Here is a 60,948-nt window from a genome sequence, read left to right as displayed (position 1 = left end):
GCTACTTTTAAATAACAGTGATCAAATACTTCTAAAGATTTGTCATTAGGTATAAATTCATAGATATGGCCTATTCTCATGGGGATATTTTAACCCAGCCCCAGGGGGTTTCCATTCAATAATATCTGATTTGTATAAAGTTATGGGAATCCCTGAAGGCTCAGGGGGTGAAGAGTCCAGCCGCAGTGCAGGAGACACAGGAGACGCAGATTCAATCCCTGGGTTGGCAAGATCCCCTGCAGAAGATAACGGTGAACCACTCCAGTCTTCTTGCCTGGAAAATCCAGGGCACTGAGGAGCCTGGAGGGCTACAGTCCATAGGGTCACAAAGAGTCAGACACGACTGAGCAAGTAAGTACACGCACAGAAGGCATATAACGCTGTGCCTTGACAGTTTGTACTTGCCTCGTTAGAAACTCAGAGTTGTATGGGTTTGTTTTATTCTCCCAGGGTTCCCATAACAAATTACTGGGCACAAAAGCGTAGTCATACCATCCGTCCACATTCCTACTGAATTTAGAAATATGGGTGTAGAACCCAGTCATTCAAATCATCCTCCAGGCCCGTGGCTGTCCCCGCTCTGCCCTCACCCGTCCGGCCCGTCCGTCTGCAGGCGCCGCCGTGCCTGTATTGTTCTCTGCGGGCCACACCTGAACCCTGCTCATCCGTTCACTCAGGCTGTCCAAACAGAGGACAGAACAACAAGCTGGGTCAAGTCTGCACAGGACTCCAAGGACACAGCAGGGTGGAGGACGGTCCCTCCCGGGAGGAGCACCGTCCAGCAGGAAAGGCTCAGTGCGCTGGATGTCAACGCGCACATTTCCACCGACGTTCCCAGAGCTGTCTGATGGATTATTGACTCCTTCTCCTTCGACTGGAATTGCTTCTCTTACCATCCAGTTAGTTTCAATATATCATAAAGTTAGACGTTGATAAAATACAAGTGGTAATAGTACACCTTTACAGAATTGTTTTACAGGTTGGATAAACTGCGTTCATGATGTACCCCACGCAGGATGTAGCGCCTAAGAGCTCTCAACAGGGGTTTCGTGCCCAGTGTTCCCTGCAGCACTCTCTGCAATAGCCAGGACAGGGAAGCGGCCTAAACGCGCTGCAATGAACCTGTTTGCAGGAAAGAATGGAGACGCAGACGTAGACAAAGGACTTGTGGGCACAGCCAGGGAAGGAGAGGGCAGGATGAACCAAGAAAGTAGCCCTGACCTGTACACACTCCGTGTGTGAAAGAGAGAGCCGGTGAGACGCTGCTGCACAATACGGGGAGCTCAGCGTGGTGCTGAGCAGCCAAGCTTGTTGTGCGGCAGAAACCAACAGAACATTATAAAGCAATTATCGTCTAATTTTAACAAATGAAGGCTAAAAAGACCATGGTTTTCCTAGTGCAGTGGAGATCAGGTTCTGACTAATTTAAGTCATCACTATTGAGTGGAATGGTCGGTAGTAGAAAGAGGTGAAAGAGTCAGTCCATCTATGCTCCCTTCGTGGAAGCAGAAAGAAGAAAAAGCTCCAAATTTCTCCTAAAATCAGGTTTTTTTTAATATGCCCCAAATGGTGGATATATGTGTATGCTGACTCACTTTCCTGTACCTGAAACTAACGAAACATTGTAAATCAAGGATACTCCAATAAAAAACTTTTTAATTTAAAAAAATTTAAATAAATCTTGCCAAAAAAGGTAAAAATAGAATTACTCTTGTTTTAATTTAATTTGCATTCCTCTGATTAATTATAGATTAATCATCTGTTCAGACAGTCATTAGCATTTATATTTTTTTCTGTTAAATGCTTCTTTGTATCCATTATATTTTTAAACTTTGAGGTGTTTGTATTTTCTTATTAATTTATAGATGCTCAGCTGATGTTATACGTACATCTAAACTCCATCTACTCTTTCATTTCTGCCATTTGACCTTTTAATGTGATTATTTCTTTCAAAGCATAGCCATTTAAAATTTTTATTAAATCAAATCTACCTTTTTCTTTATGGCTTTTCTAGGAAATGTTTTTGGTTTTTTTTATTTGAAACTATTTTAAATTTGCCAAGGTTGCAAGGATGTTATAAACAATAACTACATAACCTTTATTCAGATTTACCATTCACTAACTTTTTGTCTAATTTGTTTCATAATTCATCTCTACCCTACCCCTGCTTCCCTCTCTCTCTCCCTCCCTCTCTCTCTCTCATATATATACACACACACACATAAATTCAGAAGTATTGGTACATAAGTTGCAAACATCATGCCGCTTCACCCCCAAATATTTAGTCATATATTCCCTAAGAAAAATGATGTTTTCTTACATAACCACAGTGTAATTATTGAAATCTGAAATTTTAACATTGATACAGTAGTCAATCCACAGTTCTTATTCCAGTCTCACTAGTTATCCAAAATGTCCTTCACAGCAACTCTCCCAGTTCAGGATCCAACCCCGGCTCACATGCTCCATTTAGCTCTCCTGTCTCTTCCATCTTATCTGAACCAGTTTCCCTGCCTTTCTTCACTTTCATGGAATTGACATTTTGAAGAGCACAGACTAATTATTTTGTAAAATGTCTGTCAGTTTAGTTCGTGGTGATTCAAGTTTCCTCGTGATTAAAGTTACGCGTTTTTAACAAGAATAATCCCTCTCGGGCACCATATCAGAAGCACATCACGTCCATTTACCCTCTGACCAGTGATTTTAACGTTGATCATTTGGTTGGGTGGTGTTCTCTAGATTTCTTCATTGTAAAGTCACCATGGTCCCTTTCTATGTTATAAAACAAGAGGGAGATGTTTTGAAACTATGGGACTTCCCCGGTGGTGCAGCAGTAAAGAATCTACCTGCCAATGCAGGAGACCCAAGACACGCATCATCGATCCCTGGGTCGGGAAGATCCCCTGGAGGAGGAAATAACAACCTACTCTAGTACTCTTCCCATGGACAGAGAAGCCTGTCGGGCTAGGACACATCCTCACCTGCCTTCATCAAACATTTTCACATTTCAGCATCATTAACGATCCACGCTTGAATCAATTATTACTATCACTGTTTCAATATAACGTTTTTCTAATCAGTATTCCTTCTATATCTGTAAGTTGGCTTTCTTGGAAGCCATTCTCAGAATCAGAAAAACATTTAAAAAAGAAAAAAGATTTAACCTAGCTTGTCTATATTCTGCCTTCAACATTTCATCTAAATTTCATTTAAGAAAAAGATTGTCGTTTCTGAGACTCTGGCTCCATGATGTGAATGAATCCTTGTTTTGCGGTTTCAGTTTCCAAACACGCTTCATCTCAGGCACTCGCCTTCCTCAGCCACCCAGTCATTACGCCAGAAGCCAGGCAAGTCCAAAATGCTACTGCAGCATCTCACCACTCCTGGAAAATCAACTCGAAAGACAGGTTCCACTGACTCAGGTACAGAAACACCACATCAGAATATGAATGAGCACAGATCACTGGGGACTTTGCTTGGCTGGGCTTCTCTGGGAGAAAAAGCAGAAGGCAAACTTGTGGACTTAAAGGTCTTTCATATTCCATTAGATTTAATCCTCAGAATATAATGATACAGTCAAAATCAGCAAAGCCTAGCTCTTCTGTGCTGGCTAATACCATGTTTTTTCATGAAAGTTCATGGAACAAGACAATTCTGTGAAAAGTAATGTGGAAAAAGCTGGCCTCTTAGAGTCACTGATGGTATAATAAGTGGGTAGGATACAGCATAAAAAATTCAGGGTCCTCTCACTTAAAATCCAGGCAAAGGTGGGATGATTTGAGAGAATAGCATTGAAACGTGTATATTACCACATGCGAAACAGATCGCCAGTCCAGGTTCGATGCATGAGGCAGGGTGCTCAGGGCTGGTGCACTGGGATGACCCTGAGGGATGGGGTGGGGAGGGAGGTGGGAGGGGGGTTCAGGATGGGGGACATGTGTACACCCATGGCTGATTCATGTCAACATATGGCAAAAACCACAACAATATTGTAAAGTAAATAGCTTCCAATTAAACTAATTAAATTTAGAAAATCCCTGCAGGCCTCATACATAGGTTTGCTTTTTTAATGGGTGTCTTCATTAAACACAGATATCAATTACTATTGTCTTTACATTGCTTTTGATGACACATAAAATCATGAGCTCCTATAACCAAGCAATTGAGAGGGAAGCAGAGTAGTCAGTCTGAAACTGCACTTAAAGGCTTATTTTTAAAATAAGCTTTTATAAGGAAATGCAAATAAATCAGAATCTTGGTATTTCTTCTGTTAGGTGTACAAGGGGAAGAGGCAAGGGAAACCTTTGTCATCGATGCTTAAATGTGCCTTAAAGGCATAAATGCACCAGTCTTAAAAAAAATTTAATTCAGTCATCACATTTAAAATTTTTCTAATTAAGATGTCTTAGCTAGAAAAATGCATGAAAAATTATATCAAATAAGCAGTAAAAGACTACTCTGAAATTCCTTCAAGGTCAATTTCAAAATCAGCTGGAAAGTGAAAAACTCATATAATAGGAAAAGCTGTGGTTCATTGGAGCTGAAGATATGGTCAGATCCACTCAAGGATCTAAAAGGGGGGTGGGAAAGTATTTTTGTCGAAGATACATATTAATGTGCTCAATAAATACACAACAGATTCAGTGGCTAAGGCGAGCTTGATGAAGCGTAATTGGGCCCTTTTATTGAATATGGTTCTTTTTTGACATACTGAGAGTGTGAGGGAAGACACATTAATTTGAAAGTACTGGTGAAGAATTTTTTAAGAAGGCAAGTGAATTTAGTGAGTACAGTGTCAAAATGTGCTCAGTTGCTAAGTCATCTCCAATTCTTTGCAACCCTATAGACTTAGCCCACCAGGCTCCTCTGTCCATGAGATTTTCCAGGCAAGAATACGGAAGTGCGTGGCCATTTCCTCCTCCAGGGCAGCTTCCCCACAAATTGACCGAAGCTGTTTGTCTCCAGCGTTGCAGGCAGGTTCTTTACCACTTTAGCCACCTGGGAAGATGTGTCAGTTTAAAATATCACACAGTAAAGCCAAAATGGAATTGAGTCCACAACAAGCAAAACTGGAAGCAACAGGCTACGTTAATGTAATTCGAAGCTCTGAGCACCATTCTCTGTGCACCCCAGCACCCCCGCACTTCACGCGTCTTCTCTGGAGCAAAATTGAAGATTTCAACCCATTCTCATTCAAGCACTCTTCTCTTTATCTAAGCCTATTGCATAGCCACCCACCCTCCAAATTTTTTTCAACAGGCCATGAAAGTTTAGACCTAGAAAAATATTAGGGAGGAAAAAAATTCAAACATGGATATTTCCCACAGACCTATGCAGATCCCTATGATTCTACTCTTGCAGATTATATTCCTTGGACCAAGGAAATCCAAGAGTTGGGAGAATGCTCTAAAAAAGGAGGTGGGAGGCTGTCCAAGTTACAAATGCACCATTATAGATGGAGTTATGCAAACTAATCTCTACCCCAGCTCTGGGCCAGCACTGAGGATCAGCGCCCTTTCATTATAGTCATGAGGCAATCTAGATTAACATGTTTTCAAAGGGATTAAAAACTATGTCTCTGTTTCATTATCTGTAAAATTAGGAGGTTGGACAAAATGAACTCTCAGTGCTGACATTCTGTAATTTCACCCTTGGTCTGAGGGATCGTGAGATGCCGTATTTATTCACATGAGAACTGAATAGGAGGGCAACTGGACTGACTGGTGGTCACACCAAAATGTCAAGGTTGAAAGACCTCACTGAATGCCACAGTCATGATTCAACCTTCTTACACACCCCAGCCACAAGGACTTAACTTCAGATTCATTCACTTCATAGACATACACTGAATGCTTACAATGGAACAAGAATTTATTTATAAGGAGTGTCTCTCACTCCCAAGGCCAACTTTTTTTTTTTTTAACCCCTGGTGCTAGTGATAAACAATCCACCTGCCAGTGCAGGAGGCTCAAGAGACACGGGTTCAGTCTCTGGGTTGGGAAGACCCCATGAAGGAGGAAGTGGTGAACCACTCCAGTATTCTTGCCTGGAGAATCCCATGGACAACGGAGCCTGGTGGGCTACAGACCACGGGGTTGCAAAAAGTCAGACATGACTGAGTGTCTGAGCACATGCTTTGCCCATAATAAGGCACTTAATAATTATCAAGCAAAATTTTAGACAAAGACCCAGACAATGAAAGCATGTAAACTAATCTATAACCATCTCTGGAAACCAAAGTCAACTTTCTCAGGCTAGGGGAGGTTTACGGACACACTGCACAAATATCCTGACTTCTGAAAAGCAAGAATGGTGGCGGGATTCGCTGTTCCTGCTGTTACGGCTGCTGTTCTTGTTCTTATTTTTCTAATCATCCTCATCTTCAAACATAACCCAGAAGCCAGGATTTGCACCGCCTGATTTGTAGACACACCCTTAGAGGAAACCCTTTAGCAAACTCTTCATACTGGGCTTCAAGAATCCTTTGCATCTACCTTGGAGACAATCCCTTTAATCTCAAACAACCCTGATTCTAGAATGAGCACAGGGAGGGGTGAAAGCCAAAACTGTCGAGCAGGCAAACTTCTTCCAAGGCTTTCAGCTCCACCTACAAAATCCCCACTGCTCTCAGGACACCCAGCCCAGGATTCCACTGGGTCGTGCCCATGTCCCTAATCAGCAATCTCTATCCCATACCCCCACATTCAGGCCCCAACCTCCCCATCATGCCCTTTAAAGTGGAACATGTGTCAACTAGCTGGTCTGAAAAGCTAGTGCCAAATGGAACTTTTCCCATATGCGACCTCTAGACATCCCTGGATTTGTACACATCAGTGAGGATTATCTTCAAACCGAGGAAAGGAAACATCAGGGCAGTGTGAACTTGTAAGGAAAAGATAGGAATGAGCAATCACTGAGTCTCCTGAGCTAACATAATTGAGTCCTATGTCTGTAGAGGGTGTCTTCCTCCAGAATGAGGTCTTCAGGGGCTTCCCTGGAGGTCCAGTGGTCAAGACGCCGCCTTCCAGGTCAGGGGGTGCAGGCTAACGCCTGGTAGGGGAGCAAGAGTCCACACGCCACTGACGAGGCCAAAACCAAGAAAACAAGCATGCTGTCTTCAGTCGGTGCCCAGGAGCATACAGGAGTAAAAGTGCGAGCTAGAGCCCCGTAAGCCTTGGGAAACAACTAACGGGTTTGTATTAATTACAAAGATTCTATTCTCAAGACCTTAGGGAAAACCTTTTAAATCAATGGGAATTATGTGATTCCATGGCAGCATTCCTGAATCACAGCAGTTTTGGAGGTTCCCAAACTGTGCCCCTAACAGTGTCCTGGGTGCCACAAATTTGAATCAAAATGCTCCTCAGCTACAATTAAGTACCATTTTCCCAGTTCAAGCAAATTAATACATATGATTATTATATTAAATTATTAATAATATGAATATATATGATAGTTTCCATTTAAATAATCTGCTAAACTTTTGGCATTTGTTGCAAAGGCCCTATATTAGAAACAGGTGAAATGGTATTTAATTTAGGAGAATGGAAAAAGCAGAAGTCATAGATATTTGTTGAATGATTGCTATCACCAGGCTCAAACTCAGAACTTCAGTTTATCTCATTTACACCTCGACAGAAGATTGGCGCCATTGTCTCGACACTGGGCTTCCTAGATGGTGCTGGTGGTAAAGAGTCCACCTGTCAGTGCAGAACACACAGGACACGCAGGTTCAGTCCCTGGGTCAGGAAGGTCCCCTGGAGAAGGAAGCGGCAACCCACTCCAGTATTCTTGCCTGGGAAATCCCATGGATGGAGGAGCCTGGAGGGCTAGAGTACACGGGGTTGCAAAAGAATTGGACACAACTCAGTGACTAAACAACAACATCTATTTTACAGATTAGGAAATGGAAACAGAGAGGTTAAGTGACTTGCCCAAGCTTACTAAACTCTAGATCATGTGATTCAAACCCATATCTTCCTTCTTCTGAAATCTGTGCTACCTTCAAAACTATATGCCTGTGTTTTACATCAAAAAAAAAAAAAATGCTGTTTGAGTTTAACAGTGAAAACTCTACCGTAGTCTATCCTTGAACCATTTCTAAACTACAGACCAAGACTGTAACTCTAGTAGTTTTTCCTCCCTCCTTGGGAAGTCTGCACAATTACTAACCCACAGTTTACTAGAATTTAAGAAAGGCTTTGGTGGTGATAGTGGTAAAGAACCCACCTGTCAACGTAGGAGACCTAAGAGACATGGGTTTGCTCCTCGGCTGGGAAGATCCCCTGGAGAAAGAAACGACAACCATTCCAGTATTCTGGCCTGGGAAATCCCATGGACAGAGGAGCCTGGCAGGCTAGGGCTACAGTCCATGGGGCCACGAAGAGTCAGACACGACTGAAGTGACTTAGCACAAACACACACAACAAAGGCTTGGATGCTGCAAGCTTAGCAAGTCCAGGATCGGTAAGGCAAGGGAAAATTAAAGCCCCACAGGAACAGTCAGCTATCTGTGTGCATGGATTTACTGTTATCAGCAAACATGGACTGAACTACCCCAAATGTTGGGGGTTTGCCCTTTGGGCTACGAAGTTTGTGATGAAAGATGGACGTCTAGAGTGCCTTGGAGGAACGCTACTGATTTTAAGGGATTATTGCTTTAATAACTCTCCCCTGTCACATGGTGTGTGCTTAAGTATGAACCCTATTTCTTGTAACAAAATAACGTGGAAGTGTCTTCTGGTACTGGGTAGGAGACCAGCAAATGTTTATTAAATATAATCTGAGCTTCTGAGATGTTCAGAGTCTACTGTTTCTGAAGGCTTTCTCAACTCACTCTTGACGTCTCTAACCCACTTAGAGATGCTGTTCTAATTATTGCGCTTCTGTGTACCTACTTCACTCAATTACACACTTGCAACCTAAGGGCCTGTGTCTATAAACGTGAAAAGTTACGCAGGCTGTGGGAGCCTGATAAGTACTTGCTGACTGATGTAACCTGATACCAGTCAGTCACTGAGGGCAAGTCTTTGAAGGTAAGACATTCGAAGGCAGCAGCATGATAGCAGTTTCTGGCTTTGGCAAACAGTGTTTTTGACCGATGTTTAGCAAGTTGAGTAGAGAAATATGACTCATCCTAAGATAAGAAAGAGCCAACTCACTGGAAAAGACCCTGATCCTGGGAAAGACTGAAGACAAAAGGAAAACGAGGTGGCGGAGGAAGAGCTGGTTAGACAGCATCACTGACTCAGCGGGCCTGAATTAGAGCGAATTCCGGGGGATAGTGGAGCACAGGCAAGCCCGGCGTGCTGCAGTCCATGAGGTCACGAAGGGTCAGACACGACTCAGTGACTGAGCCACCGCGGAGAAGAAATAGAGCCAACCCCGGAATCCAAGGGAGGGAGGGTCATGTTCTGCTTCACAGGCTGAGACGCGAGAGTCGGGCGGGTCGGGCTGCCTCTCCTGCCGAGCCCCTCAGAACAACCGCGGCACGTGTGCAGAGGAACAGACCAACCACAGCCTCGCCACGCCGCGAAACCGGGAGACGCCAAGCCTGGAGGGAGAGGTCTTCCAGCGGAGAGCAAAGACTGGGCCGAGGCATCGCCCACCCAGTCCTCAGCACCCGGTCGTGGCGTGGGAGCTGCCGCCTCGGGGCGCCAGAGAGCTCGCCGCCATGGACGGGGGTGACCTTCGACTCGGGGTGATGCGCTGGAGCGCTTCACGCCCAGGGCAGCCGCACCACCGGCTGACGGATGCTTGCGGCGCCCGGGACGCCTGCGCTGCGGTAACCATGGAGACAGGACGGGACTCCTCTGCAGACTTAGGTGCCTTTGCTGTTTTCTTTCTCTATAGGATGGTAAGCAGCAATGATTCCTTGGAGCAAGAAAGAATCTTGCAGGTTTTTAAGTTCTCATGGGAGGAAGTAACTGAAGAAGGGAAAAAAGTCATAAGCAAGATGATGAACAACAGAGGCCTTTAAGTAGAGTGAAGAAAAAAGGGTAAGCTGATTTTGTGCACCAAGTTGATGAGCAAGACGTAAGTTTCTGAATGATAGATTTAGCTCAGTTCAGTTCAGTCGCTCAGTTGTGTCCGACACTTTGCGACCCCATGAACTGCAGTACGCCAGGCCTTCCAGTCCACCACCACCTCCTGGAGTTTACCCAAATCCATGTCCATCAAGTCGGTGATGCCATCCAACCATCTCATCCTCTGTCGTCCCCTTCTCCTCCTGCCTTCAGTCTTTCCCAGCATCAGGATCTTTTCCAATGAGTCAGCTCTTCACATCAGGTGGCTAAAATATTGGAATGATAGATTGTTTTATTTTTAATTGCACACATGTGTTTCCACTGATTTGAGCTCCTCTTCCCCCTCCCCCGAAGCCACTTCTCCTTCTACACACCCACAGCCCTCTGTCAGCTTATGCACCATATCTTACCAGCTGCTTATGAAAGAATATTCCACTGTATGATTGCACACTGAAGTGCTGACATTTGGCTCAATAGAAATCTGTTAACATAATCAAAGTCAACACACCCAACACTGAATTCCAACTATTTCCTCCAAACCGGCTTTCCTCCACGTGTCTTATCTCATGGAACACCCTCACTATCTGTTCATTCTCTGAAGTTTAAAATCTTGGCGAGTCTGCCCGTCTCCACTTCGACCACCCCTCCCTCCCACTGGGCACCAGGAGGCTGCGCTTGGCCTGCAGACTCCTGCCCACCCCCGCCTTGTTCTCTGGCCTCCGGACACCATCCTGGTTTAACTGTTCTATCTCCCACTGAGTCCCCCTGCTTCAGTCCATCTCCCCCAGCTCTGCTTTTTCTCAGCACTTTCATCTTTAAATGCACCAGCTCACATCCCTGGCCATCTCCTGGAAGAGGGTGTGAGGGTAAGTCAGAGTAACATTGGGTATAGAATGAAATCCAGAGAAACTGAAAGTAAAGCAGCTGTGAAATCCCAGATAACTGTGCGGAAGGCAAGAGACGCGAGCACCCAGGCAGGATGGGCCTGGAGCTGTCTGTCTTCCAGCCTTCCTCAGCGTGCAGCAGCTCAAAAGTCACGGGAGGGGCCCGGGGCAGGTTCCACGCTCCGTCTCCCCATGCGCGCGCCTCATCGCCAGGGCTCCCTTTGGCCCAGCGTCTGGCAACCTGTAGGCCTTTCCCTTTGGCACAAAAGTGACTGCGAACAACGTTGTGTGAAGCTGAGCACCTTGTACGCAAGATGACCCAGACTGAACTCGCCATCTCCCCCTTCTAAGCGCTTTCCTTCTCGAGCGTGGCCTGGCTTTACTTGGTTTATTTTTGGCTGCCTGGGGTCTTCACTGCAGCCCAGGGCTCTCCCCTCCCCTGCTGTGCTGCACAGGCTCGGTAGGTGCAGCTTGTGGGCTGAGCGCCCCTAGTTCCCTAACCAGGGACCGAACCGAACCCGCGTCACCTGCATTGGAAGGCAAATTCTTAGCTACTGAACCACTGGGTCACCCAGGAAATCCCTAACACAGCATTGCCATCTTGCTACTGACGCACCAAGAAGCCTGAGCCGTTTTCCACTCTCATTCTTCTTTTTTGTCTTCACCCGAACTTCCTGTCAAGGTAGCTCCTCCTCAGATGTTCTCTCCCCTTGCCCCCGCCCCACCTCCCTGGTCATTCATTGACTCAGTTCATGTCCTCAGCCTTTCCCACCAGGAATCGTGCAGGAGCCTCCTGGCTGTGTCGCCTGCTGCTGCTCCTTCTCCCCTTTGCTACAGCGCCGTCTCGTGATTCTTCTCCGTGGAGGAGGTCAGCGCCGTCTCAGTGATTCTTCTCCGTCGAGGAGGTCCGCGCCGTCTTGTGATTCTTCTCCGTGGAGGAGGTCAGCGCCGTCTCAGTGATTCTTCTCCATCCAGGAGGTCCGCGCCGTCTCGTGATTCTTCTCCGTCCAGGAGGTCCGCGCCGTCTCGTGATTCTTCTCCGTCCAGGAGACCAGTGCCGTCTCGGTGATTCTTCTCCGTCCAGGAGGTCAGTGCCGTCTCGTGATTCTTCTCCGTCCAGGAGGTCAGTGCCGTCTCGGTGATTCTTCTCCGTCCAGGAGACCAGCGCCGTCTCGTGATTCTTCTCCGTACAGGAGGTGGCCGTACTCTACGCGTGCTCTGCTTAGTCCCTCAGTCGTGTCCAGCTCTTTGTGACCCGTGGACTGTGGCCCGCCAGGCTCTTCTCTCCATGGGGATTCTCCAGGCAAGAACACTGGAGTGGGTGGCCATGCCCTCCTTCAGGGGATCTTCCCAACCCAGGGATCACACCCAGGTCTCTCACATTGCAGGTGGATTCTTTACAGTCTGAGCCACCAGGGAAGCCTGATCATACTCTATCTCCTATTAAAAATCTCCACCATTTTCTCCCTCATTTATTGCATTGGTATCCAGAAAGACACATAAACGATCTTTGCAGTGTTCCTCTGACAGCGTGGAGTACTGGCCACCCGGAGGGCCCCCCGCTATGTGCTGCTTAACACACTGTTGTGCCCTCATGATGTAAACGTGATGGTCAAGAATAGCACTGTCGGCGACTTGCCTGGTGGTCCAGTGGCTGAGAATCTGTCATATAATGCAGGGGGATGGGACGTGGGTTCAATCCCTAATCAGGGAACTAAGATCTCACACGCCATGAGGCAACTAAGCCTGCACACCGCAACCGTGGAGTCCTCGAACTGCACCCAGAAAGCCCACCCGCCGCTGCTAGGGGGAAGTCTGCGGGCCGTGCAACCGTGGGGTCCTCGAACTGCACCCAGAAAGCCCACCCGCCGCTGCTAGGGGGAAGTCTGCGGGCCGCAGCCAAGGTCCCAAGGGCCACAACTCTGCAAGGTCAAAACAGTTCATTGACTAAAATATTCTCATTTAAAAAGGAACAGCACTGTCCAGCAGGATGGTCTGCAGTGAAGACAGTGCCCCCGTCTCTGCTGTTCACTGCGGCTGCCACTGCCTCCTTGCGGCTACTGATCTCTAGAAATGGGGCTGTTGTGACACAGAACCTGTATCTTTAATTTTACTTAATTTACTAACAACATATGGCTAGCAGCTATCATCAGGGACAATATGCTTTCAGAGTTAAAAAAAAAAAAAAACACCTGTGAGATGAAGTCTGAGCTTTAAAGGGTAAGAAAACTCAAAAATGGAAACTCGAATCCCTGGACTCCTGGAAGCCAGACCAATCACAGCTCAGTAGCGCCCCCTGGCGCTCAGAAAAGGAACATGCAAACACTGGAGAAGAAACGCCTCGTGTTCCTCTAGATCAGAGATTAGAAGCAACTGCGGTTTTACAATAAAATATCCCCAGATAAACAAAGAAATAAGCCACCCTGAAAGAGGATTTAGAACCCAAGGTTTTCAGCTATTGGAATCACTGTACACACAATGTAACACAGCCGTATGTAAAGTGTCTTTAGGAAAAGTATGTGATCAGGCATATTTGAAAAGGAACCAAACAGAAATTTTAGAGATGAAATATTTAACTATTCAAGTAAAAACCTGAATAGAGGGTTAAACAAGTTAGACACAGCTGAAGAAAACATTAATGGATAAAAGATCAATATACAGGATAACCCAGAATGAAGTGTAAAGATGTAAGGAGGTGGAAAATATTGCTAAAAAGATTAATATGTGTGGAAAATAGGATAAAACAAAGATGTGTATTTTGAGTCCCAGAAGCAGAAAATGGAGAGGCTAATTTAAAGAGACGGTGGCTGAGAACTTACCAGAACTGATGAAATAACGTGAATCCACAGATTCTGAAAGCACAGTCTTATCAGCAGAAACAGACCCAAGCAAAACGATAACATAGACGGCTTTCTTCTCTGTCCTACCAGTTCTTGGAAGTGTCTGTCTCATTTTCAAGCGTCTTCTACAGGGCGTCCAGGTGCCCAGCTGCCCCACACTGCCCCCAGTCTATTCAAGCTCATTACACACACTCTCGCCCAAACCAGCACTTTCAAGATATCAAAGATCACAATTAAAACGATCAGATAAACCAGTCAGGGCTTGTATATTTTCAGAGTTAATGAGTTGCCTCTCCCAATTAGACGACGCTTTAGGATTCCATTACTGATGTCCCTTGAGGAGCGGCACAACTACTGGAAATCAGGCGCAGCGCCAGGAGGAGCCGGGAAAGGAAAGAGGCCCTCAGTGTGAGAGGCCGCCCTAAGGGTGACTCCGGGGCCGGCACGCGGCCGGCGCGCCCGCGCCTACCCTCAGCGCCCGGTGCCCCGGGTCCGCCGTCATCAGAAAGAACAGACTTCACGCGTGTTATCAAACTGAGGAGGGTGGAAATCCACGTTGGATGACATCCCCCGGAGCACCCGCAGCCCTGTGAGCAGCGTATACAACCAGCATCGAAGACGAGCAACATACAGCGCTCTTCTGGCTACAGTCACTGGCTCAGCGGTGAATTCGGCCGCTGAGCAAACACTTACTGAGCGCGCCCTCTGCATCAGGCACTGCTGTGCACAGAGGGATTCTGCGCAAATCAAAATGGACGAGAGGCTGACCTCGTGGCTCTTACAGAGGGGTGAGGAGGAGAGACTGCAAATAAACGGAACAGTTCCATACACGTTTCCTCAAGTATCCCTCTACAAGAATGTGTGTGCGTGCGTGTGCGTGTGTGCGTGTGTGCGTGTGTGTGTGTGTGTGTGTGTGTGTGTGCGCGCGCGCATGCGTGCTCAGTGACTTCAGTCGTGTCCCACTCTTTGCAACCCCATGGACTGTAGACCGCCAGGCTCCTCTGTCCAGGGGACTCCAGGCAAGAACCCTGGAGTGAGTTGCCAGACCCTCCTGCAGGGGGTCTCCCCCACCCGAGGATCGAGCCCACGTCTCCCGCGTTTCCTGCCTTGGCGGGCGGATTCTTGGCCGCTGAGCCGCCAGGGACGCCCGTGTGTGTGTGCTTAGCCGCTCAGTCGTGTCCGACTCCGTGCCATTATGGACTGTAGCCGGCCAGGCTCCTCTGCCCATGGGATTCTCCAGACAAAATACGAGAGGGGGTTGTCCTTTTCTACTATATCGGACTTCCCAGGTGGCGCTCGTGATGAAGAACGCACCTACCAGTTCAGGAGATGCAAGAGACGCGGGTTCGATCCCTGGGTCGGGAAGACCCCCCTGGAGGAGGGCACAGCAAGCCCACTCCAGGATTCTTGCCTGGAGAATCCCAGGGACAGAGGAGCCTGGCGGGCCACCGCCCGCTGGGCCACCAAGAGTTGGCTTACACATCTGTATATGTATGACTGGATGGAGGAAAAGGAAACTAGCAGGCCATTTAAGGATCTGCTTCTGTTTTTCAAAGAAGAGACATGGAGTTTGAGTCGGGACGGTGGCAGCGGGGAAGCAGGTGGGCTTGAGACACAGGGCGCAGTGAGCGGCTGTGTGGAATGCAGGCCCGGGGCTGCTGCGGAGCGTTGCGCGGGCCCAGTTTGCGCCTCTGGGCGGGCGGTGGGGCCCTACACTAGGGAAAGGACAGGCGAGGTGCGCTCCGCGCGGGCCCCTAGCTCCGTGTGCCTGTGTCGCGCGCGGGTCTTCACAGAGCCGCCGCGTCGCCTGCGGCTGGGGCGCCGCGGGAAGGCCAGGCAGCTCAGGATCCAACCGCGGCCCCAGAATACAACTCTGAGAACTGTCCGCACGGAAGCGGCGGGCGGCGGAGGCTGCAGACTTTGTGTCCCGCAGGCAAGGGGAAGCAGGGCCTTCAGGAACGCCCCCGGAGCGGCCGAGCCGGAGGCCCGAGGCGCCGCCGGAGTGGGGGTGTCTTTAAGAACAGCTGCTGAGAGTGGGATCCCGGCCTGAGACCGCGAGCAGCGACGTGGCGGCGAGACCTTCAGCGCCGCCTGGCGGCCGGTAAGAGGAACCGACGCTAGAAGACCCGCTTCCTTGGCGTCAGCAGGCTGCGGCCGAGCAAGAGCTGCGGCTTCGATCTCTGGGTGGGGGTGTCTCCTGGAGGAGGGCGTGGCACCCCACCCCAGCCTCTTGCTGGAGAATCCATGGACGGAGGAGCTGGAGGGCTACAGCCCATGGGGTCGCAGAGTGGGACAGGACTGAGCAAGCAGATAGAGGTGAATAAGGTCACCTACTTTTTCTGCTTTTGAACTGTGGTGTTGCAGAAGACTCTTGAGCGCCCCTTGGACTGCAAGGAGATCCAACCAGTCCATTCTAAAGGAGATCAGCCCTGGGTGTTCATTGGAAGAACTGATGCTAAAGCTGAAACTCCAGTACTTTGGCCACCTCATGCGAAGAGTTGACTCATTGGAAAAGACTCTGATGCTGGGAGGGATTGGGGGCAGGAGGAGAAGGGGACAACAGAGGATGAGATGGCTGGATGGCATCACCAACTCGATGGACATGAGTTTGAGTGAACTCCAGGAGTTGGTGATGGACAAGGAGGCCTGGCGTGCTGCGATTCATGGGGTCGCAAAGAGTCGGACACGACTGAGCAACTGAACTGAACTGAACTCTTTCTGCAGCAGGACCTGGGTCAGGAATAATCATTTACTATCAGTGGAAGACTTCGATCCCCTCCCTTGAAAGCCCTAACAAACCGGAGAAGCCCCTGCTGTCCTGGGGAGGATGCAATGGGGACAGGAGCCACGGAACCTGGAACCGCCGGTCTTCCGAATCCTCCCCGGACCGGGGTGCGGCTGAGGGCAAGAATGTTGTAGAAGCAGTTTCAGGTCTAAGAGCTAAAACTAAAAAAAGAGAAGCTTTTCAAATCCGATGTTAATAGCAAATGGCATACAGTTGACCAAATATGACCCCTGAGGGAAAAGCTCAGAATTTTCAAAAAATGTATTAGCTAACCAGGAATGCTCAAAAAGTAAACATTCCTAGAAGACTTGCTTATTATGTAAATATTTAGCTAAGGTTTCTCTTTATCTACATTCATTTGTCTTATATTTAACATAATATTTCATTTTAATGTAAACAGAAGGCATTTGTTAAAAATTTCCACTGAAATATAGTTGATTTACAATGTTGGGTTGGTTTCAGGGGTGCAGCGAAGTGATTCAGATGTGTATAAATATGCTATGTATTTTCTTTCTTCGTGTATATATTCTTTTTCAAAGTCTTTCCCCTTATAGGTCATCAGGAGGTACTGAGCCCAGTTTTCTGTGCTTTTCCGGTTGGTCATGCATTTCACACCTGGTAGCGTGTGGGTGTTCATCCCCCTCCTCAGTCACCCCCCACCACTTCCCCTTTGGTGCCCATGGTTGTTCTCTGTGTCTGTGAGTCTGTTTTTTAAGACTATTTGTACCATTTTTTAAGATTCCACATATAAGAAATATCATGTAATGTGTGAATGCTCAGCCACCTAGTCGTGTCTGACTCTTTGAGACTCTGGACTGTTGCCCACCAGGCTCCTCTGTCCATGGAATTTTTGAGGCAAAAACGCTGAAGCAAGTTGTCATTTCCTTCTCCAGGGGATCTTCCCAACCCAGGGATCAAACCCACGTCTCCTGCACTGGCAGGTGGATTCTTTACCACTGAGCCACCTGGCCATATCGTATAATACCAAGTGAAAAATGTTTAATAACCAAATGCACAGAAATTATGAACACAGGCTCTGAAATCAGAGTGCTGAGGTTTAGATTCTAACAGCACAACTCACTAGCCTTCTGTGCTCCACAGGTGTCCCGGTGTCTCCGATCCTCTGCTCCTTGAACCTTGAATGAATCCTCACAGGATTGTTGTGGAAGCGGAATTATAATACATGTCATGTCTAGCACAGTGCCTGGCTCATAATTACTCCAAGAATGACAGTGGAGTTGATAAGAGTCACAGTTGGGAAAAATAATCACTAACAGTAATGATGTGATAACAATAGTAGTAAAGATGGAGAAGCACCGGTAGAACGCACTGGAAAACCATCTGGCAGCGCCCCCTGAAGCTGAGCCCTGAACAGTCTATGGCTCAGTGATTTCATCCCCAGGGATGCATGTGTGTAAACATGCATGCAAATTTTTTTTAATTTTTCGGCTGTGCAGGCTGTTAGCTCTCCAACCAGGAATCGAACCCACGGCCCTAGCAGTACACCTGTGGAGCTGGAACCGCGGAACTGCCAGGAAGTCCCTGTGGGTGCTCTGCTCTTCTGCACAGCCATCACCAGGCAGCTCTGCGGCACTGCGGGCGCCGGGTGCAACTCTCCCTGGCAACAGTCAATCCCAAAGGAGACACGCTGCGTTCCCTGAACACTTACTTGGCTTGAAGGAGCACTGACCTCTCCCCTCCTCTAAATGACCCTGAAACTTGTTTCAAGGCCATCCCCCACTTCCCTTCTCACAGTCTAGAGAAGATGGATAATGAGCCAAGAGTGCCACACCCAGAAATCCTGCCCAAATGGCCTTTTCCTTTTGAGAACGCGGGGCGTTTGTCCATTCTTGCACTCAGCTTTTATTGCAAGAGGAGACATGTTCTATTTGAGCACTCTGCAGGGACAGGAAAAGGGCTGTGTTGAATATTAGGTTCAGAGACATGGTAATTGATTTAAAACAATGTGCATGACACTGGGGATGGGAAGAGTACTCAATAAGAAAACATTTTAGGCATACACAGCTTACTTGATAAAATTACATTTTGAGGCAGAGCCCAAGGTGGAAAAGGCTGGAGGGAAGTTCCATAGCCTCCTACAAGGCCCCTGGTTTCATTAAACACTTTTATGGAGTTGGAAGTTAATCAACCATTTCCCCGGTCCTTTCCTCCCAGGATGATAGGGGATAGAAGCAGGAAGCAAGAGCTGGTGTGCAGGAAGGAAGGAAGATCAGAAATAGGGGCAGTCATTATTCCTATTTCTGTTTATTCTACATCAATCCTCCCCGCAAAAAAACATTTTGTCAGTGGTTGGCTTGGTTCTATTTCAAAATAGAAAATCCAGCTTTCATGGAAAAAAGCAAGTCTTGTAATTCAATAATATTTTATTTTCAACAGCATAAAAGGAATTCAATACTGAGCCTTCAGAGCAAGAAGAAAGTTGAACCTATTTACAAGGAAGCCGGCGGGGGTTTGGAGGGGTGGGGAAGGAGTTCTGCCATCCTTCCAAATTCAAACCTCCCAGCCACCCTCTTTCTGCAGTGAATTAACACTTGAACTTGTGACACAGGTAACTTCTCAGAAACATCTTTGAAAACATGCTACTGTTACGCGTTACCGACTAGCTATCCACAGTAACTGAACCCGTAGACGCTGAGAAACATATGCACTGAGGCAGCAGGAGCGTTTTCAGTTGCCCGCCCAACAGCATTAAGCTCCTCCCCCCGTCCCACTAAATCACAGCAAGGACGCAAGCCCCTGCAACACCCTAGCATTCGTCTACTGCCTACTGTGAGAGTCCGGATGCATTTAAGTCCCTGGTGGTCAGACATCCACAAGCTTGAGTCGGTTAGAGTTTCCTGCCAGTGGTCTCTCGCCAACCCAGCAACAGGTGGGCATTCTATCAAAAGTGAAATAGATTTTTTTTAGGTTAGGCTTAAATTATTTATTCTGCAGCAATCTGTTAAATCTTTTTCGTTGCTGTTGTTGTTGACCTTCATTGAGATATACTTGACATAAAACATTGTACCAGTTTAAGGTGGACAATGTAATGATTGAATATTTGTAATATATTACGAAATGACCACCACAATAAAGTGAGTTAACACATCGATTGCCTCACCCACTTACAGCTTTGCATGAGTGTGGTGAGAACTCTTAAGATCTGCTGTCTTAGCAACTTTCAAATATAGGATATGGTATTGTCAACTGGTGGATACCAAGGGGGGAAGGGGTGGGGTGGGAGGAATTAGGAGATTAGAACTGTCACATATACACTGTTGATAATATGTACGAGACAGACAAGTGATGGGCATGCTGCATGGCACCAAGAACTCTGCTTAACCCGCTGTGCTGCCCTAAGGCGGATTTTTATTGAGACCTGAACTTCCCACTGAGGTGCTGCCCCTTGGTTACCGCAGGTCCAACTCTCCAAAAGTCCAAAAAGTTCTGAAAACAAAGTCCTTTCGTAAGCAGGAGACATGCCCATTTGGCAGCAAAACCTGACATTTGGGGCTCCCCAGTGTCTTTGTTTGCTTTGTGCCAATATTCTACATTTTATGGCAGAAATATTAAGGTGTTGATTTTATAGGGTGATGTTCCAGTTTCTGTCAGTGGAACCCCATAACATACAGTATATGCGACATATTATCTTTCTAAAATCCCCCCAAAGCCAGACTTTGAAGGAAATATTGGTCCCTTATGTTCAGCGTAAGGAGCTGTGGATGTACTGCCCCCAAGTCTCATTCATGCCAGGAAAGCTTTGCAGCGCCCATGTCCCAGAGAAAAGAGGACGTTTGGTACATACTGCATCCCAGAGAGGGAAGGCTAAGCTTTGGTAATAAAAATTCTTTAGATCCTCCCTAGAGGAATTTTCTTTGAGAAAGACTGTGTTCCTGCCAATAACCCTGGATTGTCTGACAAATAATGAACACGAAGTTTTTTCTCTAAGGTGATTCCTTAAAGCACCGTCTTCTAAGGGAGTGGGAGGGAAAATAAAAAACCAAAAGAAGGATTAGAAAAAAGCTCCACTGGGGTGTGCACCGGTGGCTCCCTGATCCAGCAGTATTAACAGTTTATCGTATTCAGAAAATGATTCTCTAGATGCAGAGAAGTTGGGTGGATTTAACCCGGGCTCCGCCACTTAAGGAGAACAGAACTTGCCAAAGAAAATGATATTTCGAGTTTTGTTGTGCCTGACGATGTAAATAAAGGGGTGGTCAGCATTGAACTCATCCTTGTGTTGCAGGATCCGTGACCCTGGCACCTCTATGGAATCCCCACCATCTTCAGTTATTTCTAAGGACACTCTGTGAATGACATTTGAGAGGGCCACTCCCTTTGTCTCTGACATCCCAGAGAAATCAGAGGTATCCTCATTAAAGATGTTTTTCAGCCCTAAGTTTTCCAGACTAGCCTTGGGATCAATCATCTTTTCCACCTTAAATTTTGGAATAGAGAGTCTGACTTTGGCGTTGGCCATCATGCTGGGATTTGTCCACTGCAAGAGCGTCTCTGAGTTGAGTTGTTTTTCGACCTGAAGGACAAAAAGCAGAGGAAATTATTTTTTTAATTTCCAACTATAAAAGATCCTGCTCGATTAAAAGCATACAGCGTCACTGAGGACCTGATTTGGAAGTAGTACAGATGGTCCATCAAAGACAGAACCAACTCTGCAGTGTAGGTATGTGATGAGGTTCTCTTAAAAATGGCCACCAAGCCAGCCAGCGTCATACTCCCATACACCTCACGACAGTGGTCCCTTCGCTCTGAAACTTAAGAGAGCATTTCTTTTAATAGAGGAGCTCTACAGAGACGAATCCATGGTTTATGACGATGCATGGATAATGGTGACATAAATACGAAATTAGAAGACTGTTCACGCATTATATTTACTGAAAGCTTACTTTAATTCCTCTACTAGGAAACCTAAAATATTCATGCCCTAGGCAGAGCATCAGATTTAATAAATTTAAGCTAAAGTTACCCTTCAAAATGAGAATTTGAACTGTCTAAGGTCATTCTTTAAAACCATAGGTGATGAATGCATCCATTTCAGTTGGTTATTTTTAAAATGAGAGATACGCAATGATGCATAAAATGATTTAGTCGTAAAATTCTTCATTGAGCAAATCTTAAATTGCTCCTTGCCCTTCCAGTCTCTGCACTGGCTAGAGGAGAAGTACATGTTAAACAGAGAATAATATCTTGACTGTTACTACATGAGACAATCTGCACTGAAGTTACTCGTAAGAAACCTATACAAATCAGGGAGATGACAAGGTCACAAGCAGATCATCAGCTTGTTTTCTAATGGGGGAGGGAACCATTAGACTCTCTTGCTAATCTATGATAAGTATTCTTCATGGATACTGTTTCATTTCAAACAAATTATTAAGACCAAAGCGTCCCAGGTGGTGCAGTGGTTAAAGAACCTGCCTGCCAATGCAGGAGATGCACCAGATGCCAGTTCAACCCCTGGGTCAGGAAGAGCGCCTGGAGAAGAAAACGGCAGCCCACTCTAATATTCTCGCCCAAGAAACCCCAGGGACAGAGGAACCTGCTGGGCTATAAAAAGGAGAGAGAAGAATGAACAGAAGGAAAATGGAGACAGGAGTTATGATTCAGTTCATACAGTAACAGATAAAACATAATGAGAACCAAAGTAGCAGGGAGGTTGAGACCAAGCTGGCCCATCCACCGCATCAGGGAGTAACTGAGCGGCCGGAAATAAAGAAGCGAATCCTAGGTTCCTCAAAGAGGCACTACCGGGGGCGCAGACGGTGGAGAATCCGCCCGCAATGCGGGAGGCCTGGGTTCGATCCCTGGGTGGGGGTGATCCGCTGGAGAAGGACACGGCAACCCACTCCAGTCTTCTTGCCTGGAGAATCCGCGGACAGAGGAGCCTGCTGAGCCGCAGGCCATGGGGTCGTGAAGAGTGGACACGCCTGAGTGACAGCAGGGCGCAGCACCGCCTGGCGTTCGGAACGTAAAGAGCGCAGGCTCCAAGCTCCTGGGCTCACACTCCGACCCCACGCCCCACGCACGCGTTCGTGCCACGTACCCAGCCCTCTGTGCCTGCGTCCCCTGCTGAACTCAGTACTCGGGGGAACAGTTTCTAACTCCTGCGACTGCCGTGAGAATCGGATGACCAGTGCGTGCGTGAATTTACAGTTCCTGGCGCACTGTAAGTACCAAATAAATATTAGCTGTTTTAATATTGAGGAGGAAAACCCCAAAAGAACCCTGAAACCGTTGGAGCCCATTGGGCAAGGTTACCGGGCGCCCTCCGTCAGCCGCTCAAGGTCGCCCAGCGCCTCCTGGCGCCACTGCGCGTGCGCGCTGCATCCCGCGCGCCCTCCTCACCTGCTCCAGGCCCGTGGGCCCATCCTCCACGTCCTTGGGTAGCAGGATGAGCATGCTCAGGTGCTTGTTCTGAAAGGGAAGCTCTATGATCTTACAGTTGACACCATCGATGTGGCCCATACAGAACGTGGCCTCCATGTTCATCATCTGCACCGGCTTGGTGTCTGTCTGTAAAAGGAGAAGAAATTTGCTCCGCCTGCTTTTCACACGCACGCACACACACACACACACAATGTGTGTATATATATACACACACACACAGCACATAAATTTGTTCCTAATATAGCTTCAAGTCATCATGGCTTAAAGCGGCGGCAGGGGCATGCACACAGACAGACACAGTCCTGTCAAGAGTTTATGACTTCCTCTGAAAAGTTATTCATGTGCTTTATAACTACAAGAACTATACATAATATAATACTGGATTTGCATATATAAAACTTTAAAAATAAGATGGACTGACTGGCAATACAAGCAAACATTAACTTAGGCTTTATAGATGCTTGTAGTTATGAGATCTTTCAACCACTGCTGGTGGAGCTCACTTGAAAGTCAACTCCAGCACACACCTGCATATCCATTTATGTAGCTTCTCCTCATAAAATGCCTATTACGGAGAAGTCAGCACACAGCAGGACAAAATCACGCTCGCCTAGTCCTCCGTCTGCCTGTGAGTTCCGTCACCCCTCCCCATCCCCTCTTCTTGCTCCCATCTGATTAGACATGAGGTCTCAGACGTGACATAAACAGATGCCGTGACGTTCAGGGAATCACTGCAGCCTCCCTGGGTCTCAGTTTCTCTGTCTGCAGCATGAGGGAACTGGAGGTCTCAGGATGGCCATCCCTCTGGGGGGAAGGTGGGAGGCAGGAGTGGGGTACTGCAGAGGGGAGGGGAGGGGGCTACGCAAGACAGGGCAACTCTGGCTACACTTTTCCTTTGAAATATCGGAAATGGCAAAATATAAAGATTTTACAAAGGTGTTTGTTGGTTCATTGGTTCTTGTTATATTATCCTCCATAATTTACTGTACACTTGAAATATTTCCTAATTTTAAAAATTAAGAATGATTACAAATAAAATTATCTCAAAGTCCTTTACAGCTCCTATCACACAGTCCTTCTCTCCAGGCAGCAGCCCAGGCCTTTTTTCCTCTGTGTCCCCATTAATATCTGACCTTGTTGCCACAGAGGTGACTCATTTTCTAAAGAAAAATTAATCCATACTAGGGAGTAATGACTGATAGCAATTTAGTCCAACTTATTGCCTGGGTTTATACCTCTCACGGGATATTTGCCTGTTAACTGAATTTCTTTGGGGGGAAATTTCAAACATCAAGTCCGCAGAAATAATAGGACAGTTCTTATCTGGCATCTTCAACAGTAAGCTGAACCTTACCCAGAGCTATTTTCAAGCCAGCTAGACATTCCTTGTCCTACTGTTTCTATATATATCCATTTTAACACTTGTCACGGTGTTAGAAATACGTGTGTAAGACTTTCCTGGTGGTTAACAATCCACTGCCAATGCAGAGGGCGCAGGTTAGATCCCTGGCCCAGGAAGACCCCACACACCATGGAGCAACTGAGCCTTCACGCTGCATCTCCTGTGCCCGTGCCCTAGAGCCCGCGAACTACGGCTCCTGAGCCCGAGGGCCCAGAGCCTCTGCTCCTCGGAGAGGAGCCCGCAGTGCGGAGGCTGCACCCGGAGAAAGCCCGAGGGCAGCACCGAAGACCCAGGACAACCGAAACTAACTAAACAGCAGCGTGTAAACGCCAAAAAAGGGGAAGCGCTTCAGAAAAGCAGTATGTGTGCATGTGACAGTCCCCGCCTCTGGACCACAGTCAAAGTAGGAGCCATGTCTATACCTGGTGTATCCCAGCACAGAACAACTGCTCATTAAACATTTGGTTGTTATTAAATAATTGAAGACTTTGCCTCTACATATAACCAAAAACAAAATTATGATTTTTAAAAAAAATACTACTTTTGCAATTAACTGGTGATTCTTCCATTTCTTAAAGAAGATACAGATTTGTCTAAAAATCTCCATTAGTTTAGATTACTAATCGTTTCTGAATTCACAAAAACTGTGATCATCAAAAACTGTAATCCATTTCATTTTTCAGCACTGACTGTGGAAACAATAATCCCATTTTCTAAAATATAAATTAAGACATGTCTCTGAAAATAAGACTAAGTAACGACCATCCCAGAAAATGCAGAGTGCACGTGTGTGCGTGCGTGTGTGTGCCTGTGTGTGTGTGTGCGTGTGTGTGTGTGTTCAGCTTTGTCAGAAGAGGCATTATACTAAACGTTTAATAATATAACTTCATTAGTTTAGTCTAGCCCTTAAAAGACATGAGACGGAAGGGCATGGGAAAAGTTTTAGTAGCATCACCCGAAAGTTTAGGAGCTGACAAAAGCAACTCAAAGGAAAGATAATAACCTGTTCATTCAAAAGCAGGGTGTAGCCCCACACAGCCTTGAATAGTGTTTCATTTGATGAACCTCTGAGAGATCAATGGCATTTCAAATCCCTATTAATTCTCTTTCTAGAGCCCAAGACTCCAGGATGTTGACCTGACCTCGCTTTATGATTTAATAACAAGGATAAAGGGGCTGCAATGCCCTACCCACCTCTGTAAAACACTCACTAACCAATGTGAAAACACAGGCGTGAGCCTGATCAGCACGAGAGCTCATGGTGAACTCACTCGCCATTGCAGGACCCTGATGACTTTCTGGGCTGGCCCTGCAGCTGGTGTGAGAAGCACCATTAGCAACATCAGCTCAGTGGACATGAGTCTGAGCAAAGTCCAGGAGATGTGAAGGGCAGGGAAGCCTGGTGCACTGCAGTCCACGGGGTCGCCAGGAGTCGGACGAATGAGCGGCTAAACAGCTGTGGGTTCTAGTAGAGACCTGAGAACTAGAGTCCATCAGAGGGCTGCAGGGTAAATGAGCTCCTTCCACTATATTGCTGACTGATGAACAGTTCTGAATCTGTGTTCTTATCACAAGCCAGACCTCATCAAGCAACACCAAATCGCACCATCCTATGAATGTCTGGAGTTTCCCAGGTCCTCCACCTGCTCTCAGCAGGAGAGCAGTGAGCTTCCAGAAGAGAGACCTTAGATCCTTGCCCAGGAATTAAACCTGGGTAACCCAGCTGAAAACCAAGAGTCCTAGCCGCTAGACCACCAGGGGCTACAGGCTAGAAGAAGAGTAGGCCTGGCTCTTGCCCCTGTTTGAAAGCAAGAATGTTTCAAGGAGGCAAAAACTATAAAAACAGGTACCATGTTTATTATTAGAGACACACTACAATGTATGGGTGAGCGAACGGGAAAACAGTTTATCTTCCTCAGAAGCAGAGCAGAGATGCACACGCAGAGAGAAAGGGTATCGGCCGCCTCTGCAGTGAGGGGGCGCCGGTGAGTCGGAAGCTGGGCAGAGACCCCCTGGAGACGTCCTGAGTGAGGAGGTGACGCAAGTCGCTCACGCGTGACAGTCCCCCCCGCCCCCGTCTTTGTTTCCCTTTGGCCAATCACCTTGTTTCTTTCTTCACACCTGACTGGTCCAGGGACCCTCCCCAAGATCCATGCACAACTTCTCTTCTAAAATGGATCCCACCGCAACGGTCTATGGGTGTGTGTCCACGCTTATAATGGGGTGAGGTCCCCTCCCTGTTCGACCCCCAAGAAGCCTCCCTGCACTCGTGCAGACGGGGAAGACGTCCCTGACCTCAGGAGTGGGCGCCTTATCGCTCTGCTTTAGCAGGGCTCAGCTTTTGCCACTCGCTTTGTCCTTGGGAGTGTCTGGGGGAGAACAAAAGCTCAGCTTTACTCCACGTGACAAACACCAGGCATCCAGCCCAGAGGCCCACTGTCTCCCACCTCACAACGAAAGGGCCAGTTTCCCAGTCTCGGGTCTAGGACTTCATCACTCACTCAGCAGTATTGAAACTGTACTTCCCTGCAACGCAGGCTCGTGACTCTTCTCCATAATGACTCCCAGCCCTGGAGATGAGCAAGCTCTGCTTTCTCCTTCACGGTCAGCAAGCACCTCAAAGCACTTTCTAAATGAAAATATCAGAACCATGTACTCTACTGCTAACGGGTGAGAAATGAGATCACAGAGGAGTTTATTAACCTGGAATAGGATTCCCAAATGGTTATGTTTCGTGATGATCCAAAGACCTCTGACGTTGGGATTTAGTTTGTTTCTTTTCTTTTCCTTTCTTATTAACGGCCCCAAACATCTATAGCTGTTTTCTGGTTGGTGATTTAGATTTAACCACTATGTTATAAGGCTGCCCTGGTGGCTCAGACGGTAAAGAGTCTGCCTGCCATGCAGGAGACCTGAGATCGACCCCCGGGTCAGGAAGAGCCCCTGGAGAAGGGAATGAAAACCCACTCCAGTCTTCTTGCCTGGAGAATCCCATGGACAGAGAAGCCTGGCGGGCTATAGTCCACGGGGTCACAGAACAGTTGGTCACAACTGAGCGACTAAGCACACACTGTATTATAAGCTCTGTAAAATCTTACTCAGACCCTAAGGACATCCCAGAAAGAGAATGCGAGTCTCTGGATTATGGAGTTTTTCCTACACTCACCCCTGGCAGCTGTCTTGGGAAAAGATCACCTTTTGTGCCTTAATTGCCCTCATCAGAGTGAATCCCCAGGGTCCCTCGCGTGCCTGTAACTTTTTGGACCGGCAGCTGGGATCCTCTGTCTGCCCCATGCAGCCCACGTACCTTGTTGATTCTGAAAGGGCATTCTCTGGTTTCTGACTCAGGAAATTTCTTCATCCACTTTCCAACAAAGTAGGCAGCATTAACCACAAGGATTTTGGTCTGGTCATTCACACTGTTGTCAGCTAAAATGTTCTCAAAGTGGCCTGCAGACAATTTTAGGAAACCACAAATTGCGCAGGGTTATTCTTCCAAACCACCTCTGATGTCCACACACAAGTCCACTCACTGGCTAGAGCCACACCTATAATGTGGCTTGGTAGCCCAGCCCATCTCATTTCAAAAGGATCCCTTCTCTCCTTCCATTCCGCCACACCCAGCCTCTCCAAGAGACCTGGGGAGGAGGGTGACAGGGAGCAGGGCAGGAAGGAGGGAAGCACAACCCCCGCCGTGGCGTCTGCACCGCGCTGAGGAAGGCCATGCTGGACACTAAGGCGCGGTGCCCTGCACGTCTCCCCCTTTACAGATGAGGAAGCTGAGACTCCCTGTTAAGTCCCTTGCCCAACACGATGCGTGAGCAATGGGGAATTCAGGATTCAAAGCCAGTTCTTTGTGACTCCAAAGCCTGTGCTCATGGGGGGAAAAAAAAAAAAATGCCAGAAACCTTATTTCCTACCCAGCCCTGCACTCAGTACTGTCACGTGTCCTATCTCACTTCCCTCAGGACGATCCTGGAGGGCAAAGGTCATCATCCCCATTTCACAGATGAGGACACTGAGGCTCAGAGAGGCCACGTGGCTCTCCAGGTTCACCCAGCTGCCAAGCACGTCTGATGCCTGGACAGAGCTCTCCTCTTTACCCCGAGGCTCCCGCCCCTCCTCCTCAGACTGCCCTGTTGCCGATGCGTCTGCCTCCAGGTCAGCCACAATCCCCACCATGGGCTCAGAACAACTGCGACTACCACGGAGCTCAGCCCTCGACACACAGAACAGTTCGATGGTGGCAAACCCTTAAAGTCTTTGCTTCTGATTAGCACTGATGTCTTTGCAAAAGATTTTTCTTTGCCTTAATCTCTTAGATCTTCGCACCACGGCTCAGACCCCCTCCCCGGGCTGTGGCCAGGTATGCAGGGGCCTGCACGGGTTTCATCGCCATCTTAAAATTCTCAACGGTTTTTATCCAAAGGCCCTGTGTTTTCATTCTGCACTGGGACCTGCAAATGTTGTAACCCATCCTGCCAGTTCTAGGTGATGGGCTGACTATGTAACAGCCTCACTAAAGAAGGAGGGAGCTGGTTAATGGTGGGGGGGGTGTGTGTTAGGCGCTCAGGCGTGTCCGACTCTTTGAGATTCCATGGACCGTAGCCCACCAGGCTCCCCCTCTGTCCCTGGGATTTCCCAGGAAAGAATACTGGAGTGAGGAGCCGTTTCCTTCTCTAGGGGATCTTCCTGACCCAGGGATCGGCGAACCAGGGTTTCCTGCACTGGAGGCCGATTCTTTACTGTCTGAGCCACCACGGAAGCTCAAGTGCGTTGACTTAAATAAAACTCAAGCTTCTGATTTCAAATTCAGAAGTTTTTTCACTTAACTACCTTCTCCAGGAAAAAATTCAAGCTTCTGAAGATTTTAAAACGGAGGCCGCTGGAGATGAAGTGCAACTTGTTAACAATTTTTAAAGCAAAACTTACACAGCAATTTATGCATTTTAAAATTGTGCCTAACCTAGTGTTACCTAGACCAGATCTTTCTTTGTATACAAACTCAAAGAAAGTTCATTTCAATAACAAATATACGTCAATGTGCACATCTGCGTGTGGGCATGCTATGGGCTTCCCACAGTGGTCGGGAAGCCGCCTACAGATGCAGGAGACGTGGGTTTGATCCCTGGGTTGGCAAGGTCCCCTGGAGGAGAAAAATGGCAACTTACTCCAGTATTCTTGTCTGGAAAATCCCATGGACAGAAGCTACAGTCCTGGCAGGCTACAGTTCATGGGGTTGCAAAAGAGTCAGACACAGCTTAGCAACTAGACAACAACAAGTACCTATCAACAAGGCTCGGACACAACGGAAGTGACTTAGCACACACACACGGCCATGTGAAGCTTAAGTCAGACAATATATGCTCCATTGTACAGTAAACTGAGACTCCATGTCCAAATCCCTCCATTAATAATGGCAGTGTCTGGGTTTAAATCTAGGCTTGAACGACTCCCAGCCCACGTCCTCCGCACCGCTGGGCCTGTGGTCACAGTAACAGCTCTGCCACTCCTGAGTCAGAGTGCCCAGGGGGCCACCTCATGGCGCTGGGCCTCTGCTGCGGAAACACGTCCCTCCCCAGGGTCCGGGGAGCGCAAAGCACCCGAAAACCCAGCGAGGCTCTGTGTCCCCCACAGATCTCTCCTTGTGTCGGGGGCAGGGGGACGTGAACACCGACTGGTACCCAAATTCATCTTAGCTCCGATTCCTTCTTAGCAAGGAAGGCAACTCACAGAGAATTTTCATGGAGGCAGGAGCCAGGAAAGGGAGAGGCCTCAGAGAAGCGCTGAGCAAGAGGCAGGAGCTGTGCTGCTAGAGACCCGGGGCCTGGGCCGTCTAGAGGGTCGACCGGGATGGAGGCTTGAGACAAGGTTCCACCATGGTGGTCTGTCTTGTTCCACTTTTTCAACATGTCTTTTTGATGCCCTAAGGCCTTTTGTCCTTTTTTCCTTAATAAATTTGTAGAATTCTGAGCTGAAAGTAGCTTGGAGGATAATCAGTTTGCATTCCAAGCCCTTCATTTCCTGATTGAAAAACCAGCCTCTGAAACTGCCCCAAGCTGTCCTTTGTTAGAGGCACATCTGGGGCTCCAGGAGGGCTTGCGGCAGCCCGTCTGGGAACATGACAAGGCAGACTAAACCGAAGCATCTGGAATTCCACCAACTCGTGACAGAGGCAGGAGACACCCAGAAACCCGCGTGGTTGAAATGGCTTGGTGCACAAGAATTCGGCTCGTGTACTGAAAACATTCAAAGAACCCTCCAGATGTTCAATTTTATACTTAGCAGACTCATGAGAAGACACTGTCGATTTACTTAGTGATTTATAGCACGATAAGTGAAGGATACTTGCCATCTGTGAGTTCCTTAATTGAGTTGTTGATCTGACCTTTCGTTTCTTCCAATTTATCTTTAAAATCAACAGTCTCCATCTCTTTTGCATAGGGTCTCTTGGTGGAGCTGATGAACTCCTAAAAAACATCCAGTTCATAAAATCACAAAGTCCTTAACGTCTGAAGTCAAACCATTGTGCCCTTACACAATTCCAGCACAAGGACTTCTAAATGTCTATTACTATGGATGCCCTTTCAAAATCTGTAACATAATATAAATGGAAACTTCGCATAAAAACCAATGAATTTTCTTTGTATTGCTTCATTTGTTCAGTTCTAAGACAATACGAGTGTTAAATGCCTCCATCAGTTTCTTTCTTTGGGGAGAAAAGAAACATTACGGTAAAGGCGCACAACAATTATATGAATTCCAATTTCAGAAACGCAAAAGTGTACATTTATATATGATGTTTTAGAATGGAAGAAATGCACGGAAAAGGGAACTCTATGAGAAGAAAAATCTAACCCACACTGAAATAAAGATTGTAAAGATGCTTGCTACTCAAAGTCTGGTCCAAGGACCAAGATGGGCAACGTCACCTGGGGCCTTGTTAAAAGGGCAGAATCTCAGGACTTCCCTGGTGATCCAGCAGCTAAGACTCCATGCTCCCCGTGCACAGGGTCTGCGTTCGGTCCCTGGTCAGGGAACTGGGCTGACATGCAGCAACTAAGGCCCAGCGCAGCCAAGTAAATTTTTAAATATTTAGGGAAAAAGGCAGAATCTCAGGTCCCACCCTAGACCTACTGAATCAGAATCTGAATTTTTAACAAGATTCCCAGATGACTCACCTGCACATTAAAGTCTGAAACAGTGTTGCAAAGAACAGAGCAGTGTTTCTAATTACAATGCTTCTTAAAGATGCAAAAGCCTAAACCCCATCCCTGCTGATCTTGATTCAAGTGACCCAAAGCCGAGGATACACATTTTCAACACCAGGCAGTTGTGATGCAATTGGCCCTCCACCGACCACACTTGTGTGTACTGTTACTAGTAAATCTGTAGATGACATACAACCCGCAGAAGCAATGGAAAGCACTCTTTTAAAAAATTGCTTGCAACTCCTGGTTTGAAATAAATCGAAACGTTGAATGGAAGTTCAACCAAACTAAACACAGACTGATTAAATGCCATGTCACTTCACTTCTGAGTACAGGACTTCCTGGATTTTCTCCAGAGCAGTCAGAGCCTTGGCCAGTTGGATTCTGTTCATTGCAACCCAACCTTGGGACTCTAAGAGTTACCATTTACTGACAGAGCTTAGAACATTCCAGAGACCTTGGGAGAGGAAGGGCCTCCAGTGTCTTCGCTGCCAGCAGCAGAATGTGTTTAAGCATCCTTAAGGACCAGGGAGGTTTTAAATGTTTTCATTCTTGGGCCTCAACTCACATCTCAATATTTCTTTAATTCCCCCAGGTTATTTTGGGAGAAGGCTGTGTGTGTGTGTCTTTAAGCAACAAAAAGAAACTCTCAGCAGTATCTAGCGATCTACATCCCCAGAAGATCCTTGCCAGAATAACAAACTCTTACCTGAAGACAGGAAAACTAGGGCAAAATATTTAACTGGGAGTCCAGAGTCGGAAAGCTTGAAATTCTGACCATCCAAACACAAACTGAACTCGATATTACTAAAGTAGAGAATCAGCATCTCTGTAGTTGAGGAACTTGGCTACGTGTTTCAAGTGGAGATTTTTAAAATATTATGATACACTCTGGATCAAATTTAAGGATATTTCAGCGTTCTTTATGTGATTCCTCCAAGAAACAGCTAGAATTACCACCACAGCCTTGTATGGATACCCACCTGACCAGCCTGGTAAAACAAACAAAGCTAGTCCATGGCTGATGAAAACTGTCACTTCACACAATCATGATTTTTCTTACTGATTTTGGGAAACATCAGAAGAACACTGTGTGCGTGAACAAGCAAGGTAAAGAGCCTAAAATCTCCCCAGGTCACCTGCCCTGACGCTGAAGGAGAAAGAGGTTTAAATTACGGGCTGTCTTACATCTACAGAGACGCATTTGTTAAAGAGTTAATAACCCCATTTTCCACCTCTCTCAGTGAGGAAGCTAAGCCAAAGGGTAGGGTGTGTGAGTGTTTGAGAGGGAAAAGGAAGCTCATGGCTCCTCTGTATTGTAAGTTAAAATATGTGACTGCAATTGATTCCCACTGTATTCAGCCTCTCCCCTGGGATTAATTTATTTTAAATAAACCATAAATGAGCATCTAGAAAAAGTCGTTGGTCTAACCATGAGAAAATGTTACCCCTGGTAAACAGCTGAATCTTACTAATTCCATTGAGCCACTTACTGTAGAAAGATTCAGAGATTTTTCTACGTAGAGCCGTTTGATTAATTTCAGGGAGTAAAAGGAACTCAGCTTGTTGACATCCGATGTTACTGTTTGAAATCCAAAGGGCACATCTTTGACATTTTCAAAATGAAGGACCTGTGAAGAAAAAAAATCCCCATCACCCATGAAGCGCTGCCTGCTCCCTGGCAGTGGACACACGGCGATGGCCAGCCTCCTGGGGACGGGGCCTGACCGTCTGACACAGACCACGTGCTCTGCGGTTCCCAGAGAGCACGGCTGCTCAACCTTAGCGCTGCTGGCAGTTCAGACGGGGTAATTCTAGGGGGAGAGGCGCAGGGGGCAGTGCTAGGGCACCCCGACACCCCGGACGCCAGTAGCATGCCTTCTTCCACCGTGGCAACAGAGGTGCCCCCGGTCATTGCTGAGTGTCCCTGAGAGGGTGAGAGGGAAGGGGCAGACTGTCCCCAGCTGAGAAACACCGGCATAAAGGTACTCGTCTCTTGCTTTAACTACAAGGAAAATTTGCCCTTTCTTCAGAATGATGCCTCTATGCTTTTCTCCAAACTTGGAAAAGATGAAAGTAGGTTAAAATTTCTACCCAATTCAAAGACAAGAAGAGAGAAATTAATGCCAAGAGACAATCACTAGGCAAGTGTCAGATTCCAGGGTACAGGTGTCTCCAGAGTTCCTTCGGTGTCCTAACTAGTGCCAAATGTGCTGATGTCATTTAAGGTAGGCAGCTCCGTGCCATCTACAGCCTACGGTTTAGTAGTCCAGCCTTTCATCCCTGCCTGTACCTACTAGAAATGTCTTGCCCAACTCTCAGAACTTCACTCTCTGCTCTGCAAAATGGGCTGACAACACCTAGCTATCTAAATTGCTGTGAGGGTTACAGACACTATCTGTAAAACATCTAAAATAGTATATGGATTCAAAATGTTAATAGTTATTTTTATAGTAATAAGCCACTTAAAACCAGGATGCTATTTCCTGGAAGGCTTAAAACCTTTTATTTTATCCCTAACTTTTTGGTTCCAACCAATAACCCAGCATCTTCTCGGCTCCATGGTGCTCAAAACATGACATCAGGATAAGGTGCTTCTCTCCCCATCCTGACCCGATGCCACGCCTCGGGTGACGTCACTTATGGGCACGCTGCACCCATGAGTCACACAGCCTCAGCCCTGCAGGGTCGAAGTGGCTGGTCCAAAGTGGTACATGACTGTCACGCCTACTGAACAGCAAACAGGCCAGAAAGTTAAAGAACCCAGGTAACCGCTGTAGGAGCACAATAGCAAGCGCAGAAAGGGCCTTTACTCTCACCCAGGAGCAGGCGCAGGGCCAGAAGCGCTCTCTTCCGTCTCTTCTCTAATGGTAGGTGAGGGATGAGGAGAGGGAGGTGGGGTAGGGGTGGTGCGGTGGGAGAAAGAGAGATGAAGAGACGAAGCTCCTCTCCCCACAAAGGAAGTTTCCTCTTCAAGTCCCACTCAATCTCAAGCGTAAATTCTCCATTGAAATAAGCGTGGATATATGCTATCTATCCAGTAGGGATATAGAATAGGGCAGAATATACTATAGAGTAAAATATAGTGGAGCCTGCATGTTAATATAAAGCATGAGGCTATAAATAAATCCTGTGCGTAAGACAGAGGGTACAGACATACACGCTTCCTGGTTGGGGTATTTGCAGTGGAACATTAACAAAAATCCTTTTGATTGACACTTACATTCTAACAGGTAGAAAGATGTCACATGACTTGTCAAAGGCCACTTGTTAGTGGAAATGCTTCTGATTGTCTAGTTAATCCCCGGGTTCTCCCTCACAACACAGTGCCTGTTCTAAACGTGGGTTGCAGGCCAGACTTATGAGCTTTCACATTTAGAAAGTAAATTGAGAGAGCACTAAAAGTGGGAAAACACTCAGCCCTGAGCAAACCTGACCCCAGAGCCTCACTGCCTTTCCCCAGACACCACCGGGGCGTCTTGATTACTCTTTCCTACTCAAAGCAGAGGCAAGCTACGGGCCTTACCTGTCCAATTTCATCTGCTGTGTCCCCTTTGGCACCGACTTGAGCAAGTGACAGAGAGGTGGACAGACAGATAGGAGAGAAGAGGATGTTGTCCGCCGGCTCCTTTTCACACAGCTGTTTGTACAGGTCGACTGCAAAAGCAGAATTCGCCAGTCGCAGGGCCTCCATTGTGGGCCTGGAACAAAGGACAAGAGAGAGGTTATTTCCAAAGCATCTTTCGAGTGTCCTCGACTGCATCCGGCCAACGCAGTAAGAATCCAAGTCAAAGCCATGGGCTAGGGCGGAAGAGAGGCAGGGGCCTCCGGTAAACGCGAACCTAAAGCCGGCGGTGACGAAGCTCCTGCCTGCACGGCCTGAGGTCTGAGTGTCCAGATGCGAGGCCCTCTCTCGGGACAGCTCTGCCCTGAACCTCTGAATCCAGGCCCACTCGGCTACAATGACCACTGTCTGTCAGGAGTGGGATTAGTGTAACTAATTAGATTAACTGTCAGTCGGGACACCTCTTCTCTGCATGTCGTCAGGACAATCGTCAACACTGATGAAAATCAGTTTATTTATATTGTTTCAATTAGGATTTAGGTTAAACCATATAAAATTGAATTTTTTGTAGATTTCAAAAACAGTCAAGTCACAGCAGTTCTGTGTGATTTCAGTTAAAGAGAGAGAAGGCAGCTTCAGCTAAAAATATGGAGCCCAGGGCTCAGTGGTAAAGAATCGGCCTGCAGTGAAGCAGACCCAGGTTCAGTCCCTGGGTTGGGAAGATCCCCTGGAGAAGGGGATGGCAACCCTCTCCAGCGTTCTTGCCTGGAGAATCCCACGGACAGAGGAGCCTGATGGGCTGCCGTCCACAGGGTCTCCGAAAGAGTCGGACGCGACTGAGCGACTCAGCGACAGAAGTGGGGACCGCAGCAGTGGCCTCCTCTGGTCTCGCCTGAGAACCTCATTGCTCTGAAGCCTTGCTTCCCCACAGATCCCCTGGCAGCCCGAAGGTCCTTTCACGGGGTCCATGAGGTCGAAACTATTTTCATGACAGTGCTTAGGCACCACTTCCGCTCACTCTTACTCTCTCACAAATGCACAGTGGAGGTTCCAGAGCCTGCGGCGGTGGCGGCGGCGGTGTGGTCGCTCAGTCGTCTATGAAGCCAAACGTTAGAGAGATTTGCAGAAACGAAAAATGATGTTACTCCTCTCTTTGTATTATTTCACTTTAGAAAAGTTATTTTTCATAAAAGTATGTTATCCATGGTACTATGTAATGGTTCCATTATTGTTAATGAGTTTTTCAGAATTTTTTCAGCTTTAATTTCTAACATATCAATAGATATAAGCAACATTAAAAAAAAAAACTCTTTGGGATTCTCAGTTATTTTTAGGACTGTAAAGGGATCTGGAGGTTAAAGTTTGACAACCGCTGTGCTACTGAAAGGTCTGTCTGTCTAGTCCTAGAGCAGCAGATATTGCCTGATGAAGCCTGAAGGCTCCCGGGTAAATCCAGCAGTCAGGGCATAGTCCCTTCTAGAAGCCAAGCTGAGCTGCATAAGCCCCTCAGCTCTGCCTGACCCCAGGATGGCACGTAAGGGGCATCATTACCCGTGGATGGCCATCCCACGGGTCGAGGTTTGAAGCATTCCCCCAAGGCACTCGAGCACTGTGCAGCCGCGTATTCAGACAGCAAGAGCGAACATGACATTGACGGTCCTCGGGTAGGAAGCGCTCCCTGGCCTCAGACGAAGCATCGCCGCTCGAGACAGAGGGCTTCCGTCAGTCAGGAGCCAAGGACGCATTAGTCGAATGCATGAACAGGATCTCAACTGTGTACCTTATCCCTGAACAGAATTTCAAAATGCCAAGGCAAGAGACTAAGATCAACGAGCGTGCCCCGGGTCTCCACACAGTCCTTCAGAATTCTCCCTTTCATGAGACATGTGACTTGCGTATAGGGCAGACCTCAAAAGATCATAATGAGTCTCAGTCATAAGTTTATTAGCAAAAAGAAACACTTTTCTGTTGCCCCGTTCATGCTCACTGATCTTCTCCAGTGACTGCTTTCTCCCATGTCCGATAAGTACAGCCAAGCGACCTCAGCGTTTCCATTATGAACCTATGATAAGGTACCTGGGGCTTCCCTGGAGATCCAGGGACTAAGATTCCGAGCTCCCAGCGCAGGGGCCCGGGTTTGGTCTCCGGTCAGGGATTTAGATCCCACGTGTGGCAAGTGAGACCAACCGCAGCCAAATAAATAAATAAAAATAGACATTAAAAACATTAAAAAAAAAAAAAAAGGTAACCTGAAGTCAGGCCAGGGACCTTACATTTCTTTAAGGCCTAGTACCTTACTCTCTCTCCTCTGGGGAGGGCGGGGGCCGTGAAAGGAGAGTGAACTCTCGGAGGAAGAGGACCCCCGGGAGGAGGGCAGAGGGCAGTGAGACGCACAGAAGCACGCGTCCCTCACAGGGAAATTTAAAGGTCTGGGGAATCCCAAAGTTTCAGGACAAGAAGCCCGGCTTTTTCCAACAGCGAATTTAACAATAATACTGAGCTTATCTGTGACTAAAATTCAACAGGAGCTATTTCTCTCCAAATAGAAAAGGCTATTTCTTCACCCAGTAGAGAAACCTAAACCCAAATGCCTGCAAACTTCTCAAACAACTGAAGCCCTAACCACACAATACGAAAACACACCAACTACTTGTGTTTGTTAAAACATGCCTGTTTCTTCCAGGCATATATTTCCAACCAGCTAAGAGAAGAAAGCCGAATGATTTTGCATCATTTATAACAAACTTTAAAGCTTGATGTCTTTCGTGTGTTTAAAGCCTTGGAGTAATCTGCTGAGGAAGTTTGACTGCAAACATCTAAGTGCGGATCCCACAAGTGGATCAAAGGGTGAGGATCAGAGCATCTTTCATTCATTCATTATAACATTATGAGAATATTTCATCCAAATGGCTCTAAGTGAATACAAGATCATGGTGGCTTTAAGCACAGTTAATTACACAACATAGTTAACACTGTGTTGCAATCCAAGGCTTAGATTCAGTCCCTGTTGGAGAATGTAAATCAGGACACACTTCACATCTAAGTTGGCCACAGAGACAAGTAATCAGTCAAGTGTTGCCTGGTAAATCTGATCAGTTGCTTGGTAATTAGCTCAAAGTGACCTAAAAACACTGTAAAGCTTCCTGGTCTGAGATAGTTCAAGGGAAGAATTTGGCCACAGACAATGGCTACCTCCTTGTGCTGCAAGTTGAAGCGTTTCAACAAATCTTGGCAACTTTAGCAAAGCATGCACAAGAAAATGGGCCAGGTTCCTAAGCAGACCATCTTGCAAGAGCAAATGCTATGAAAATTAGAACTACCATACGGCCCAGCAATCACAGTACTGGGCATATACCCTGAGAAAACCATAATTCAAAAACAGACATATACTCCAATGTTCGTTGCAGCACTATTTATTAATACAATAGCCAGGACATGGAAGCAACTTAAAAGTCCATCAACAGATGAATGGGTAAAGAAGATGCGGTACAGATATACCATGGAATATCACTCAGCCACAAAAAGGAACAAAACTGAATCACTTTAGACATGTGGATGGACCCAGAGTCTGTCATGCAGAGTGAAGCAAGTCAGAAAGAGAAAAACAAGTGTCGTATACTAACGCATGTGTGTGAAATCATGATGGCGAAATCTAGATTCATCTGGTACAAACCAATCTACTTCCAGGCGGGAATAGACATACAAACGGAGAACAATGTGTGGACCAGGGTGCTGGGGGGCAGGCAGGACGAGCTGGGAGATTAAGCTTGATGTAGGCACACTACCATGGATAAAATGGATAGGTCAGAACCTGCTGAATCACCCTGGGAGCTCAGCCTGGGGCTCTGAGGGATCCAGACGGCTGGGACTTGGGGAGAGGGATGGGAGGGAGGCCCAAGAGGGAGGCGATATGCACAGCAGAAACTTATACAACTTTGTAAAGCAACTATACTCCAGAAAAAAATAAATAAAAACATCAAACCAAAAAGAAAACTATGGATACAAGAATAGAGATTAGCAATTCCTACACGGTAAATGTACATATCGAATGACCTGGTCAGAGTGCTAAAGTCTCTGCAGAGTCTTCATTTTGTTATTCCATTATTACAGAGATAATGTCTTTCATTTTCATGAAAACCTAATGATTAGAACAAGGAGAATTTCATTCACAGTTTCAACATGGAAGACACGACATCCTCTAGTCACTTAAAAGTTTAAAAGACACTTTTATTTTAATCAGAGAAACGTGAGAGAGGAGTTAAAGTAGTAATGCAAATACAATAAGCAACAGAAAGCTGTAGGAACATCATTGTGAAGCTGCTGTTTTGTTTTTATTATTTGCAATACGTCCTAAAGTCATAGACGTTTAAAGGCAGACAAGGTCCTGGTTTGGATTTAATCTGGCCCCACCTCTTCATTTTAAAGGTGAGGGAAGGGAGGGACACAGAGATAAAGTGATTCTCCCAGGCCACCCACGCGGGGAGTGAGAGTGGTCAGACCAGACCCGGCACTTACTTCTGAGCTCCTGGTTCCCAACCACACCTATCACCTTCCTTCTCAGTAATTGTGTCTTTGCTGGCATTTGCTCGCTCAGGAGTCTTTAGAGTTCCAAAAACCCTCCATGTCTTGGATTACCCCTTTAGAGACATCAAGATACCTTACATGTTTTCTTCTTCTTTTTTTTACTTACATGATTTCTTTCTTTTTTATCAAAACAAAAGTCCCCCCCACCCCCCCGATTTTCCTACTGGAAGAAACTCTTGTTCTCTACCATTAGTGTTGAAACTATCGACATTACACTGCTTTCATTTAATAAGTTTCAACTGAGCACCTAGCAGGGTGTGTCAGCACCGCGCTAGACATGAGTAATTCAGGTTTCTGCCTCCGAAGAGCTGACACCTAATGGCACGATGCGTCTTCAGGCGCGATGGGTGTTTTGACAGGGGGCACAAGTTACCACGCAGCTCTTAGGCGAGACGGTGCACTCCTAGTAGAAATCTCAGCGAGGCCTCCTCAGAGACAGCGACATCTGATAAGGCACACTAACGGGGGTCCTGAGGGACAAGGAGGAGCAAGCCATGCTCCCAGGCGGATCAGAGAGAACTGAGCTCAGAGACGGCAGTGAAAGGGGTCCTGAACCAATGGAGACGCGCGCACTGGGGAGTGAGGACAGGCAGGGGACGCGCTCCTCAGACTCACAGCTGCTCATCGGCCCCTGCACGATTCCTAACACTTCAGATGCATCTAAGCCAATATTCCCCCAGACTTCTCATCTGTAGACCATCTGGGTGAGATAAAGGTCCTTTGGTGGAGACAGGCCTTAGGCAACGCTTGAGAAATTTTGCCTGTTGGAACAACTATAATGGAATGTCTAGAAACACAGTATCAGGACTTCCCTGGTCCCGTGGTTAAGACTCCGAGCTCCCAAGGCAGGGACACAGGTTCGATCCCCGCGCGGGGAACTAAGATCCCATATGCCGCACAGTGTGGCTAAAAAATACATAAAAAATAAAAACATGGTCTCTGCTTTTTGCTTTCCAACCTCACAAGGAAAGAAGTCAGAGAAAGAAAACTAAGAAAACAGGAGGTCTCACAGCTTCTTCCATGTGAAAGAATAGCGTGAGTCTGAATGAAACGAGTAAGTAACCTGAAAAGCGCTTGTTAGCGGGAAAGAACGAGACTCTCAGTGGTAAGGTCGAATGCTTGATTTCCGACGGAGAGGAGCCTCTGCTTCTCACAGATATCCTGAACCATCACATTTGCTCCCACCTGTTTAGAAGCCTGATCTTTACCGTCAAGCCATCTGTCTGCTGCCTAGCCATAAACTAGAGCCAGACTCTCCACATCAGGACGACCAAGACTGCCGAGACTTCACATCCTCAAACTGAACCCGCAGACCAGAAGGACCGAAGTGGCAGAGCTCAGGTGCTAGGAAGCAAAGGTATAAACTTGCCAACTCATATGGAGAATCCTTTCTTCAGACAAGCTTCCGTCTCTAGGCCCAGCCAGGAACCTATCAAACACTCACATATACTGGCGGGACCAAGGTTTGGAGGCACCCAGCTCTACTCAAACCCTCTTCCGTGATGTGGGGGTGGCAGAGCTGTTAAGAAAACTCCTGGTGGGACCTCCCCGGCTGCCCAGTGGTTAAGACTCTGCACTTCCAATACAAGGGCCATGGGTTCAACCCTGCTCTGAAAACGAAAATCCCACACGCCAAAGGGCGCGGCCAAAAAATGAAAAGAAAATTCATGGTGACCTGGAAGAGACCACGAGCTGTGAGTCTGACAGCTTGGATTCCACTTCGTCCTGCCCTGTATCGGCTGAGGGACCCACAAGACAGGGGATGGGGACCCGAAGGGTGTGTCAGAGCCCCCAGTTCTGTTCATCTGAGCCTGACCTGAATAGGAGCCTAGAGAACAGCCTGGCCTGTTTACCGCTCTTTAGTGTGAGTGACAGGCTTGGAGAAAACCATCAACACAGTAGCTTTCCTGAGGAAGAAACTATGAGCCAACCTGTTCGAAAAGTCGCCCAGGAACACACGCTGGAAATTTGTGATTCGCTTCAAGTATCTTGAAACCCAGATAGGGAGAGAGACTACTTCCAGCCCTGAAGAACGCAGGTGCAAATAAACGGACAGCAACTGGATGCTTTAAAATGCGCCGAAGAGCGATTCCGAAGTCTGAACCTCCCCGCTCAGCGCCAGCCGGGAAGGCGCCCCGACGCTCCCGTGCGTCTCCGCCTCCTCAGGTGAGGGCGCCACACCCTCTCCGGAACCAGCGCCTCAAAACATTCTGAGCTCCAAAGCAGGGCTGAAAACGTCCTCAGAAATAACTCTCCCTCGTAGATCACTCTTTCCCGCCCGCTCCCCTCCCCATATACACCAAACCTCCCGGCCCTGCCGTCTCTCCATATTCTGACCTGGTACGTGGCATGCCTGGCTCCCAAAGGACCGGGCGCAGCAAACGCTGCCCTTGCAGGGATGACGGCCACGCGCAGCCGACAGCCCACCCGCGAAAAGACGCGGTGCTGCCCCCTCTGCACCACTGCAAATCATCTCAAAATGCTACTTTCTTTTAAGACTTGCCCCAAACAGGGACACCACCAAGCCCTGCTACCTGCGCTTTGCTTACCTGAAGTTACAGCACGGTCGGGAAAAGGAAAGCCAGAAGCAGGCAGACCCGGGCGTGAGAGGAGCTCTGCTGGGCAGGAGCGGCTCACCTGAACTCGCCCGCGGCCACGCCCACCGGGCCCCGCCCCGCCCCTGGGGCCCGCCCACCGGGGGGTCCCGACAAGGCTGGGCCCCGCCCCCTGGGGCCACGCCACGCCTTTGGGGCCCGCCCACTTCTGCGCCTGCTCTTCTGGCTCCCGCCTCTTGGGAGCTTGTCCACGATTGAAAAGAATGATTCAGACTGAAGCTGCTGTTGTCTGCACAGCTTCTGAAGGCCTCCAACGTGCTCAGGCAGGACGGGACTGTCGGTGGATCCTCCCTGAGGCTAACATGCATACACACAGAAGGGCTACCCTAGCAGGCCACGTGGGGCCGGAAGGTGACATTACATAAAATAGAAGGAATATGTGATGGTCGTGACAATTCATACTCTTCAAATACGGTGGTGCCACAGAAAGTACTCTCACCTCCATAGCTCATTCTGCTAGATGCCAGAAAAGAGAAAAGCGATCACATACAAAACAGACTCTGTGAATACATGCTACTCAGCAAAATTTGTAAGACCAGATTGGGAGAAATGGTTGACGGGCCTCCCGATGAAATACGGCGATTAGGAGTACCCAGCTTTGCTCGAAAATCTTTGTGTTTTCCAGAGTTTTCTTGCTTTCCGGCCGCTCCTTCTTTTGCTGGGAGCTACTCCCTTCCTAACTGAATCTGTTCTCAGGAAAGGACCTAAATCTGAGCCAATTACTTCTCTGCTATGCTCATTTGATGTCCTCTGTTGCTCAGTTACCGCGCCATCTCATAATCATCTACTTTACTGTACGATCTCCTCCATCTCACTATGAGAATCTTGAAGTGAGGCCCAAGCCTCCTTCATTCTTGTACTGCCAGCGCTTGGTATGGTCTTGATGGCTGTGCAGCCGGCTAGTGCTTGTTGCCTATATGAATGAGGGTGACTAAGAGTGACCAATAGCGTCCCTTCCCCCCACGCCTTGGGCGTTTCATTGTGAACCAGGTCAAAGTCATAAACTAGATGAGCTGAGCTCTGAAAGTAGAATTTCAGGCATCAGGGGAACTAGTAGAGGCAAGAAGGTCATTAGAGAGTGATGCTGGCCAGCTACCCCTGGAAAATGACACTGTTGAGCTGTAGTGGGGAAATGTGGGTTTAAGAGTCAAATCATACATTTGGAAAATGACTCTACCTTAGCATTCATTGTCTGAGAAACCTTAGGGAAAGTGCTTAATCTTGTTAGCCTCAGTTTCCTCATCTGTAAAATGAGACACATGGCACGTGAACAGACAGTAAATAAGAAGTGTCTGGCGCAGAGCTGGGGATCAGTGCTGGTGATCAGTGCTGGTGATCAGCACTTTGCCTATTTATTAGTCAGGCTCGGTCTTGGGGAATAATCATAATGACCACAAGGCTGGTGCAGGATATTCACAGTCAGGCTACTGCGGCAATTTACCAAAAGCACCTGCAGCCTGCTTGCTCTGTTGTTCTTTAGTCGCTCAGTCGTGTCCAGCTATTCGTGACCCCATGAACTGGAGCCCACCAGGCTCCTCTGTCCATGGGATTTCCCAGGGAAGAATACTGGAGTGAGTTGCCATTCCCTTCTCCAGGGGATCTTCCCAACCCAGGGATCAAACCCATGTCTCCTTCATTGGCAGGCATGTTCTTTATCACTGAACCACCAGGGAAACCCCCCTGCTTGCTACTGTGACCCAAAGGTTTCAAGAGACTTGCATTTAAATCAGAAACCTTTGTCCACTCTCTCTTTTTAAGTCTAAATTATCTCTACAACACTCCTGTTCGGGGCTTGTCTAACCTCGGCAGAAACACTTCCAGAGACAGGAATTCAGCAATACCTAGGGAAACCCAAATATAACTCTAATTCTTGGAAATAAATGTTTCTTTAAAAATATTTAATGGGAAGTTAGATACCCCTGTTTGTGGGGGAAAGTGTTTGTTTTATAACTCCAAAAAGAATCTATAATTTTCTTTTTACTGGCCATACCATACGGCATATAGACCTTCCCCTACCAGAGATCAAACCTGTGCCCCCTGCAGTGGAAGAATAGAGTCTTAGCCACTGGACCACCAAAGACATCCCAGTGATCTATAACTTTCTTTACTTTCTTTGATTTGCCACAAAAACCTTGTTGTTGACTTTGTATTTAAAAGAGTAGATGTTAGTGAGGGGTGGAGGGAAGAAAGACAGCTTAAAGAAATACCGCATCCATTCATTGTACAATTTTATTGAGCAATAGTTTCCTCTAGCTCAACAAAAATAGTCATCAGCTCAAATGTTTAATAACCTAGGAGACTATTTTGTTGGTGCTTTTTCTTACCTGCAGGTTGAATCATTGCAAGTATTATGAGTTGATTACTCAGCATTCTGTCTGGGGAAAGCCTGCCACACCCAGCCGCTCCCAGAACAGCTCAAAGGAGCTTTGTTACAGCACGCTTAGAATCTCTTTCTCCCTCTCTCGCTTCTCTTCCAAGAAGATGAATTTCAGTCACAAATTCTTGAACACTCTCCCCAAATACCTACAAATCATCAAGTGTTGTTTCTTCAAACCGGTCAGTGTGAATTTAACCAATCCCTACGACAGCTCCCCTGTCCAACAGAGGAATAACTTGAGCCTTACGTGCTTCCAAAAGCAAAGCAATCTCACAGAAGTCTTCCCTAGCCACTGAGGACTGATTTCACACAAGGAGAAACTGAGTCAAGGAAGATAAGGCAACTTTACCTCAGAGTTTCTGACTGGAACACACAAAAAGTTTCCAAAACGCCAGATATACAGTCTTTAACCCTATGTCCATTTCAAGAACTGAATAGCTTAATATGGCTTCATGCTGTTTGTATTATCATCTTCCAGTGTTTGAGAAACCTAAAATTCCATCTAGGAGAAATTTTATATGAAATGATAACCTGTTTTGAAAAATAATTTACATGAATTCTAATTTATACAAACTTGAGTGAAATTCTCCTAAGAGGCGAACATAAGGGAGGGGGGAAAAAAAAGCTAAGTGAAAAAGATCAGGACTCCAGAGATAAATCACAGATAACCAGGTGGCATAAGAGGCAGATCTGCCTTTGAAATCCATAATATTATGTGGGAGGCATAATCCAAACAGAAAATTCAATATCAAACCCCTAGATTTGGTTGATGGATTCGAGAAAACAGAGGAGACAGTGTGGGAAAAAATCCACCTTGGAGCTGATTCTGAGCCGCACTCCGCTGCTCACTGGGTATTAATCACTGGCAAAAATTTACCTTCCCTGGACCTCAGAATCCTTTCCAGTAAAGTGGAGAGAGGGGTTGAACCATGGTCACTGTGTTCATTTTGCATATAAAGGTCAGAATGAAAGCCTCCCTTTACCCAACTGGAAAGAGCGCAATTACTCTTGAAAATGGGTGGTCTGGAATACATTCAGATGTGACATAAAAGCGAAAAAAAAATTAATCATCTTAGTTCATTAGTGACTGGATTTGAATTCCTTAGGGAAGAGAGCTGCGTGATCCGCTGGCTTCACACTCAGTAGTTCAGATATCTGTGTATATAAAGGTCTGCGTTTTCTTTTCTTGTATAATCCGTATAGGACAAAAGAAGCAAATATAAGAATCAAAATGCAACTTTTCCAAGCTATCTAGTAAAAACTAGAATTTCAACACAACTGATAGCAGTGTAGATTGGCCAACTCCTCCGGGAAATAATTTAGCAATATGTTACTTTTTTAATATTCCTCTCATTCAACCCAGTAATATAGCTTTTAGAAATCTTTCTTAAGGAAATAATTACAGATAAGGTCACTGATTAGTATTCAGAAATGTCTATGGTAGAATCCCAGGGATGGGGGAGCCTGGTGGGCTGCCGTCTATGGGGTCGCACAGAGCCGGACACGACTGGAGTGACAGCAGCAGCAGTATTCTTTATAACAGGAAAACTAGAAGCTACCTGAATGTCTGTCAGTAGGGAAGTAACGAAAGTTTTCCCAAGAGTAATGCAAGACCAAGGTGCCCTGTTGTTTAGTCACTAAGTCGTGTCTGACTCTCTGCGACCCCATGGACTGCAGCCCACCAGCTTCCTCTGTCTGTGCAGTTTAGCAGGCCGGAATACTAGAGTGGGCTGCCACTTCCTTCTCCAGGGGAGCTTCTCCACCCAGAGATCGAACCTGAATCTCCTGCTTATCAGGCAGATTCTTTATGACTCTGCCGCCAAGGAAGCCCTCAAGTTGTCTGAGTAGGTAATATATGTATATATATGCATTTATATATTTGGAAACTTTTGCTTTGTGCTGTAATGCACTTAAGGTTATATGATTTGTATTAAGAGATTACATGAGTGTGTATATGTGTGTTCTTAGAAGACAAAATGCATAAAATAATTTTAGCAATAGTTTAATGAAATTAAAGAGGATTTTTCTTTGTATAGTTTCCTATATCTTCCAAATTTCCTACAGTCATTGTATATCATTTCTTATGATGAAAGAGTTATGTTTCTTGACAACTTACTTTCCAAAAACTGTCACAACAGGGCCTTTGCATAATAAATCTCCCATCAACCACTACTCTGTTGTGCAAACAGATAGTGTCCATTTTAGTTGTTAATAAAGGGACACCCAGGTTTTTAAAAAAAGAAGAAGCTGTGCTTCTTAAGAAGTTAGAAATTCCTGAGTTTCCCTTGATGACGCCTGGGACCGCTCAGGGGCCCCGCAGAAGCTGGGGTCACATCCCAGACCAGCAGGCTGCCCTGAGCCCTTGAGACGAGCCGGGCCAGGCAGGGCGGGAGCCCGAGGGGCTGCGGCCCTGGGGCTGCTCCCACGGGACCCCCGCCCCGGAGGGAGCACGCGTGGGGACGCGCCTGACTCTCTTTCTCCTTCTTCTCCCTCCTCCCGGGCAGCACCGCCCGCGCTGACTCAGCGGCCTCGCTACCGGTTGCAACAGAGCCTTCAAGGCGAAGGGGTGCTCCGAAGGAAGTCTGGCCGCGCCCAAGTCCAGAGCTCTTGTCTCCACGCGGCCCAACCTAGGCCCACAGTGTCAGATATGCGCAGTGTTCAAAGTGACTGGAGACTTCCCCGGTGGGCCAGGGCCTGAGACTCCAGCTCCCCAGGCAGGGGCGCCTGTTGGATCTGTGGACTAAGGCGCTGAGATCCCTGCGCGCTGCTCAGCCAAAACATTGAAAAAAACAAATGTGGTGTAAGGACTTCCCTTCTACTTTGATACTTTGCAGTTCATAGGCTTTTACTGCGTATCCAGCCTTTTCCCCACAGAAATTTCATGTATATTATCTCTCTCAAAGTCAATCATGTACCGTGATTCCAATTTTACAAGTGAGGAAAGTGACATTAGAATTTAAGTGAATGCTGATTAGAAATGGAGTGCACCTCACACCCACGTAGACTCCAGAATGTGAGCCTGCCAAATGCTACGCCTCCCTCCACTACTAAAAACGGTTTTTTTTAATAGACTGGGGTGGGGGGGATGGAATGAATGAAACAAGGAAAATACTTATACATTTATTATCAGCTTCCTTTTCAAAAGCGATTTTGAAGGGGAAGCCCAAAGATTCACCGCAGGCTGAGCCAGCCTCCTGCCTCACTTGGGTGTTAACACCGTCAAGCCCAATCCCGCCCCTCTCTGCTCAGGGCCGGTCACTGGCGGGGGGTCGCGCCGCGCTCTGTGCTGCCGTCACTCTCCTCGTGGAACATCATGCGTCCTTCCTAGGAGTTTTAGGTCTGCTCTTTTCAAGCTGTTAGCATTCCGGATTGGATGCACATCCTAGCCTTGACCTACTGTTACCAGTCATGACGTCACAGGACGAGAAGGCGGAGCCTGAGGAGAACGGCGCGGGCCTTTGAGTAGATTTGCGGAAGAAGAAGGCTGTATGAATGGCAAGATCCTTCCCTGTTACCTGCCCATAGCATGGCTTTCAGAGATGAGAAGCCATAACAGCAAGGCTAGCTTTCAGACAGAAGACAGAAAAGCTAAAAAGGAATGCAGTTCCTTTTACAAAAAAAAAAAAAAAACCCAGTAAATTCCCCAGGAAAGAATACTGGAGTGAGTAGCCATTCCCTTCTCCAGGGGATTTTCCCAACTCAGGGATCGAACCCAGGTCTCCTGCATTGTAGGCGGATTCTTTACCATCTGAGCCACCAGGGAAGCCTATTGGCATATGAGTTGAGAATTAAATAGAAGAAACACGGGGTGTGAATTAAACTCAGATTTCTTATCCGATAAATGAAATCTGTAGCATCTGTTCCTGAATAAAAAGTCGGGCCTTCCCTGGTGGCCCAGTGGTTAAGAATCTGCCTTCCAACTCAGGGGGTGCAGGTTCCAAGCCTGGTTGGGGGCCTAAGATCCCACATGCCTCCCGCCAAAAAACAAAACAAAAGAGAAACAATATTGTAGCAAAGTCAATAAAGGCTTCTAAGAAAAAGGAAAGTCTACAGTCCACAGCCGTGTTAGTGGTTCCTTTGAAGGAGGAGCTAAGTTACCAAGTCGTCATAAAGCTCATTTAGATGCGTTTTAGTTTCAGTTCAGTTCAGTCGCTCAGTCGTGTCCGACTCTTTGCGATCCCATGAACTGCAGCACGCCAGGCCTCCCTGTCCATCACCAACTCCTGGAGTTCACCCAAACTTATGTGCATCAAGTTGGTGTTGCCATCCAGTCATCTCATCCTCTGTCGTCCCCTTCTCCTCCTGCCCTCAATCCCTCCCAGCATCAGAGTTTTTTCCAATGAGTCAACTCTTTGCATGAGGTGGCCAAAGTATTGTAGTTTCAGCTTTAGCATCAGTCCTTTCCATGAACACCCAGGACTGATCTCCTTTAGAATGGATTGGTTGGATCTCCTTGCAGTCCAAGGGACTCTCAAAAGTCTTCTCCAACACGACAGTTCAAACGCATCAATTCTGTGGTGCTCAGCTTTCTTGCTTAGGAGACTAATAAGACATGTCTAATGTCAGAAAGAAATTTCTGGGTTTCTTCCTTTTGAAAAACATCTTACGTTCTTTTCTTCACGCTCTTCCACCATAGACAGCGGTGTTTGCACTAATGAGGCTGTCTAACCCAAGGTCTAAGCAATTATATAGTCTGTTGAGACAGTTAATCTGGGTGGAGAACACAAATTTTGTGTGTTCCAGCTCCGAAGTGTGGGGATTATTATTTCAACTTCAACATCTGTACCATGAAAACTCTAAGCACCAGCCCCGGCATGAAGAAGATTATTCTGGAGAACTAAATTACATCATCTCTTGCTGACGGAGTCTCACAATTGCATGTGATCTGCCAACAAGAAGAGAGCATATTCAAGTCTAATGAAAACACTATCTTTGCTTAATACAAGAAGTAACCACACACACTAAATACTTCTAAGTTAGAGGGGGAGAAAAGAGGCTCCCTAGGTGGTTCAGTGGCAAAGAATCTGCCTGCAGTGCAGAAGACTCTGGTTCGACCCCTGGGTTGGGAAGATCCCTTGGAGGAGGGAATGGCAACCCGCTCCAGTATTCTTGCCTGGAAAATTCATGGACAGAGGACCCGGGCGGGGTAAAATCCAGGATGTCACAAACAATTGAACGTGACTGAGTGACTGAGCACAGCACAGAGGGAAAAAAAATGACTCACATATCCCAGCCACCGGGATACATCACTGAGGGTCAGCATCTGGCGGAAAGGTTTTGTTCTTGTCGTACTATAGGGATATCCATAGGAGCGAAGTGTGGCAAAGTATTTGTTCTCAGTCATCTGACAAATATTTTCTCATCACCTACTATTCATCAGACTAAAATATCAAATGTTTCGTTGATAATCCCCACGACCCAGACAATTTCCAGTTCTCCACACACCGCACAACTTGTTGTGTCAGGACTGAGTCAGTAGCCTCAGCTCCCCTTTCCTGTGGCTCTCCATGTATCTCTCTTCCTTGGCATAAAATTTTAAATTAAACCAAACACAAATTATATTCACATCTTTCATGGTGACACCATCTTAGCTGGGAGCAAATTGCTCTCATCGCTTCTTCAAGTTTTCATTTTCTTATCTTTAAAATGAAGTTAATAACACCTACTTCTTGGGGAGGTGGGAGAAATAATTAGTGCTGAAATGCTTTGAAGATGAAAATTACCACATTATTCTTTGTGCTTGTTATCTGGCAGAAGATGCTGAATTTTCCCTTTGCTTTGGCATGTTTTTAGGAAAACCAAAGATGAGACTGTACTTAAAATCTGTATAGTTAACTCTAAACAAGTGAACAAATATATTCTATAGTTGCATTCTTCTGCTGTCTAATAGAATACACTCTCCTAAGCAACTGTTTTGAAAACAGATGAAGGAAGAAGGAACTCAACATTTATTTTTGCTTTTTCTATGCAAATCTCAGATAACCAAATAGTTGGTCATTTTCTCTTTATAGACGTATTCTAGCTAATGAATAAAGAAATTATAAGATTGGAACACCATTTTATAGCCTCTAATAAACGAATACGTCTAGGCTATGAGCATCTGTGATTGATTCCATCTCGAAAGAGATTTAATCGGGCAGTGTGTATTACCTTTGAAGTAGTCTGACCAAAACAAGTAGAACTTGAACATGATCAAGCATCTAAATTTAACTACAAATTTCAGGAAATATAAGAAATAAAGGAGAACTCTGTACCCTAGAGATTCCACCAGCAAAATCCAGACTCTAAGAAATTCTACAAGCATCTCAACAACTAAACTGCAAGCACAAAAAGAGTTCAAAGGGGAATCTGTATTATTATAAATAAATTTGTGAGGTATCAGAAAATCACAATTATTTGAAACAGGCTTCACACACATTGTAAATAATGAAAATATGAGAAAATTGAGATTTGAAGACTCATCAGATACCAAAGATATTCTTTCAAAACCAATATAATTTCTTCAGGTGTGATTGTTATAGCAGGGTTACAACTTTTCAAAATTCTTCTCAGTCAGAGATACCTACTCATATTTTTACAGATGAAATGAAGGCTCATTATAGTATTTTTCTACTTATGAATATATTTGAAGCACAGTATTCCTTACTAAAGTTTTAAAAAGAAAGAGAGAGGAAGAGTTTAAGAAATATACAGCCTCTAGACACGAGAAGCCCAGGAAACTACCAGATAGAATGAGACAGGCCACTTTGCCAATTAAGGAAAGATTTCAGGTCAAGTAGCATCGGAGTGATCAGCAGAAGTGACAAGAAGAGAGACCAATACTTCTCCCTTTCAGGCAGACTTTCTGGATAAAAACTCACAGGTTATAACTGCTAATTGTGATTTTAGTCAAAATTATATCTGGTTGTGTTACAACAATGGGAAAAGTCACATGAACACAAACTTACAGGAGGCCTTTATGCATAGAAAGAGTTTTCTAGAATTCTCTGAGACAAATGATTATATACGATGATGAACACAGAGGGAAAACAAAATCTAGGTCTCATCTTGACAATGCTACAGTTAAAATGTTTACCAGTTATGATAGAGCAATTGATGCCGTAAACCTATTAATTGCATTATAAACATATGTATGGAAAGATGTAGGCGCAGTGATTACTCGTGAATTCTCAGTATCTTTTCTGATCTAGAGTACATTTGTCAACCTCTAAAATTCTGTCTGTATAAGCTGTGATTTTCTAAGGTATGTGGTACCTTTGGATAATCCTACCTATAGTCAACATGTCCAGTACTTCATAGTACTAGAAAATGTTCAAGTGTGAAAGAAAACTTTAGGATGATGAAGAAGAGCATGCCATAGATTCATAAATATTATACATATTATACATGGTGATGGTGGTGGTGCTTTAGTCGCTCATTCTTTACCCCTGAGCCACCAAGGAGGCCCATCACTTCAGTTCAGCTCAGTTCAGTTCAGACGCTCAGTCGTGTCCAACTCTTTGTGACCCCGTGGACCACAGCATGCCAGGCCTCCCTGTCCATCACCAACTCCTGGAGTTTTACCCAAACTCATGTCCGTTGAGTCGGTGATGCTATCCAACCATCTCACCCTCTGTCGTCCCCTTCTCCTCCTGCCTTCAATCTTTCCCAGCACTGGGGTTTTTTCAAATGAGTCAGCTCTTCGAATCAGGTGGCCAAAGTATTGGAGTTTCAGCTTCAGCATCAGTCCTTCCAATGAACACCCAGGACTGATCTCCTTTAGGACGGACTGGTTTTATCTCCTTGCAGTCCAAGGGACTCGCAAGAGTCTTCTCCAACACCACAGTTCAAAAGCATCAATTCTTCGGTGCTCAGCTTTCTTCATAGTCCGACTCTCACATCCATACATAATTACTGGAAAAACCATAGCCTTGACTAGATGGACCTTTGTTCGCAAACTAATGTCTCTGCTTTTTGATATGCTATCTAGGTTGGTCATAACTTTTCTTCCAAGGAGTAAGTCTCTTTTGATTTCATGGCTGCAGTCATCATCGGCAGTGATTTTGGAGCCCAAAAAAATAAAGTCTGACACTGTTTCCACTGTTTCTCCATCTATTTGCCATGAAGTGATGGGACCAGATGCCATGATCTTCGTTTTCTGAATGTTGAGCTTTAAGCCAACTTTTTCACTCTCCTCTTTCACTTTATCAAGAGACTCTTTAGTTCTTCTTCACTTTCTGCCATAAGGGTGGTGTCATCTGCATATCTGAGGTCATTGAATATTTCTCCCAGCAATCTTGATTCCAGCTTGTGCTTAATCCAGCCCAGTGTTTCTCGTGATGTACTCTACATATAAGTTAAATAAGCACGGTGACAATATACAGCCTTGACATACTCCTTTTCCTATTTGGAACCAGTCTGTTGTTCCATGTCCAGTTCTAACTGTTGCTTCCTGACCTGCATACAGGTTTCTCAAGAGGCAGGTCAGGTGGTCTGGTATTCCCAATTCTTTCAGAATTTTCCACAGTTTATTGTGATCCACACAGTCAAAGGCTTTGGCATAGTCAATAAAGCAGAAATAGATGTTTTTCTGGAACTCTCTTGCCTTTTCGACGATTCAGCACTGTTGGCAATTTGATCTCTGGTTCCTCTGCCTTTTCTAAAACCACCTTGAACATCTGGAAGTTCACGGTTCACATATTGCTGAAGCCTGGCTTGGAGAATTTTGAGCGTTACTTTACTAGTGTGTGAGATGAGTGCAATTGTGCAGTAGTTTGAGCATTCTTTGGCATTTCCTTTCTTTGGGATTGGAATGCAAACTGACCATTTCCAGTCCTGTGGCCACTGCTGAGTTTTCCAAATTTGCTGGCATATTAAGTGCAGCACTTTCACAGCATCATCTTTCAGGATTTGAAACAGCTCAACTGGAATTCTGTCACCTCCACTAGCTTTGTTCATAGTGATGCTTTCTAAGGCCCACTTGACTTCACATTCCAGGATGTCTGGCTCTAGATGAGTGATCACACCATCATGATTATCTGGGTCATGTAGATCTTTTTTGTACAGTTCTTCTGTGTATTCTTACCACCTCTTCTTAATATTTTCTGCTTCTGTTAGGTCCATACCATTTCCATCCTTTATTGAGCCCATCTTTGCATGAAATGTTCCCTTAGTATCTCTAATTTTCTTGAAGAGATCTCTAGTCTTTCCCATTCTATTGTTTTCCTCTATCTCTTTGCACTGATCACTGAAGAAGGCTTTCTTATCTCTCCTTGCTGTTCTTTGGAACTCTGCATTCAAATGGGTATCTTTCCTTTTCTCCATTGCTTTTCACTTCACTTCTTTTCACAGCTATTTGTAAGGCCTCCTCAGACAGCCATTTTTTTTTTTGCATTTCTTTTTCTTGGGGATGGTCTTGATCCCTGCCTCCTATACAATGTCATGAACCTCTGTCCACAGTTCATCAGGCACTCGTCTATCAGATCTAGGCCCTTAAATCTATTTGTCACTTCCACTGTATAATCATAAGGGATTTAATTTAGGTCGTACCTGAATGGTCTGTATAGATGTGAGAGTTGAACTATAAAGAAAGCTGAGCACTGAGGAACTGATGCTCTTGAACTGTGGTGTTGGAGAAGACTCTTGAGAGTCCCTTGGACTGCAAGGAGATAAAACCAGTCTATCCTAAAGGAGATCAGTCCTGGGTGTTCATTGGAAGGACTGATGTTGAAGCTGAAACTCCAGTACTTTGGCCACCTGATTCGAAGAGCTGACTCATTTGAAAAGACCCTGATGCTGGGAAAGATTGAGGGCAGGAGGAGAAGGGGACAACAGAGGATAAAATAGTTGGATGGCATCACCGACTCAATGGACATTGGTTTGGGTGGACTCCGGGAGTTGGTGGTGGACAGGGAGGCCTGGCGTGCTGCGGTTCATGGGGTCATAGAAAGTTGGACACGACTGAGTGGCTGAACTAAACTGAACTGAACTGAATGGTCTAGTGGTTTTCCCTACTTTCTTCAATTTAAGTCTGAATTTGGCAATAAGGAATTCATGATCTGAGCCACAGTCAGCTCCTGGTCTTGATTTTGCTGACTGTAGAGAGCTTCTCCATCTTTGGCTGCAAAGAATATAATCAATCTGATTTCGGTGTTGACCATCTGGTGATGTCCATGTGTAGAGTCTTCTCTTGTGTTGTTGGAAGAGGGTGTTTGCTATGACCAGTGCATTCTCTTGGCAAAACTCTATTAGCCTTTGCCCTGCTTCATTCTGTACTTCAAGGCCAAATTTGCCTGTTACTCCAGGTGTTTCTTGACTTCCTACTTTTGCATTCCAGTCCCCTATAATGAAAAGGACATCTTTTTGGGGGTGTTAGTTCTAAAAAGTCTTGTAGGTCTTCATAGAACCGTTCAACTTCAGCATCTTCAGAGTTACTGCTGGGGCTTAGACTTGGATTATCGTGATATTGAATGGTTTGCCTTGAAAACAAACAAGAGATTATTCTGTTGTTTTTGAGAGTGCATCCAAGTATTGCATTTCGGACTCTTTTGTTGACCATGATGGCTACTCCATTTCTTCTAAGGGGTTCTTGCCCACAGTAGTAGAGATAATGGTCATCTGAGATAAATTCACCCATCCCAGTCCATTTTAGTTCACTGATTCCTAAAGTGTCGACGTTCACCCTTGCCATCTCCCTTCTGACCACTTCCAGTTTGCCTCGATTCGTGGACCTGACATTCCAGGTTCCTGTGCAGTTTGCTCTTTACAGCTTCAGACCTTGCTTCTGTCTCCAGACAGAAGCAACAGCTGGGTGTTGTGGACGTTACTCCATCCCTTCATTCTCTCTGGAGTTATTTCTCCACTGATCTCCAGTAGCATATTGGGCACCTACCGACCTGGGGAGTTCCTCTTTCAGTGCCCTATCATTTTGCTTTTTCATACTGTTCATGGGGCTCTCAAGGCAAGAATACTGAAGTGGTTTGCCATTCCCTTCTCCAGTGGACCCCATTCTGTCACCTCTCCACCATGACTCATCCGTCTTGGGTGTCCCTACACGGCATGGCTTAGTTTCACTGAGTTAGACCAGGCTGTGGTCCCTGTGATCAGATTGGCTAGTTTTCTGTGACTGTGGTTTCAGTCTGTCTGCCCTCTGATGCCCTCTCTCAGCACCTGTCTTACTGGGATTTCTCTTAAACCTCGGACGTGGTGTACCTCCTCATGGCCACCGCTCCTGACCTTTGACGTGGGGTATCTCCTCTCGGCCGCTCGCCCTTCAGCGCTGCACATATTATGTATATAGGGTGGCCCATATGATGTATATATACATATACTAATATATAGCCAGAATTGTCTGCCACACAGAGAAGCAGGTGGGCAGAAGGGGCTGCGGTTCACCTGCAGGTTGAGGTTGTTGCTTCAGACCACAGGAAGGGAGAGAGAGAAATTCACACAGGGCATACAGACGTCAGTGGGTGACTCAGGTTTCAATTATGCATCGCACAAAAGTAGCCCTACTCAGTAGCGTTCTAGCGATCATTCAGAGCACGACCGAACAACTTAGAACCTGAAACATTCCCAGTGTTTGGAATAACCCTCATCCCTCTTTCAAACTCAAAGTCTGCATTCAAAACCAAAGTTTTTGTGTTATGATCCGCTAACAAAAATGTACCTGTTCAAAACTTATGTGAGTACAGAAAATATTCAAGTCCTACATTTAACTGAAAGAGACACAGTGAAGTCACTCAGCCGTGTCCAACTCTTTGTGACCCCGTGGACTGTAGCCTGCCAGGCTCCTCCGTCCATGGGATTCTCCAGGCAAGAATACTGGAGTGCTTTGCCATTTCCTTCTCCAGGGGATCTTCCTGACCCAGCGATCAAACCCAGGTCTCCTGCATTGCAGGCAGACACTTTTCCATCTGAGCCCAGGCAAGCCCAGAAGCACTATATACTGTCCCTCCCCTTACAGGTGAGTCAAGGGAACCATGGGTGGGGCAGTTAATGACAGTGTCCAGAAACTTCAGGCTACTGGGAGCTCTGGGTGAGTCAGCATGAATCTGCCCCAATCAAGGCCAAGTCTCATGAGTGAGGCAGCCAGTGACATCACAGGCAAGGCAGAGGCTGGATGACAGCTGTGGTCACACCCCTCAAAGTTTGTGCCCGACAAGCTGCGAAACACCACAAAAAAAGGGGACAAGAGATTAAGTATTCTCCCTCAATTTTTATACACGAATTAATGTTCCGCTGAGATTCAGAGCAACTCTGGACCAGAGAAAGCAAGCAGTAACTGTTCCAGACGGCCCCTGCCTGAGATGAGCTGACTGGCGTTCTCAGAAGGGGGTCTCCAGCAAAAGTCACTAGTATGTCTGTGGGGCATCCATACTTCACTCCACATGGTCAAGATGCCCATAAGTCAGCAGCTGACAAGACTGTCCCACTGGTCAGTCACTCATCACATTACATGCACATGACCCACTTAAGCTCGTAATACATTATACATGTCTTATGTGGAAGGACTGATGCTGAAGCTGAAGCTCGAATACTTTGGACACCTGATGCGAAGAGCTGACTCATTGGAAAAGACCCTGATGCTGGGAAAGATTGAAGGCAAGAGGAGAAGGAGACGACAGAGGATGAGATGGTTGGATGGCATCACCGACTCAATGGACAACTTGAGCAAACTCTGGGAGTCGGTGAAGGATGGGGAAGCTCTGGCTGCAGTCCATGGGTTCACAAAGAGTCGGACACAACTTAGTGACTGAACAACATACCTTATATAAAGAATTTGGGTCATCAGTTCATTTTAATTCCAAAATTGAATTAAAAAAGCTTGTTTTCATTTTTCCACAGCACCTCTCAATGAAAGAAGACAGTAAGATGTATTTCAAGAGATCTTTGAGCTCAGAATCCAGTGCTGGTTTCAAAACTCATGAGATGTATGATCTTGAATTAATTATACAGCTTTTCTGAACCTTGAACTGAGAACTGAGTATATGAACCGAGAACTTCCAGATGTTCGATCTGGATTTAGAAAAGGCAGAGGAACCAGAGATCAAATTGCCAACATCTGCTGGATCATAGAAAAAGCACGAATATTCCAGAAAAACACCTACTTCTGCTTCACTGACTAGGCTAAAGTCAAGATTCCTTGAATGTGTGGATCACAACAAACTGTGGAAAATTCTTAAAGAGATGAGAATACCAGACCACCTTACCTGCCTCCTGAGAAATCTGTATGCAGGTCAAGAAGCAACAGTTCAGTTCAGTTCAGTCGTTCAGTCATGTCCGACTCTTTGAGACCCCATGAATTGCAGCACGCCAGACCTCCCTGTCCATCACCAACTCCTGGAGTTCACCCAAACTCATGTCCATCGAGTCGGTGATGCCATCCAACCATCTCATCCTCTGTGGTCTCCTTCTGCTCCTGCCCCCAATCCCTCCTGAGAAATCTGTATGCAGGTCAAGAAGCAACAGTTAGAACTGGACATAAAACAAGGGACTGGTTCCAAATTGGGAAACGAGTATGTCAAGGCTGTATATTGTCACCCTGATTATTTAATTTATATGCAGAGTATGTCATGAGAACTGCTGGCTCAATGAATCGAAAGCTGAAATCAAGATTGCCAAGAGAAATATCAACCTCAGATATGAAGATGACTCCACACTTATGGCAGAAAGTGAAGAGAAACTAAAGAGCCTCTTGTTGAAAGTGAAAGAGGAAAGTGAAAAAGCTGGCTTAAAACTCAACATTCAAAAAACGAAGATCATGGCATCCGGTCCCATCACTTCATACCAAATAGATGAAGAAACAATGGAAACAGTGAGAAACTGAATTTGTTTGGCTCCAAAATCACTGCAGCCATGAAATTAAAAGACACTTGCTCCTTGGAAGAAAAGCTATGACCAACCTAGACAACCCATTAAAAAGCAGACCTTACTTTGCTGACAAAGGTCCATCTAGTCAAAGCTGTGGTTTTTCCAGTAGTCATGAATGGATGTGATAGTTGGATTATAAAAAAACCGAGTGCCAAAGAATTGATGCTTTTGAACTGTGGTGTTGGAGAATCTCTCCAAGTATACAATCAAATGCCAACCTCACCATAAACATCCCTTGTTTAACTAGGATCCTCCTCATTCAAGCTACATGTTAGAATTACCTGGGAGCATTTAACAAAGTCAGTTTCCTAGTTATACTTCCTGAAAATCTGATGTAATTGGTCTGGGGGTGGGGCCCTGATGTCTACTTTTTTTTAAAGTTCCCAGAATTATATCTCTTTGTGAACTAGGAGTCAGTGTTAACAGAATCACCAGGTTTGACTGTAAAATGAGGTTTCCAGGGTGGGGCCCCACCCTATGCCTACTGAGTCAGAATTTTGGGAGGAGTCCCCAAATCTCCATCTTTAACAACTTCCCTAGTTAATTAGAATGTCTGAAATTCAAGATCAGAAAGATTGGGATGGAACCAGAGTTTCCCAAATCTGGTTGAATAAAAAACAGCTGTCTGAGCCTCATCCCTAAAAAGATGAATTTTATTATATTTTCTCAAGTGTTCTGAGGTTTCGGGATCACTCATCTAGACGTTCACCACTTCTATCATTCAGAGAGAAAAGACCCACTGAGTGATAGTTGATCCAAAATCTCTATTCAGGAGGAAGACCTTCCTAGCCCAATTTACCTGTCACATCTCCAAGTGAGAGAACAGGCAGGAGACGGTGCCGACTCGGGGAGGGAACGTGGCTCCTCACCTGTTGAGACCCCCACCTTCCCTCTCCTCCTTTGAACGTCTGCCTCTCCAGGTCAAGAAGAGAAAAGACACAAAAGTAATATGTTTATTCAAAAAGAATACATTCACCAGTTTATCCGTATGAATGCACATGCATGTACATGTGTGTGTGTGTGTGTGTGTGTGTGTGTGTGTACATATTACTTTTGTGTCTCCTGCATGGATTCTTTACCACTGAGTCATCAGGGAAGCCCATTTCACTCTCAAGGATAGTTTTTCCTGAGTTGTCAAGTTTCCCCATACTTCATATTCAGTCTTGAGGACTACTGCTTTTTCAGCAGGATAATGCTTTTGTTTCATTATTAAAAATTTAGTGGAACTGCACACATTAGAACAACTGTAAGAAAAATAATGACAACTCCAAATGCTGATGAGGATGGGGAAAAGCAGATCTCAGACACTGCTAACAGGAAAGTGAGATGGCACAGCCGCTCTGGAGGATAGTTCGGTAGTTTCCTTAAACACTGAAATTACACTTACCATATGAGTTGGCACTCTTGCTATCTGAATCTGTTCCCAATAACGTATGTTCTTACAGATCTTTGCATTCAAATTGTTTCATTGGAAAGGGGAACACCCCTTCAAATGTCTTTTCCAAGAACTTTGAGAAGTTGTCATTTTAATTATTAAGCAATAGTTACTTTAATATTAGTAATAAGACAATGAGCTGTTGTCTTATTACTAATATTAAATATATCATATAGGACTAAAAAAGTTCATCTCTTCATTTGGTTGCCTGATAACCATAGGCATTTTAGTTTATATATATATATATATATTTCAAAACATTATGTTTCAAGCCTTCTATAATTCAGAATTTTCCCTATCCAAAGTCAATTTTTTCTTAATAATTCTGAACCTGTGAGGATCTGCTTCTCTCTTTCTCCAAGTCTCCTTCATCTCTCTTACCCCGTCAGACCACCCCGTCTTACGCTCCCATAAAGAGTCTAGGACGACTCATTCATTTCCCGGTAAGACAGGATATTCAGCTTTGGGATGCAAATGTGACCGAGCAGGTTCTTTTCCCCGGGACCGGGCACAGTTCCCAGGGAGGCTTGCTCCAGTAAAGGACTGCCCCAACAAGCCCCTGCAAGAGAATCCCAGTTTCCAGGGATGAATGCATTTCTGTTCCACATTCAAGAAGCACGTTTCATCAGGGCGTGGGGCAAGCCCTGCCTGTATTGAATCTTGGCTCAACACAAGGCACTCACACTTTGAATACGGGCAGGGAAGGAGTCAGGGGATAGATTCTTTAAAACATCACATTTCAGGTCCCCGGCCCCGAGGAGTGAAGGCCCGACACCACCTTCGAGGAAGGCGAGCGGAGCGCAGGGCCGTCAGGACATCCGCTCGGCCTCAGGGGTGCGTCTCTACGTGCTGATGAGGAATAACGCACGTCGGTATTCATTTCCAGAGACACATTTACATCAGGAACTAGAAGCGGACAGCGTGTTTCCCTGAGGACTCGTTTTCCTAACTTCCGGTCAGACTCAATGA

The 60,948-nt window shown here is 46.2% G+C and overlaps 1 protein-coding gene across 1 annotated transcript; it reads right to left on the bottom strand.

Annotated features, from left to right (window-relative positions):
- Positions 1-20,675: 20,675 nt before the first annotated feature.
- Positions 20,676-35,246, bottom strand: SERPINB5 (serpin family B member 5). The gene is made up of 6 exons (XM_052660566.1): positions 35,079-35,246; positions 33,046-33,183; positions 30,694-30,811; positions 27,649-27,791; positions 22,898-23,065; positions 20,676-21,068 (listed from the first exon to the last, which is right to left on the bottom strand). The coding sequence occupies exons 1-6, from the start codon at positions 35,244-35,246 to the stop codon at positions 20,676-20,678; spliced, it is 1,128 nt and encodes a 375-aa protein (XP_052516526.1).
- Positions 35,247-60,948: the final 25,702 nt, after the last annotated feature.

Source organism: Budorcas taxicolor, chromosome 22 (genome assembly GCF_023091745.1).
Source record: "Budorcas taxicolor isolate Tak-1 chromosome 22, Takin1.1, whole genome shotgun sequence".
Classification (NCBI taxonomy): domain Eukaryota; kingdom Metazoa; phylum Chordata; class Mammalia; order Artiodactyla; family Bovidae; genus Budorcas; species Budorcas taxicolor.
Note: the sequence above shows the minus strand (reverse complement) of the source record. Positions and strands in the feature narration are given on the sequence as shown.

Coding starts and splice junctions, on each gene's coding strand:
- SERPINB5 (XM_052660566.1), bottom strand. CDS start 35,246: ATGGAGGCCCTGCGACTGGCGAATTCTGCTTTTGCAGTCGACCTGTAC. Junction 33,184..35,078: donor CAGCAGATGAAATTGGACAG/GTAAGGCCCGTA, acceptor TTTTCTTCACAG/GTCCTTCATTTTGAAAATGT. Junction 23,066..27,648: donor GCCCTTTCAGAATCAACAAG/GTACGTGGGCTG, acceptor CTCCTTTTACAG/ACAGACACCAAGCCGGTGCA.